At 45.0% G+C, this 60,948-nt stretch overlaps 1 protein-coding gene across 1 annotated transcript; it reads left to right on the top strand.

The window, feature by feature from the left end:
* Window positions 1–8,187: 8,187 nt before the first annotated feature.
* Window positions 8,188–58,178, top strand: LOC115463359 (zinc finger protein 665-like). Its single transcript, XM_030193824.1, has 5 exons — window positions 8,188–8,268; window positions 25,405–25,531; window positions 41,940–42,056; window positions 53,752–55,832; window positions 55,986–58,178. Exons 1-5 carry the CDS (start codon window positions 8,188–8,190, stop codon window positions 56,526–56,528), a joined length of 2,949 nt encoding a protein of 982 aa, XP_030049684.1. The 3' UTR covers window positions 56,529–58,178.
* The last annotated feature ends 2,770 nt before the right edge of the window (window positions 58,179–60,948 follow it).

The following is a 60,948-nucleotide window of genomic DNA, read 5'->3' on the forward strand; positions in this document are numbered from 1 at the left end:
TTGACAGTGAGTGTGAGAGTGAGCTGCTAGTGTGTGTGTGTGTGAGTGAGACAGAGTGTGTGAGTGAGTGAGAGAGAGTGCTAGTGAGCTGTTAGTACTCCCTGTCTCAGTGGATGTTTAGTGTCACCTTGTAGTCACTTGTTGGAGCTGTGTGTCAGTGGAGGTTCAGTGTCTCCTCGTAGGCAGTTGTTGGAGCAGTTTGAAAGGCAGGCTTGTTTTGCAGTCGCGTGCCGGTCTCTTCCCACCCCCCCCCCTCCATACATGTTGTTGTTGTTCCGTCCCTTCTGCTGACTTGTGCTATTCAGTGAGCCAAAGGGGCCTGACAGGTATGCCTTTGCTTGCAGCAAAGCAGGGTGTGTGTGTGTTCAGCGAGTGAATGCACATGCTTACCTTTTGCTGTTGGCCTCCTGAACAGTTTTGGATCCCTGCTTGGTTTCTGGTGGTTCTCTTCTCTCCTGCATTAGTTTCTCGTCGGCCAGGTCTCCGCATTGGCTCCTCCCCGGATGGTAGCGGTTCTGGCCATTGGTTATCTTTGTTCCACGGTTCCTCCCTCTGCTGCTATCCTAGTTCTTGTCCAGTCTCCCCCTCCCTACCCCCTGTGATGTCCACGCCCCCTCCTGTCCTGCCTCCTGCTCCGATTTCCATGCCCATGTCCAACAACAGACCTCCTTCCTGTTGTCTGAGTGAAAATAGTAGTGGTCCTGCTGTCCCTCCCTAGAGCCTGCCATTTCCCAGCGATTTACACTGCTGCTCCCCATGCGATTTCCAGGGCTCCTCCCTCTGCTCCTATCCTTGTGCTTGTCCATCCTCCCTCCCTCCCTCCCCCAGGGATGTCCACGCCCCCTCCTTCGCCCCTCTCCCTCCGATTTCCACCAACTGTCCTGTGTTCCTGACTTGTTCTGTGTGTGTGTACTGCATCACCCTTGTCTCCCTCCTTCCTCCACCGTCCCTCCCGTTGCCTTGTTCCATGCCCTCCTCCGTAGTTGCAGATTTGTTGTGCACCTCCGATGTACATGGCTCCTCCCCCTCAGATTTGCACGCCCCCTCCATGCCATGTCGAACAACAGAGAGCCTGCCATTTGAGAGCGATTTCCACGGCTCCTCCCTCTGCTCCTATCCTTGTGCTTGTCCATCCTCCCTCCCTCCCCCACGGATGTCCACGCCCCCTCCTTCGCTCCTCTCCATCCGATTTCCACCAACTGTCCTTTGTCCTGTGTTCCTGACTTGTTCTGTGTGTGTGTGTACTGCATCACCCTTGTCTCCCTCCCTCCTCCACCGTCCCTCCCGTTGCCAAGTTCCATGCCCTCCTCCGTAGTTGCAGATTTGTTGTGCACCTCCGATGTACATGGCTCCTCCCCCTCCGATTTCCACGCCCCCTCCTTCCCTCCCTATTGGCTGCATTACCTCCAGAACAGGAGCTGCTGGTGGAGGCAGGGCTTGGAGTGTTGCTCCTTGGTTCTGTGTCTACTGCGCATTTGCGGGTGAGTACGGTCACTCGCAATTTATATGTTTGATACCACGCAGAAATTTAGGCTTATTCTAAATTAAGTTGTACTTTATAGAATACTAGGAAAAAAGGCCCGTTTCTGACACAAATGAAACGGGCGCTAGCCAGGTTTTCTTCATAGTGTGTATGTTAGAGTGAGTATGTGTGTGAGAGAGAGAGAGAGTGACTGTGCGATTCTGAGAGAGAGATTGAGTGTTTGTGTATCTGTGAGTGAGTGTGTGTGTTTCAGAATGAGTGTGTGCGAGTGCGTATGTTGGACACAGTGAGTGAGAGAGACAGTTTTCCGAGAGCTACAGTGTGTTTGACAGAGAGTCTGGTTTTCCCCTCCCCCCCAATCCTACTTTTGCCTTTTGTTGGCCCCCCTTCGTTTCGTCCCTCTTTCCCCCTCTCCTGCCTTCCCCCTCCCCCCTCTGTCCCTTCCCCACCTCTACTGAGTGAGTGAGTGAGTGTGAGCCCCTCCCCACCTGCTTTTCCCTCTGTTAAGCGGTTCTGTCTTCCTTCCCTAATGTGCTCCTCCTCCATGCCAGCATACCCTCCCAGCCTGAGTTGACCCTGTTGCTGTGAGGTTAGGTTTTGTGTGTTGATGTCGGTTACCGAGGGTGGCTCCGGGACCTCGTTGCAAGTTCTGTATATGTGACACTCTCTGTACCGCTCCGCCGTCATCGCTTACCGAGGGGGGTTCGGGGATCTCCGTCCAAGTTGTGTATGTGCTACGCTGTGTGTACCGCCCCGGCGTCGCCGTAATTGCGTGTTGACGTGAGGGTGGAGCTACACGTCCCGGCCTGCAAACAAAAAAAAACTCGGCGCCGCCTCCCTCAAGCCTTCCTCAAGCTGAGTGAAGTTCCTCTTTTTTTTTTTTTGTTTAGCCGACGGATTGACGCGAGGGCGGGGCAGGTGAGCGATGTGATTGTGTGAGTGTCATTGCCCCGCCCTCAACGTCATCACGTGGTGATGCGAGGGCGGGGCAGACACTTATGTGATCTACACAACTTCAATTTAGAATGTTGGAAATTTAGAATGTTGGAAATTTCTGAGGCTTCAATAGAATGTTGGAGGTGCGTTTTATACGGAGAGATGCTTAGGTGAATTTGATTTTGGTACCAATTTTTTAGGCATGGTATATAGAGTCTGGTCCTATATGCTTTTGGAGTCCTTTTACTAAGCTGCAGGAAAAAGGGCCTTGCGGTTGTGGCGGGGCCCTTTTTTGTGCAGCGGGTAAAATGCCCCCCCCCCCTCAAAAAATGACTATGCGTTAAAATAACTCTTACCACGTGGCTGTTCGTCGGGGAGCAGTTACTGCCACCCATTGTGGTGGCGGTAAGGGCTCATGTGCTAACCCAGCAGTAACTGGCCTGTGCGCGGCAATGGCCGATTATTGCTGGGTTAGCGCCATGCTTTAAAAATTTTTGGTGCACGCTGGAGCCAGAACTACCGCTGTTAGGCCAGCAGTAGTCCCAAGATAGCATGCGGTAAGCCCGCGTTGGGCTTACCGGCACTTTGTAAAAGGGTCCCTTGATTTTTGCTTATAATGACAATAAAGATATTTCTACATAAAACAATAGCAGACATGTGTGACTACCTACGCGTGATTCATCTGGAAGAGTTTAAAGCTGTTCCAATTGGATAAGCAGTGTCTTAAATGGTGGAGGGTAAAGTTTTTTTGTTTTTGTTTTTGTTTTTTTTAAATTTTTGACAGCTTTTTATTATTTGAAAACTTCCCATCTCTATATATAAAAGGCACCTCCAACGTTCTAATTGAAGCCTCCAGCGGAAACTTGAGGTGGCTGGGATATCCGGTTTGGCACCTGGAGTGGTTGCCCTGGGTGATTAACAAGGTCAGCTGGGGTGCAGAACTCCTTGCAAGTCACACACACACACACACACACACACACACACACACAGACTCTTGCACATTCTCTCTCTCTCACACACTCAATCGCACACACATTCCAAGGAAAACCTTGCTAGCGCCCGTTTCATTTGTCAGAAACGGGCCTTTTTTACTACTATGTACATAAATTTAATGAAATAAAATTGAAAATCACTAAAACAGCTTAAAAAATTATTGTTTGTGCAGCGCTGCGTATGCCTTGTAGCGCCATAGAAATGCTAAATAGTAGTAGTAGTAGTAGTAGAAACAGCAGTAATAAACTCTGTATTTTGTACTAATTTTTCTACATTGTTCTATAGAATATAGTAATACATGTCTAGATCTCACTGAGTATATCCTGTTTCCTGGTGGGTTCATCTTAAGTTTTGTTGTAATCTGCTTTGGGAAGCCTGGTGATATAAACATGGAATATACTGAAATTAAATGAAAGTAAAATTAAACTCTTTTCATTGGGGCACATGGAATCACATCTTCACTTCATCTCTTTTGTAAAAGTTTACATTGTAGATACATATATGGATTATGCTGTTTTGAGAATGTTTCAGGGACAAGTGGTTTTATAAGTCAAAATAATAAAAATATTTTGTTTCATGCAGATTTCTCATTTGTTTAAACATAACTAAATGGGGTATAAGTCCCTAATGCAGTCCATTGGTTTTCGTATATTTTGTTCATGTGATGACTTATACTGTGCCAAAACTGAAAACTCTTATCTCTCCATTCTGGAGCTCATTGTGAACATTATCCACCCTAAAAGGTTATTTTATGCCTGTACACGAGGAATTGTGATATTGCATATGTGTGTGTTTTTGTTTCTAGTCATGCATCCAAAGATTATGTAATCCTTTCAAGAAAGCCAGTTAATCATTTAACGTATGAGTAGAACATAACCACAGAGGCATGGTGTGGTCACATTTTCAAGATGGTAATACCAGAGCCCAGCTGTAATAGAAGTGAATTTTTAAAGATTGTTTTTCAACTGTGCCTTGACTGACAAGTGCACTCGGGGTCTATTTTTGATTAGAAGTAATTCTGTTTAAAAATGATTGTTTAACTTTGTGTGAAAATAAGTTGGAATGTAGAAGATAAGACACAGCTCTAAACTGTTCAAAGAGTCTTATCAAAAGGATCCTTCTTAAAAGCATGACATCAGAACTGTACTAGAACTAGTTAACATTGAATCATTCTTATTTGGATACTTTATCACATTGTTATTATTGAACCTTTTTCACTACCCTTGATCTTAAATACCTGAAATGTATTGTTTATCTATTTTCTTCTAATTTTATTGTGTATTCTCTATTTTTTAACTGGAATATTACTCTGTATTTCTTATTCTGGAAATGGCGATCGCCACTACAGTATTTGTAAGCCACATTGAGCCTGCAAAGAGGTGGGAAAATGTGGGATATAAATGCAGAAAATAAATAAATAAATTTGGTATGTGAAGGGAGAGGTGGAGCCTGTTTCGAGTTCAGACTGGCCACCTGGACTGAGAAACATGTGACCACATTCCCACAGTATGGCTTGTTTACCAAAACAGAGAAATTCTCAAGCATTCTGTAATTTTCCTTAGCTCTGAACATGAGTTCTAAGCCTAATAAAAAAGGGGGGCCTTTTACAGTGAAGCTGGAAGCTCATCTACGGGTGGATGCATTGTATAGAACCAGACCCCTGGTCAAACTCCGGCTTCGCTGAAAAAGGGGCTTCTCTCAGCTGATGTAAAAAGCCTGGATGTAGAGATTAAGGACCAGTGATGGACGCATGTATATTATAGTGTATTATTGCTTCTTGTCCTGGTCTAGGAACTCCTAGCATTGCTTGGATGTAGGGACCAGTGATGTAATGATTGTTTATAGATAGATAGGTATTATTGTTTCTTTTCAGTTATTTTGAAATAATTTTTATTGAAGCATGACAGCAGAGTCCCTTCTGACCCCCGCTGTCTATAATGAGAGATTTCAAGAGTAAGTACAAACATTTCTCCCTTAATCCTACCCCTTCCGGAGATCACGTGATGCGGTGGAAGCAGTAGCAGTGATTCTGTGCTGCTCTGAGGTCCCCGCTTGTCTCTGGCTGTCTGAGCCCCATTAAAACCTCCGTTGAACGCAGCCCGACCCAAAGGAGAATCCGGGGAAGGTGCATGGAACAATATGTAGTATCCATGCCACTCGGAAGTACCAGGAAGGGCGCGAAAAATGATAAAGAAAAGCCACTCTTACCCAGCGGTGAAAACAAGATGGCGGCCGCGTCTCTTTGTGGCGAGGCGGAATTTTCAGACAGACAATTGGAACAACTTGCAGCGGCTGTGGGGAGCGCGCTGGAGCCCCGATTCACTTCGTTGGAGGGCCGGCTGGGGAAGCTTGATGGGCCGTTGGCCGACATAATAAGTAGAACCACAGAGGCGGAGAAACGGGTCTCCGATCTTGAAGATTCCTGGCAGTGCTATGAGCCTGAACTTACTGGATTAAAAGAAAAACTGGCAAGCCAAGCTGAGAAGATAGACGAATTGGAGAACAGGGCAAGGCGCAGTAACCTTTGGTTGGTAGGCCTTCCAGAAAGTATACCGGAGAAAAATCTCGGCCCAATGCTGGAGGACTGTCTGTCTAAGGAATTTGCCTTATCAGACAGCAGAGGCCCCTTCTGCATCGAAAGAGCACACAGGCTTGGGCGGGCTCCGCAGAGTAGTCAGCGGCCTAGAGTAATTATTATCAAAGTGCACAATTACCTCCACAAGGAAGAGATACTGCGGGGGTACTGACAGAAAAGAGAGTCGTTGACCCATGCTGGGGCCCAAGTGCGCATCTTCCAAGATTACTCTGCCAGCGTTCAGGAAAAGAGACGGAAATTCCACCCGATTTGTACAAAGCTGGTGGAAAAGAATGCATGGTTCATGTTGATATACCCGGCAACGCTGAAGATCTTGCATGCGGGGAAATGGGTCCCTTTCACCTCAGACCAGCTAGCCTTACAGTTTATCAACCGGGAGCTGAAGGCGGCCGAAGATCCTTCTTGACATTGTACTATATATATTCCTAGTTGACGGGAATGAAAGAGGACATAATGTACATGACCGGTTTAAATGGTGACGGGAAGACTCATATGCATGGAGGTTTACAAATTTATGTAAAAGTAATGTAGGAGAGGGGTGGGGGGGTCGGGGAGAGTGGGGACCTTAGCATGTAGTGATTTCACCTGGATGGGGTTAATCCTGTCAAGGAAGTTGGGGGGTCAGGGGAAAGGGTGGGGGGGGGGGAGGAGGGAAGGGCCAGGGCTATCTCGGGAAGGGGAGTGGGGGAGGGGTGGGTTGCAATGGGAGATATATAAGTTTGGAGTGGATTAGCATGTTGGGTGTTTTATATGTGTGGTATGAGGTAAATGGTATCAGGGCCTTGGGGGTAGGGCTGGGCCCCCGGGGCGAGCTTCATGAGGGATTTTTGGGCTGGCAGAGACACAGGGAGGATGGCTAGTTGTAAATTAATTTAATGGAATGTGGGAGGGATTACTTCTCCCATTAAGCGGCAAAAGATTTTGACGCATATGGGACGCCTGCAAACTGATGTTGTGTGTCTACAAGAAACCAGATTGTCCGATGAAGAGCATGGCAAATTAAAACGGACCTGGGTGGGCCGGGTTCATTTCACCTCATCAGGGGCTCGACCAGGGGCATAGCCAAGGGCAGGCCTGGACGGGCCCAGGCCCAGCCACTTTCCCTCCAGGCCCACCCATCCAACATCCTGCTGCTGTCGCTGCCTTTTCTCCCGCGGCTCCGCCGGGTCCGGGAAGCAGCGTTCAGCAGCGTTGCCTACCTGCCTGCCTGCCTTTTAAAATAATTCGTCTCCCCAGGCTCCGCTGCATTTACTTCTTCACCCGTCGCAAAGCGCTGCCATTTGCACAGGCAGCTCCGCTCCCCTTTGCTGTGTCCATCTGGCCCTACGTATCCACTACAGGAAGTGGATCAGAGAGGGCTGGATGGATGCGGCAAAGGGGAGCGGAGCTGCCTGTGCGAACGGCAGCGCTTTGCGACGGGCGAAGAAGTAAATGCAGCGGAGCCTGGGGAGACGAATTATTTTAAAAGGCAGGCACGCACGCAGGCAACGCTGCTGAACGCTGCTTCCCGCCACGCTGGTGACTGGCGCAGGGATGAGACTTCTCAAGCCTTGGGGGCCTCCAGAATATTCTTCAGCTGGCAGGGCCTGGAGATCCACGCCAGCCTAGGTATTTATCTTTACGGGAGGGGGATGGACAGAGAAGAAATATGTGGGTCATACCCACCCAGTCCACCCCCAGGCCCACCCAAAAAATGAGATCTGGCTACGCTACTGGGCTCGACAAGGTGGTGTGGCAATATTATTACATAAGAGACTAGCCCATGTCTCGGAGGTCATCCTAAGAGACGCGAAGGGCTAGTTCCTATTACTCAAGATATGGCTACAGGGGAGAGAAGTGTACTTATTAAATGTATATGCCCAGACACCTTTTGATAAACATTTTCCCCTGAATTACTGAAGTTATTGCTTCCGTATCAGAAAGAAAATATTATGGTGGGAGATATGAACAATCTCATGGATCCGGAGGTGGACTGCACGGGGGCCAGGAGAGGCGGGTACCAGGGCAGGCCTGATAAGGGGGTATTAAGTGCGTTAGCGGCCTCCCTGGAGCTGGTCGATGCCTGGAGGCTATTGCATATACTGTAGGTGAAAAAGATTTTACACACAGATCTCGTGCACATGAGTCATGGGCACGCTTAGATTACATACTGCTATCGGCGTCCTTGTTTCCATGGGTCATGGGTGCACAGCTGGAGCAGGTGGTGGTGTCAGACCATGCTCCAGTATGGGTAACATTGGAAGCTGTGAGTGGGTTTCAGGTAACACAGAGATGGAGGTTTCCCAGCTACTTGGCTAAGGATTTAGATTTTCTGGAGTTCTTGCGGGGCAAATGGGAGACATATGTGGGTCATAATGCTCAGCATCGTTCAGACCCTCAACTTTTTTGGTGCACCGCGAAGGAGGTACTGCGTGAGCAGATAATCTGGTATGTAGCTGCAAGGCAAAAAAAGGTTGCGGCTAGCATTGTGAACTTGCAACAAAGTCTGAGTAGGGCTAGGCGAGTATACCTGCACTCACCCTCCAAGGCTAATAGGGAGGTGTATGCATCTCTACAGGTCTCGGTAAATACATTATTGCATGAGCAGACCCAATGCCAGATTATGTTTCAGAAATACCGGTTTTACCATTTTGGTAACTGTGCGGGGGGTCTCTTGGCCAGACTAGTATGAACACGGGATGGTTACCATGTAATTACAGTGTTACGGGATAAACAAGGGAAGCTCACAAATAAACCAGAGGCCATAAAGCATATCCTCTATGATCACTTCCAAGTGCTGTATAGTGCTAGGAGGGCTCCGAGAAGGGCAGACATCGAGGATTTCTTAGCATGAGCAGGTATGCCTAGGCTGATGGAGCCAGCCATAGAGAAGTTGGGGTCACCACTACAATTTAGAGAGCTAAAGCAAGCCATTAAAGGGCTGAAGGCCCATTCGGCACCCGGCATTGACGGATTCTCGGGCGAATTTTATAAGACCATGCAACTCTCCTTAGGAGGGGATCTGTTCGAATGTTATAAATCGGTCATTTAAGAGGGTAGGTTTCCGACGCATGAGAATACCGCTTTGATATCTCTTTTACTTAAACCTGGAAAACCAGTAGATGAACCCGAGTCATATCGACCTATCTCCCTAATTAATGTAGACATTAAAATCTTGGCTAAGATACTGAGTAACAGACTATCACCATGTATGGCAGGTATGATCAGTACCTCGCAGGTGGGTTTTATCCCCAAACGACACTCAGTTTGGCATGTACGGAGGATTTTACTCTCGACGGCCCAAAGCAGTAATCAGGGGGATCCAGCAATGCTGGTAAGCTTGGATGCTGCTAAAGCGTTTGATCAGGTGATTTGGAGCTATCTCTTTAGGGTATTGGACTGGGTGGGTCTGCGAGAACGGGTTGTGGGGGCCATACGGGCGCTTTATTCAGGGATGGAAGCTCAGTTGCTGGTCAAAGGGGGTAGGTCAGATAGCTTGGTGATACAGAGGGGAACCAGGCAGGGATGCCCCTTATCTCCTTTTCTTTTTGACATCTCGTTGGAGCCACTGATTCGGCTGTTGAATAATACCCCGGAAGTCAAAGGAGTCACGGTGGGGACAGAAACAAGGGTGGCGCTGGCCTATGCAGATGATATAATGCTTTTACTGTCAGATCCGCAGGACTCACTGGGGAGGGCCCTAGAGGTAATAATGGATTATGGAATGATATCCGGGTTTTCCTTGAATCTGCAAAAGTCTTTAGATGAAGAGTTGGAACAGCAATGGAGAGGGCAGTTTCCTCTCAGATGGGCAGAAGGTACCTTGAAATATCTGGGAGTACAGATTCCTAGAGATTTAGCTTCATTGTATACAATTAACGTGGGACCTCTGTTAGAGATGACTAGGCAGAAGCTTATGTTGTGGCGGGATTTGCCCTTATTGTGGGTCCGGATCGCACTGTTCAACATGATTTTGGTACCAAAGTGGCTATATCACCCCTCTCCTCAAGTCACTTCACTGGCTTCCGATCAGGTACCGCATACAGTTCAAGCTTCTCCTACTAACCTACAAATGCACTCAATCTGCAGCCCCTCACTACCTCTCTACCCTCATCTCCCCTTACGCTCCTACCTGTAACCTCCGCTCACAGGACAGGACAAATCCCTCCTCTCAGTACCCTTCTCCACCACCGCCAACTCCAGACTCCGCCCTTTCTGCCTCGCCTCACCCTATGCTTGGAATAAACTCCCTGAGCCCATACGCCAAGCCCCCTCCCTACCCATCTTCAAATCCTTGCTCAAAGCCCACCTCTTCAATGTCGCTTTTGGCACCTAACCATTGTACCTCTATCCAGGAAATCTAGATTGCCTCAATCTTGATTGACTGCACTTTTTGTCCTTTAGATTGTAAGTGTCCTTCTTTGTTAATTGTACAGCGCTGCGCAACCCTGGTAGCGCTTTAGAAATGTTAAATAGTAGTAGTAGTAGTATGTGTTTCAACAATTGCCATTGTATTTGCTAAAGAAAGATGAGAGGAAAATGGATAGGCTAATGCAGGCGTTTCTCTGGAGAGGTAAGAGACCTAGACTTCCCTTGGCGATATTGACAACTCCGAGAGAAAGTGGGGGGATGGGTCTATTAAGTTTAAGAAATCTCACAATAGCGTGTTTGATGCGTCATATTAACGACTGGTTTAGAGGGACTTTGGAATTTTCTTTAACAGGATCGGAGACGTCCTTATTTGCAGGAGTCCATTTTAGTCAGTTATTGCATACCGGAGGGCAGCTCCCACAGGGCACCTTTCGACGTCACCCCCTTTTGGCATCTTTGAGAGCCACCTGGAGCTGGATGTGTAGAAGGCATCATTTATCAGCCGAGACCACACCATTGCTTTCCATTTGCCAAAATCTGGCTTTCACACCAGGATGGGGGAGAAGCATCTTTGGGTCCTGGGCAAAAAAGGGCATTGTGTATATTGCACAGGTGGTTAATGAAGAAGACTTTTTAGTGATCTGCAAAGGCAATATGGGATTCCTCCAGGGCAATATTTTGCTTATTTCCAACTGCAGCATTATATCTCGACACTGCTGTGGATGGACTTAACAGAGGCTGTAATAGATATCTTAACGGAGGGTTATTCTTTGGGCTTGCAGCAATCGGTACTGCTGAGGTTCCATCATCAGCAATTGAAGGACACGATAGCAGAGCTGAATTATGAGCGATTGGCCTTGAGCTGGGCACAAGACCTAGGTTGCATGATCACCCCCGAGTTGTGCTGTACATATATTAAGAAGATATATACGCTGAGACTTTCCATACAGTGGGGGAAATAAGTATTTGATCCCTTGCTGATTTTGTAAGTTTGCCCACTGACAAAGACATGAGCAGCCCATAATTGAAGGGTAGGTTATTGGTAACAGTGAGAGATAGCACATCACAAATTAAATCCGGAAAATCACATTGTGGAAAGTATATGAATTTATTTGCATTCTGCAGAGGGAAATAAGTATTTAATCCCTCTGGCAAACAAGACCTAATACTTGGTGGCAAAACCCTTGTTGGCAAGCACAGCGGTCAGACGTCTTCTGTAGTTGATGATGAGGTTTGCACACATGTCAGGAGGAATTTTGGTCCACTCCTCTTTGCAGATCATCTCTAAATCATTAAGAGTTCTGGGCTGTCGCTTGGCAACTCGCAGCTTCAGCTCCCTCCATAAGTTTTCAATGGGATTAAGGTCTGGTGACTGGCTAGGCCACTCCATGACCCTAATGTGCTTCTTCCTGAGCCACTCCTTTGTTGCCTTGGCTGTATGTTTTGGGTCATTGTCGTGCTGGAAGACCCAGCCACGACCCATTTTTAAGGCCCTGGCGGAGGGAAGGAGGTTGTCACTCAGAATTGTACGGTACATGGCCCCATCCATTCTCCCATTGATGCGGTGAAGTAGTCCTGTGCCCTTAGCAGAGAAACACCCCCAAAACATAACATTTCCACCTCCATGCTTGACAGTGGGGACGGTGTTCTTTGGGTCATAGGCAGCATTTCTCTTCCTCCAAACACGGCGAGTTGAGTTCATGCCAAAGAGCTCAATTTTTGTCTCATCTGACCACAGCACCTTCTCCCAATCACTCTCGGCATCATCCAGGTGTTCACTGGCAAACTTCAGACGGGCCGTCACATGTGCCTTCCGGAGCAGGGGGACCTTGCGGGCACTGCAGGATTGCAATCCGTTATGTCGTAATGTGTTACCAATGGTTTTCGTGGTGACAGTGGTCCCAGCTGCCTTGAGATCATTGACAAGTTCCCCCCTTGTAGTTGTAGGCTGATTTCTAACCTTCCTCATGATCAAGGATACCCCACGAGGTGAGATTTTGCGTGGAGCCCCAGATCTTTGTCAATTGACAGTCATTTTGTACTTCTTCCATTTTCTTACTATGGCACCAACAGTTGTCTCCTTCTCGCCCAGCGTCTTACTGATGGTTTTGTAGCCCATTCCAGCCTTGTGCAGGTGTATGATCTTGTCCCTGACATCCTTAGACAGCTCCTTGCTCTTGGCCATTTTGTAGAGGTTAGAGTCTGACTGATTCACTGAGTCTGTGGACAGGTGTCTTTCATACAGGTGACCATTGCCGACAGCTGTCTGTCATGCAGGTAACGAGTTGATTTGGAGCATCTACCTGGTCTGTAGGGGCCAGATCTCTTACTGGTTGGTGGGGGATCAAATACTTATTTCCCTCTGCAGAATGCAAATAAATTCATATACTTTCCACAATGTGATTTTACGGATTTAATTTGTGATGTGCTATCTCTCACTGTTACCAATAACCTACCCTTCAATTATGGGCTGCTCATGTCTTTGTCAGTGGGCAAACTTACAAAATCAGCAAGGGATCAAATACTTATTTCCCCCACTGTATATTAACAAGAAAAGTTATACCGATTTATAATGCGATTATATATATCGCCGAGACGGGCACTGCTGGCTAATATTGGAGGGACTGGGGCATGTTTGAAGTGTGGCAATGGAATGACTTCCTTGGGGCACATGTTTGGTCTTGCCCATCGGTGAGCCATTTCTGGAAGGGACTCTTGAAGTTGGTGCAATCTATGTGGAACTGTTCAGTGGTGTGGGACCCGCTGCTCCTTTTTCAGAGCTTTACGTTCACCTCGTATCCTCCTGCAGGAATTAGGGGTTTAGTGGGGGTGGCCATATTCTTTGGAATCAATACAATCTTGAGGGCCTGGCTCTCCCCATCAGGCCCCTCTCTACAATTGTGGAGAACTCAAATGATACAACAAATGAGGGTGGATAGATGTGAAGTCAAACGATGGGATAGTGTTCCTGGAGCTAGGTTCAGAGACAGATGGGAACCACTCTGGAATACTCGAAATAACGAACTTTCATAAATCTCTGAAAACGTACCTCTTCAACAAAGCCTACAAAGAAAACCCATAGCTTAACTACACCACATCGCCAATCCACCCCATCTCTGAAAATCATCTTTCTATAACTATCTGCTCAGATCTCTTTTCTCATCCTTAATCTTTTTGCAATACCAATTGTATCTGATAACCTGGAATGGCTATGCTATAACAAGTCCCTGTAAGCCACATTGAGCCTGCAAATAGGTGGGAAAATGTGGGATACAAATGAAATAAAGGGAGAAGCTATATATTAAATTGCCGATTCACGTGGCAGTTATGGGGTGGGTGGGAGCAGAGGGTTTTGGGGTAACTGGTAGAGATAAGTGTTGGATTTGTAGTAGTAATAAGGCTATGTTGGTTGATCTAGGTATTGTCCATTGATTTATAAGAGTTCTTTCTGCTATTTTAGTTTGGCAGAGTTATATGATTATGATGAGGAGAGGGGGCAGTGGGGGGGGGGGAAGAGTGTATAACAAGTTTGCTGGCATGGCCGCTATATGGTAAATCTTATAATGCTGTGTGTCAGGTCATGTAATAATATTCAGATAGGCTAGGCCTCAGTAGTTTGCTCAATTCAAGGAATGGGGGGGAGGATGGTGGGGGAACTGTAAAAGGTTTGATGGCTGCCTTTAAAACTTAATTCTGCTTGGATATGGTTTGTCATCTGAGATTTGAATGTTAGCATTTTCCTACTGTTGGAAGTGTTTGAATTTGACATGTCATCAATAAAAATGTTGAAACATAAACCTACCCCTTCCTTCCCTCCCCCCACCCCTGTGCTGCATGGAAGCCGGACTGTCCTTCAATGGAATATCCAATTTCTAGCGGCAGGCTGCAAAGTAGAACCAAAGCGCTCCCAACAGTGGCGAAAATGTCTACCTGAGGACGAGGAGGCATCTGAAAAAATTTGAGCCTAAATAGCCAGCAAAGAAGTCATTTGCGTCCACCAAGACAAGAAAGTAGGGGTCGCGGGCTCCCTCCACTGTTGCAGAATAGTCTTTTTTGCCATCAGCACCAGTCTCCGGAAGAAGTCTAAGAGGCCCGTAGGCGAGGGTGTAGGTCATTTATAGTCTTCAAACATAATCTGGGGGCCCTTATGGAGGGTGCATCCCCACTTTGCCTCTGACTCATGCAACACCTTTGCCCAAAAGCCCTGTATTCTGGGACACATCCAGAACATATGACCCAGTGAGGCCGGGGTGCCCAGGCACCTCGGGCACTCTTAAGAGCTCGCAAATCCTGCCTTGTGTGCCCGACGTGGCGAGATGTAAAGCCTCAAAAGAAATTTGTACTGTAGTTCCCACAGTTGCCCATTACAGGTGGTTCGATATATCTGGTGCAGACAGGTTTGGATGTGCTGGCTGGACAACTGTGTCAGCAAGTCTAAGTTCCAATTCTTAGCCAGCCGTGCATAATCCAACTCTGATGAAGACTCCTGCAGGTACTTATGATGAAAGGCTAAAGGCACCAAGTTCTGAGAGTTCAGTGTGAGTGCTTCACTCAGTGTCTCCTGAACATCTTCGCATAAGTCTTTTCAAGGCAGACTATTCATATAATGCTGTAGTTGAAAATGGACAAAAGAGTCTGTGGGGGGCAGTTGATAATGAGTGCACAGCACCTCAAAGGGTTACAATTTACCATCCTCCGTGAGCAACTGGGACAGGTATTGAATCCCCAGAGTCTTCCAACGAGCAAATACCGCTGAATCAGTTTCTGCAGGAAAGTCTGGGTTGTGTCTGATTGCCAAAAGGGGGGGGTCACTGCTGCCGAGAAGTGGTGACGTCTGCACATTCATCTCCAAACTGCTCGTGCTGCGTGGATAAACAGGTTAAAACGTAGCTGTGTTGGGGAGCGCTTCGGTATTGTGTGTATCTGCCAGCTGAAATGGGATCTGCAAAAAAGGTTAGGCTCCAGTCCAGATAAAGAAAAGTCATTTACATTCCTGTACCAGTCATTGATATGTCTCATTGTGCAAGCTACTGTTAAGTGTCTCAAGTTTAGCAGACCTAGTCCCCCTTGTGATTTGGGCTTCTGCAAAGTTGAAATGGGTAGTCGGGCCCTCTTCCCCAGCCACAGATATACCTGCAACATTTTATTCAGTGCTTTTTTATCCCTAACCCTCAAGAACAAAGGGCAACATCTGAAAAACGTATAACCACTTTGGAGCCCAGATCATATTGAAAGAGGGAAAGGGAAATGGGACTTGATATACCGCCTTTCTGAGGTTTTTGCAACTACATTCAAAGCGGTTTACATATATTCAGGTACTTATTTTGTACCAGGGGCAGTGGAGGGTTAAGGGACTTGCCCAGAGTCACAAGGAGCTGCAGTGGGAATCGAACCCAGTTCCCCAGGATCAAAGTCTGCTGCACTAACCACTAGGCTACTCCTCCACTCATTCCACCAATAAGAGCCAACCTCATCAGTGATGTCACAATGGCCAATGGCTTGATTGCCCGATACTTGGCTCACTTCTGATATTGTGATGTCATAAGGGAAAGGGGGAAAGGGAAATGGGACTTGATATACTGCCTTTCTGAGGTTTTTGCAACTATGTTCAAAGTGGTTTACATATATGCAGGTACTTATTTTGTACCAGGGGCAATGGAGGTTAAGTGACTTGCCCAGAGTCACAAGGAGCTGCAGTGGGAATTGAACTCAGTTCCCCAGGATTAAAGTCCACTGCACTAACCACTAGTCTACTCCTCCAAAATCAGACAAAAGATTGCCAATTAATACTGTCAAGTACTAAGCATGATGTACTTAGGAACAACAAACATAGTTTGAAATGTCTATATGCGAATGCCAGGAGCCTAAGAAATAAGATGGGGGAGTTGGAATATATTGCACTAAATGAAAAATTAGATATAATAGGCATCTCTGAGACCTGGTGGAAGGAGGATAACCAGTGGGACACTGTCATACCGGGGTACAAATTATATCGTAGTGATAGGGTGAATCGGATTGGTGGAGGGGTAGCATTGTATATTAACGAGAGCCTTGAATCAAATAGATTGAAAATTCTGCAGGAAACAAACACTCCTTGGAATCACTGTGGATTGAAATTCCATGTGCAAAGGGGAAAAGGATAATGATAGGAGTGTACTACCGTCCGCCTGGCCAGGACGAACAGACGGATGCGGAAATGTTAAAGGAAATCAGGGACGCAAACAAACTGGGCAACACAATAATAATGGGGGATTTCAATTACCCGCATATAGACTGGGTTAATGTAACATCTGTACACGCAAGGGACATAGGATTTCTTGATGAAATCAAGGACAGCTTCATGGAACAGCTAGTTCAGGAGCCGACAAGAGAAGGAAAAATACTAGACTTAGTCCTTAGTGGTGCTCATGATCTAGTGCAGGGGGTAACGATACGAGGGCCGCTTGATAACAGTGATCATAATATGATCGGTTTTGATATTGGCATTGAAGGAAGTGAAACTAGGAAATCAAGTACGCTAGCGTTTAACTATAGAAAAGGTGATTACGACAAAATGAGAAAAATGGTGAAAAAAAGACTGAAAGGAGCAGCTCGCAGAGTAAAAAACTTGCATCAGGCGTGGATGCTGTTTAAAAACACCATCCTGGAGGTTCAGGACAAATATATTCCACGTATTAGAAAAAAGGGAAAAAAGACTAAACGTCAGCCGGCGTGGCTAAACAGTAAGATAAAGGAAATCATTAGAGCCAAAAAACAATCCTTCAGAAAGTGGAGAAGAGAACCAACTGAAAGTAACAGGATAGATCATAAGGAATGCCAAGCCAAATGCAAAGCGGAGATAAGGAGGGCAAAAAAGGACTTTGAGAAGAAATTAGCGTTGGAAGCAAAAATACATAGTAAAAAATTTTTTAGATACATTAAAAGCAGGAAACCGGCCAAAGAGTCGGTTGGGCCGCTGGACGAAAATGGTGTTAAAGGGGCGATCAAGGAGGACAAAGCCGTAGCGGAGAAATTAAATGAATTCTTTGCTTCGGTCTTCACCGAGGAGGATTTGGGGGGGGACACCGGTGCCGGAAAGAATATTTGAAGCGGGGGAGTCGGAGAAACTAAACAAATTCTCTGTAACCTTGGAGGATGTAATGGGTCAGTTCAGCAAGCTGAAGAGTAGTAAATCACCGGGACCTGATGGTATTCATCCCAGAGTATTAATAGAACTAAAAAATGAACTTGCGGAGCTACTGTTAGAAATATGCAATCTGTCCCTAAAATCGAGTGTAGTACCGGAAGACTGGAGGGTAGCCAATGTTACTCCGATTTTTAAGAAGGGTTCCAGAGGAGATCCGGGAAATTATAGACCGGTGAGTCTGACGTCGGTGCCGGGCAAGATGGTGGAGGCTATTATTAAGAATAAAATTGCAGAGCATATACAAAAACATGGACTGATGAGACAAAGTCAGCACGGATTTAGTGAAGGGAAGTCTTGCCTCGCCAATCTAATGCATTTTTTTGAGGGGGTAAGCAAACATGTGGACAATGGGGAGCCGGTTGATATTGTATATCTGGATTTTCAGAAGGCGTTTGACAAAGTGCCGCACGAAAGACTCCTGAAGAAATTGCAGAGTCATGGAATCGGAGGTAGGGTATTATTATGGATTAAGAACTGGTTGAAAGATAGGAAGCAGAGAGTAGGATTGCGTGGCCAGTATTCTCAGTGGAGGAGGGTAGTTAGTGGGGTCCCGCAGGGGTCTGTGCTGGGTCCGTTGCTTTTTAATGTATTTATAAATGACCTAGAGATGGGAATAACTAGTGAGGTAATTAAATTCGCCGATGACACAAAATTATTCAGGGTCGTCAAGTCGCAGGAGGAATGTGAACGATTACAGGAGGACCTTGCGAGACTGGGAGAATGGGCGTGCAAGTGGCAGATGAAGTTCAATGTTGACAAGTGCAAAGTGATGCATGTGGGTAAGAGGAACCCGAATTATAGCTACGTCTTGCAAGGTTCCGCGTTAGGAGTTACGGATCAAGAAAGGGATCTGGGTGTCGTCGTCGATGATACGCTGAAACCTTCTGCTCAGTGTGCTGCTGCGGCTAGGAAAGCGAATAGAATGTTGGGTGTTATTAGGAAGGGTATGGAGTCCAGGTGTGCGGATGTTATAATGCCGTTGTATCGCTCCATGGTGCGACCGCACCTGGAGTATTGTGTTCAGTACTGGTCTCCGTATCTCAAAAAAGATATAGTAGAATTGGAAAAGGTACAGCGAAGGGCGACGAAAATGATAGTGGGGATGGGATGACTTTCCTATGAAGAGAGGCTGAGAAGGCTAGGGCTTTTCAGCTTGGAGAAGAGACGGCTGAGGGGAGATATGATAGAAGTGTATAAAATAATGAGTGGAATGGATCGGTGGATGTGAAGCGACTGTTCACGCTATCCAAAAATACTAGGACTAGAGGGCATGAGTTGAAGCTACAGTGTGGTAAATTTAAAACGAATCGGAGAAAATTTTTCTTCACCCAACGTGTAATTAGACTCTGGAATTCGTTGCCGGAGAACGTGGTACGGGCGGTTAGCTTGACGGAGTTTAAAAAGGGGTTAGATAGATTCCTAAAGGACAAGTCCATAGACCGCTATTAAATGGACTTGGAAAAATTCCGCATTTTTAGGTATAACTTGTCTGGAATGTTTTTACGTTTGGGGAGCGTGCCAGGTGCCCTTGACCTGGATTGGCCACTGTCGGTGACAGGATGCTGGGCTAGATGGACCTTTGGTCTTTCCCAGTATGGCACTACTTATGTACTTATGTGCCCCAGTAATGAGACCGGGTAGGCTCGCCACAGGCTAAGGGTTTTCTGAAGGGAGATCACCAAGGGAAGAATGTTGCAAGCATATAAAGTGGGCAGATTGTCGGGAATAATGACACCCAGATATTTGATCCAGCCGTCCGCCCAAGTAAACGGGAGATTCTCATGCCACGAGTTTTGTATTGTTGGAGAGGAGGGAAGGGCCACAGTCTTACTAAAATTCAGTTTGAACCCCGAAAGTGCACCATACTTGGAGATCAATCGGGTTAAATGAGGGATAGAGACTTGGGGGTTAGTGAGAGTTAACAATAAGTCATCTGCAAAGGCCATAACTTTAATCTCTTTATGTTGTTTCTTTTCAGTTATATAGCTAATCATTGTATATATGGCTTAATCATTGTATATATGTGTGTGTGTGTATATGTATATGTGTATATATATATATATATATATATATATGTGTGTGTGTGTGTGTGTGTATATGTATATCATTGTGTATGTTAGACCTTAGAACCTTTAATAAAAGTCTCATTTACCTAATACGAATCCAAAAGAATCCACAGTAATTACTGAGTAGTCTGTGTCAGTGAAGCAGGCTGTAAAACCAGGGCAGAACACCAGCTAAGGACCAAACTTGCTTTTCTTGTGCCATCACCAGGGCTTTTTTTGAGGGGACCCATGGTCCTCATCTTATATAATAAAACTCACCTTCAACGTTCTGAAGACACTGACATCACTTCCGTCACTTCCTTCAAGACGGGTTTGAAGGGTTCGTGGTGGTGAAGCCACCAAAATCGCCAAGCCTCGGGGCCCCGCCCTCGCGTCAAACGTGATGACGTTGAGGGTAGAGCAATGGCGTCGCACACCGAGGGCGGAGCAATGGCGTACGGTGCGTTCAGGAGGTGCGAAGCAATGGCGTCAGAACGACAAAGGGGTCGGTAGGTAGGTAGGGAGGGAAGAAGAAGGGGGGGTGTTGGGGAGGAAAACCTTGCTAGCGCCCGTTCCATTTGCTCCAGAAACGGGCCTCTTTTACTAGCAGTTTAATGAAAGAGCTGAGGCTCTACTTACAAATTCTGCCTTGTCATAGATTCTGTGTCTGGTTGCAGGGGGCCTGGCTATTGTGGGATGGGTCCCTCAGTGATCACCCCACCCCTGAAGGATGGCCTGGCATTTAAGTACTGGCACCTTTTTCGCTAGAAAAAACACACTGGCCATCACCATCCACTGGATAGGCAGTGTCTTAATAGGTGGAGGATAAAGGATTTTTTGTTTTGTTTTGACATGTATATCTCACATTATCCCAAGCAAACTTGGGTTCAGTGTGGTTTACATTTGAAAATACAGTGAGACAGAATAATAGAATTCAGTATATCACTGGAGCGAGTTAATGGATGTGTCTGAAACATTTAACAAAGTTGAGATTAGCATATATACCCAACTGGGCATTTAAAAGTCTGTCATTTAATGATGCCACGTGTTCAGAAATCATAGCCATAAGTATAGACATACCTTCTAATCACAACTGCTAATTCTTCATCATAAATCTTTATTAATACTTAACCATACTCTTATAAATATAATTGTTCAAATGCTGTTATCTTATTATAAAACATTCACCCAAATTCTCAACCATATCACCTTCATCCTACCCCTTATATTCCCCAAATTAAAATCTATAGTATTTTCTTAATTACAAAAACAGACTGTGTTGTTGATGACTTTTTCCAGTCCAGTTACTAAACACTTAATACATTGAACAGGCTTGCATTGTTATCTAGTTAACAGTTTTAATCCGCAAATCTTCAAGGTGCGCGCCTCATGAGACACTGAAAGTTCCTTCCGTGTCTACTAGTTGAACACTTTGATCCACAACCTTCGCTCCCACATCCGTTATTATGTTTCACTCCAAACCAGATAGTCTGAGTTACGCAAGGTCCATAATTCCACTTAACAACTTCCTCGCGTCCACACCAGCTTCTAAATTGTGTCACATGCAAAAACTCCTTCAATGATCTTTGACATCAGCAACATCACCATGCCTGTACTTTCAATTCTTCATAAACGTTCCATTGTTGTTACCCTTGTTATACTAGAAGTGACCCGACAAGCACATGTTTCGCTATTTTTAGCGTCTTTAGGGGTCAGATATTCTATATAAAACAGCAAAATATCAACCACGTCATCAACTACATGTCTACTATACAATTATGCTATCTTACAAACTAATTGTTTATTATTGCTTACCAGCTACACAGGGTCATCAGTCTCCAGTACCACATCAAGCCCATGGGGCCGACAAACAACGCCCACACATGCGTATGAGGTGGTTCAGGACATCGGAGCTTTTAACCTTCCCCCTGATCACCACCACAAATCATAGTAACATAGTAGATGACAGCAGAAAAAGACCTGCATGGTCCATCCAGTCTGCCCAAGACAAACTCATATGTGTATACCTTACCTTGAATTTGTACCTGTCCTTTTCAGGGCACAGACCATATAAGTCTGCCCAGCAGTATTTCCCGCCTCCCAATCACCAGTCCCGCCTCCCATCACCGGCTCTGGTACAGACCGTGTAAGTCTGCCCTTCCCTATCCTCGCCTCCCAACCACCACCCCCTCTTCCCCCCACCTGCTACCTTCAGGGTCCTTAAATACTTTTTTAATATAGAAAATTAGTATTTTTTGATATTAAAATAGCTACACTTTTTTCTCTCCACTTTGTTAGAGGCACAGTAAATTTGATCATATTGTTAATGAGATAGTAGCTTTTCATATTTTACCTGTAGATGAGTCTCCTGAATACAAGCAATTCCACTTTGCAAGCAAAGTAATTCTTTAAACGATTGTTGGCATTTTCTAAGAGTATTTAGTCACTTAAAATTCAAAATTATAATATGTACAGACAGAAAAACACATCGGTAATTACCTTCAAAATACCAAACAATGGACCCACCCACCATAATTCAGACCCCCCCCCCCCAATGACCTACCAAATACAGCCTATGTCAGTTACAGACGTGGAGGGGCATAATTGAACGAAAACGTCTATCTCCATGGGCGTTTATCTCCGAGAACGGGTCCGTGAAGGGGCGGACCGAACCGTATTTTCGAAAAAAATAGACGTCCATGTTTTATTCGACAATTTGTGAGCTGGGCGTTTTTGTTTTTCAGTGATAATGGAAAATGAAAGCGCCCAGCTCAAAAACGAACAAATCCAAGGCATTTGTTCGTGGGAGGGGCCAGGATTCGTAGTGCACTGGTCCCCCTCACATGCCAGGACACCAACCGGGCACCCTAGGGGGCACTTTTACAAAAACAAAAAAAAAGGTAAAAGAGCTTCCAGGTGCATAGCACCCTTCCCTTGTGTGTTGAGCCCCCCAAATCCCCCTCAAAACCCACTGCCCACAAGTCTACACCATTACTATAGCTCTAAGGGGTGAAGGGGGGCACCTACATGTGGGTACAGTGGGTTTGGGAGGGTTGGACGACTAAGCATTAAGCAGCACAATTGTAACAGGTAGGGGGGGGATGGGCCTGGGTCCACCTGCCTGAAGTCCACTGCACCCCCTAACAACTGCTCCAGGGACCTGCATACTGCTGCCAGGGAGGTGGGTATGACATTTGAGAGTGAAAATAAAAAGTTGTGAAACATCATTTTTTGTGGTGGGAGGGGGTTAGTGACCACTGGGGGAGTCAGGGGAGGTCATCCCCGATTCCCTCTGGGGGTAATCTGGTCATTTAGGGCACTTTTTGGGGCCTTATTCGTGAAAAAAACAGGGTCCAGGAAAAGTGCCCTAAATTCTAGCTACAAACGCATACTTTTTTTCCATTATCGGCGAAAGGCGCCCATCTCTCCTCGGCCGATAACCACGCCCCAGTTCCACCTTCGCCACACCTCCGACACGCCCCCGTCAACTTTGTACGCTTCCGCGATGGAGTGCAGTTGAAAACGTCCAAAATCAGCTTTCCATTATACCGATTTATTCGTTTTTGTGAGATAAACGTCTATCTCCCGATTTGGGTCGAAATCTAGGCGTTTTTCTCTTTCAATTATAAGGTGGATAGGCTTGGCCCGTCCTTGAAATAATAACCTTCAGCGTTGCCCACCCTTCTTCCCCCTTCCCTTACAGCCCCTTTTGCTCTGCTCTGGGTCCACACTAGAGAGGCGTGACTGTCACAACTCCATCAAATGTCATATGGTCCATAACTGAAACTGTATCTAGTCCCAAAATACACCAAAAGTGGAAATAGGAACATGTTGCAAACACTTCTTCAAAATAGCTCAGAAAAGCCACCTGAACTGGTTCCATGGAATCTTAGCGGAGATTGGGTGGCGACGCCGGTAATTGGGAAACACAACGGGAGCTGGGCAGACTTCTATGGTCTATGCCCTGATCATGACTGAATAGATAGGGATGAGCTGGAGTGTAAATTTTAAGGGGCTTCGATGTTAGCTTCAGAACTTAGTACAAGAACAGTACTGGGCAGACTTCTACGGTCTGTGCCCTGAGTAAGGCTAGGACAAATCAAACTCGGGTATACATATAAAGTATCACACACCATGTAATATGAGTTTATCTTGTTGGGCAAACTGGATGGACCATACAGGTCTTTATCTGCCATCATTTACTGTGTTACTATGTTACTATGAACTGGAAAAATATCCACAGCTCAAAATTGTACACATATTAGCCTGCTGATCCATAGGCCCATGTCCTCCTGATAACCTGGACAGCCGTCTCTCATGTTTGCCCACATGCTGCCATATGGTTGATGATCTCTATGGCAATGGAGGTCTATTTGTCTGTTCCATGAGATCCCGGATTCCAGCTTTATGTAGTGCTTCCACTGCCTCTTGAAATGTGGTGAGTCGCATTGATGTTCCCTGCGGGCCAAATGGAAACAACCACTTATATATCTAATATTTTCAGTTCTTAGTTTGCGAGTAATAAGTTGAAAGTCTTTTAAAGTAATGGTGGACAAGTTGGCAAACGAGATACCTTCCCATTCCACAGCTGGCAAGGCATGTGTGGCTGCCATAACTTTCTCCTTGATATTTTTTTTTTGTTACATTTGTACCCCGCGCTTTCCCACTCATGGCAGGCTCAATGCGGCAGGCAATGGAGGGTTAAGTGACTTGCCCAGAGTCACAAGGAGCTATCTGTGCCGGGAATCAAACTCAGTTCCTCAATTCCCCAGGACCAAAGTCCACCACCCTAACCACTAGGCCACTCCTCCCCTATTGTTGCAGACAATATCTCTCAGACAATTCTCCTTTGGTGTCCCCAAAGTGTGATATGCTTTATCTATTTTAATGTCCCGTTCACTCAACTCAGGGTCCTTCTGTTGCATCAAATAGTAACCAAGCTGTTGAATCACTTGTCATGCATTAGAGAACTGTTCAGTCTCCGGCACACCCTTGAGCTGAATGTTGTTCCACCTGGAGCAATTTTCAATATCTTCCTCATTTGTCCATAAATCCTCTGGACTTTTATCGTGATCTGTTAACTGTTGCTGGCTCAGGGTGTAATTTGTAATTGCTCATCGAGCTTCATCTCTACTGTATTCACTCACCAGCCTAAATCATCCAAGTCTTTATGCATTTCTCCTAGGACATTTTGTAAGTCCATGCAGATGGCCGATATTTCTGTTTTTAACACAGAAAACCATTTTTGCATTATGTTCTCAGTCTCCTTTCCCCCAGCATACTCCACGGGTTCCTCCCTCGCCCCACCATCTGTCATCTTTGGATTCTCCAGCCGCATGGTTGCCAAATTCACCTTGAATGAAAACTCCTGCAAGTCAACTTTATTCTTGCATGCTGGAATCGGGAAAGCAGGCTCACTGTCCAAACAATCTCTGCTTTAAGGTAAAACCTCAATGGTGCATAAAATCCACCAAATGGACTAGATTATAGAGCTGATGATGCCAGATATCTAAAGTCAGCCGGCCATTCGGGGCATGACGTCACTTCCTCCGCCAGGCACGAGCACTTATGCCATCTGTAGAACTGTTATAAGTGTGTACACCTAAGGTCATAGTTAAACTTGTAAACCTTAGAGTTCACAGAGGAAATTCAGTCTAGGGCCAAACATGGGGAAACAAATCTGGCATTTTGTGGGGAAGAGGGGTCCTGGAGTCTTCTTTTCTACGTTATAATGTTCAGAGAATAAAGTCATCTGGACTCTAATGTATCCTGAGCGCCTCCACGTCACTGAGCTTGTTTCTGGTTTGTGTTTCAGGTGCCAGTGACATTTGAGGATATCACTGTCTATTTCTCCCAGGAGCAGTGGGAGTATTTGAATGAAGGCCAGAAGGAGCTTTACAGGGAGGTGATGAAGGAGAATTATGAGACTCTGATTTCACTAGGTAAGGATTTCTTTATCAGTATTATTAGCAGACACAGAGGGGCATTTTCGATATGACATCTCAATCTGAGTTTGACGTCCAAATTCTGAACAGGAAAGAAAGTCATTTTCAACAACAAAAAACGTCTATCTTTTTTCTTTTGAAAATACTATGGACGTTTTGTATTTTGGACGTTTTGTGATTTGGACAGGTTTTTTTTTTTGGTCCATTTGGGAAAAAAAAAAACGTCCAAGTTTAAAACGTCCAAAATCAAGCCATTGGGATGTAGGAGAATCCAGCATTTTTAGTAGACTGGTCCCCCTGACATCCCAGGACAGCAATAGGGCACCCTAGGGGGCACTGAAGTGGACTTCATAAAATGCTCCCAGGTACACATCTGACCATTGCTCCCTTACTTTGTCTGCTGAGCCCCCAAAACCCACTACGCCCAACTGTACACCACTACCATAGCCCTTACGGGTAAAGGGGGCACCTATATGTGGGTACAGTGGGTTTCTGGTGAGTTTTGGAAGGCTCGCAATATCCTCCACAATTGTAAGAGGTAGGGAGAGGTAGGAGGCTGGGTTTATCTGTGTGCAGTGCACTGCACCCACTACTAGACTACTCCAGGGACCTGCATGCTATTCTGATGGACCTGAGTATAACATCGGAGGGTGGCACAGAGGCTGGCAAGTAATGTTTTTCATCACATTTTTGGGGAGTGGGAGGGGGTTAGTGACCACTGGGGGAATAAGGGGAGGTCATTCCTGATTTCCTCCAGTGGTCATCTGGTCATTTAGGGCACCTTTTTGTGCCTTATTCGTAATAAAAACAGGTCTAGCTCAAAACGTCTAAGTTTTAGTCCTGGACGTTTTTGTTTTGTTCCGTTATGGCTGAAAAATGTTTAAGTCATAGGAACGCCTAAGTCCCACCCTGACACGCCCCTGAAGCGCCCCCTTGAGATTTGGACGTCTGACGGACTTCAGAGAAAAACATCTAACAATAGGTTTTCGTAAATACTGATTTGGACGTTTTTGTGATAAAAAACATCCAAATGCAGACTTATGTCACTTTTTAGACATTTTTCTCTTTTGAAAATGAACTTGATAGTGACTGATTTTAATAAAAGTAATTTGAGACATTTTCCTGTACCTCCTTTAGATTTCAACGTTTTTTATTGATGTTAGCAACAATTAATAAACAACAATTGTCTTCATTCTCTTAACAGTGTCCAAGCTGTGAATGATGATACAAGAACAAACTTGAATGAACAAACAATGTGAACATCAACCTTTTTAACAGTATTTCCCCATCTAGTCCACTCCTTCCTTCCCTTCCCCCCACCAGAGTCCCCCTTACAGCCTTTTATCAATAGCATTCTTCTGCCGGAGCATATGATGTTGGCCATTTTGTCTCTTCCCCATGGTCCATAGTATCCCTTGCCCTTTCTTCCTCCCCTAGCCTTCCCCATTCCTGTACCTCCTTTAATCCAGAGACTCTCTCAACCCTACTGTCTGGAGACGGCAGTGTTATAGCCTTTAGACCGTTTGTCACAACTGTGAGGAATGATCAGGAGTAGTGAGCCATTGGGCCGCTGCCGGGGTCAGCAGCAGCAGGTGAACCACCCAAACAGGAAGCGAGGCAAACACAGACAGGTTGGTACAAGATTCAGGACTCTCAAACAGACTTGGCTAGACAGAATTCTGGAATGGACTTGGCTTGGCTGGAGCCGGAAGCAGGAACGGACTTGGCTTGGCTGGAACCAGATGCTGGAACGGACTTGGCTTGGCTGGAAGCGGATGCAGGAACAGACTTGGCTTGGCTGGAAGCGGATGCTGGAATGGACTTGGCTTGGCTGGAAGCGGATGAAGGAATGGACTCGGCTCGGCTGGAAGTGGATGCAGGAACGGACTTGGCTTGGCTGGAAGCAGATGCTGAAATGGACTTGGCTTGCCTTGGCTCGGCTGGAAGCGGATGCAGGAACGGACTTGGCTTGCTTAGCTGGAACCAGATGCTAGAACAGACTTGGCTTGGCTGGAAGCAGATGCAGGAACGGACTTGGCTTGGCTGGAAGCGGATGCAGGAACGGACTTGGCTTGGCTTGAACCGGATGCCGGAACGGACTTGGCTTGGCTGGAACAGGATTCAGGATACTGGAACAGGCTAGTCTGGAGTGAAAGCTGAAAGCAAACAGGGCAGACACAAGCAGGATGGGAACCGAAACTGAAGACAAACAGGGCAGGCTCAAGCAGGAAGGGAACTGAAGCTGAAGACAAATAGGGCATGCACAAGCAGGAAGGGAACTGAAGCTGAAGGCAAACAGGGCAAGAACTAGCAGGGCAGGAACTGCAGCAAGCACACACAGATGAAAATTCATCTGAAGACCTCTGTTGCAAAGCAAGCCTGAAAGTTCCCAGGTGCTTAATAAAGGCAATTACAGATGAGGTCACAGGTAAGAGTGAGGCTTGACAGCAGAAACAACTGAGCACAGCTTGGCTAGAAGGGAAGGGAAGGGAAATGGGACTTGATATACTGCCTTTCTGAGGTTTTTGCAACTACATTCAAAGCGGTTTACATATATTCAGGTACTTATTTTGTACCAGGGGCAATGGAGGGTTAAGTGACTTGCCCAGAGTCACAAGGAGCTGCAGTGGGAATCAAACTCAGTTCCCCAGGATCAAAGTCCTCTGCACTAACCACTAGGCTACACAACAGAGCGAGGCTTGGCAGCAGAAACACCAAGGCGAGGCTTGATTACAAGAGCACCACAGTGAGGCTTGGCTGTAGGAACCCCAAAGCAAGTCTGGAATGCTGGAAGATCAGAATAGGACTGGAATGAACTCTGGAACATGTTTGGAAAACAGGAAGAAGACAGTCCAACAGCAGCCATAGGGCCTGGGCACCTGGAGGCGAGGTGAGTGTAGGCATGGAATGCAGTTACAATCTTGACACCATTCTATGTGTATTACCAGTTTTCTTCTCTTTGAATCAGAGACAGATCTTCTTCCAGATCTCAGAGCAGGGCTGAAAGCCAGGGTGAGGGTAAAGGGTTGTGGCTTTGATATGCTGCTTTTCTGTGTTACAACTAAAGTGGTTTACATATATTATATACAGGTACTTTGTCCCTAGAGGGCTCACAATCTAAATTTAATCTAAGGAGAGTACAAATAATTACGACATGGCAGCAACAGATCAGCCTGAAACAGCCTTTAAATCTAGTCAAAAGTGTGACGCTGTTTTCATCAGCTCATGACACAGGCACTAATGATGTGCACTTGATTTAAAATTAACGACAAAATGTGATAAATGAACAGAATGACTGTGGGGCTGGAAAGAGCTTAAACTTCGTTCAAGTCTTTTGGTTTTGGTAGCACTGTCTGTGGGAAGCTTGCCCAACCTTTTTCTATCAGGAGCCACATTTTATATTTTGTAACGTTTGGAGGCCCAAAACGCACAGGAGTAAATTTGAATTACACATTATTATACTTAGGGGCTCATAAGAACGTCCAAAAAGTGTCATAAAGCACCATTTAGAAAGATTTCTTCTCAAAAACGTCCAAATTGGTATTTTCAAAGCCTGTTTTGCAGACGTCTATCTATGCATTTTGTCTGCGGTGCACCCAAATCACAAGAGGGCATGTTGGGAGTGTTTCGAAGATGGGATTAGGGCATGCCTAACACTTGGACTAACACTTTTACAGCCACAATAGAACAAACAAAAACATCTGGGCCAAAAACTTCAACATTTTGGTCTAGACCTGTTTTCAGAACGAATAACTACTACTACTACTTAACATTTATAAAGCGCTACCAGGGTTACGCAGCGCTGTACAATTTAACACAGAGGACAGTCCCTGCTTGAAGGAGCTTACAATCTAAAGGACAAAAAAGTGCAGTCAATCAAATTGGGGCAGTCTAGATTTCCTGAATAGATGAATAATGGTTAGGTGCCAAAAGCGACATTGAAGAGGTGGGCTTTGAGCAAGGATTTGAAGATGAGCAGGGAGGGGGCTTGGCGTATGGGCTCAGGGAGTTTATTCCAAGCATAGGGTGAGGCGAGGCAGAAGCCTGGAGTTGGCGGTGGTGGAGAAGGGTACTGAGAGGAGAGATTTGTCCTGTGAGCGGAGGTTACGGGTAGGGGCGTAAGGGGAGATGAGGGTAGAGAGGTAAGGAGGGGCTGCAGATCGAGTGCATTTGTAGGTTAATAAGAGAAGCTTGAATTGTATGCGGTACCTGATCGGAAGCCAGTGAAGTGACTTGAGGAGAGGGGTGATATGAGCATATCGGTCTAGGCGGAAGATAAGACGCGCAGCAGAGTTCTGAACGGATTGAAGGGGGGATAGATGGTTAAGTGGGAGGCCAGTGAGGAGTAGGTTGCAGTTGTCAAGGCGAGAGTTAATGAGAGAGTGGATGAGAGTTCGGGTGGTGTGCTCAGAGAGGAAAGGGCAAATTTTGCTGATGTTATAGAGAAAGAAGCGACAGGTCTTGGCTGTCTGCTGGATATGCGCAGAGAAGGAGAGGGAGGAGTCGAAGATGACTCCGAGGTTGCAGGCAGATGAGACGGGGACGATGAGGGTGTTATCGACTGAAATAGAGAGTGGAGGGAGAGGAGAAGTGGGTTTGGGCGGAAAGACAATGAGTTCGGTCTTGGCCATGTTCAGTTTCAGGTGGCGGTTGGACATCCAGGCAGCAATGTCAGATAAGCAGGCCGATACTTTGGCCTGGGTTTCCGCAGTGATGTCAGGTGTGGAGAGATAAAGCTGGGTGTCGTCAGCATAAAGATGATATTGGAAACCATGAGATGAGATCAGCGAGCACAAGGAAGAGGTGTAGATTGAGAAAAGAAGGGGTCCAAGGACAGATTCCTGAGGAACACCAACAGAGAGTGGGATGGGGGTAGAGGAAGATCCATGAGAATGTACTGTGAAGGTACGGTGGGAAAGATAAGAGGAGAACCAGGAGAGGACAGAGCCCTGGAATCCAAATGAGGATAGTGCGGCAAGGAGTAGATTATGATTGACAGTGTCAAAAGCGGCGGATAGGTCGAGGAGGATGAGCATGGAGTAGTGACCTTTGAATTTTGTAAGGAACAGGTCATTACAGACTTTAGTGAGTGCCGTTTCTGTCGAGTGTAGAGGGCGAAAACCGGATTGCAGCAGATTGAGGATGGTATGAGAGGAGAGAAAATCAAGGCAGCGGCTGTGAACTTTCAAGTATCTTGGAGAGGAAGGGTAGGAGGGAGATGGGGAGGTAGTTAGAAGGACAGGTAGGGTCTAGTGATGGTTTTTTGAGGAGTGGTGTGACTACAGCATGCTTGAAGGTGTCAGGGACAGTTGCAGTGGAGAGAGAGAGGTTGAGGATATGACAGATGGGGGGGGGGGGGGTGACAGTAGGAGAGATGGTGTTTAGTAAGTTGGTGGGGATGGGATCAGAGGAACAGGTGGTGCATTTCGAGGAGGAAAGAAGGTGGGCGGTTTCCTCCTCGGTGATATCAGGAAAAGAGGAGAAGGAGGCCTGGGTTGGTTGGTTGAGGGAGTGGGTTAAAGGGTGAAGAGGAGGAGGTGGCTTGGTAGTGAATTCGAGGTTGATCTTCTGCACCTTGTCGCAGAACTAGTCAGCCAGTGATTGAGGAGAGAGTGGGAGCGGAGGGCACTTTGAGGAGGGAGTTGAGGGTGGCGAAGAGATGACAAGGGTTGGAGCCGAGAGAATTAGTCAATTGGGTGTAATAGTCCTGTTTGGCAAGGAATAGGGAGGACTGGAAGGAGGATAGCATGAATTTGTAATGAATGAAGTCGGTATGGGTGCAAGATTTCCTCCAGAGGAATAAGGCACAAAAGGTGCCCTAAATGACCAGATGACCACTAGAGGGAATCAGGGATGACCCCCCTTACTCCCCCAGTGGTCACTGACCCCCCTCTCCCACCCCCAAAAATGTGAATAAAAATAGTACTCACCAGCCTCAAATGTTATAGCCAGGTCCATTAGAGCAGAATACAGGTCCATGGAGTAGTGCACTGTAGTCAGGTGGACCCAGACCCATACCTCCCCCCCTACCTGTTGTACTTGTGGTGGAAACTGTGAGCCAGTAGCATAGCCAGAGTTTAATTTTTAGATGGGTCTGGAGGTGGACTGGGCGGGCACAGGCCTCGCATTTCCTCTCCACCCGCTACCACCCCCCCCGCCCGCCCACCCGCCGCCGCCGCAGCAGCATTTCCTCTCCACCTGCTGCGACAGCCCCCCCCCCCCACATGGTCAGTTCTGGTCATTTTACTGACCTGAAGCGCCATTCTCCCTCCAGCACCGGCGATTCCCATAGCCAGCCTTCTGCCAGCGCGCGTCGTCGGAGCCTCTTCTCAGGCGCATCCCGCCTACTCTGCAACTTCCTGTTTTCCGCAAAGGTGGGACGCAGGAAGTTGCAGAGTAGGCGGGACGCGCCTGAGAAGAGGCCCCGACTATGCGTGCTGGCAGAAGGCTGGCTATGGGAATCGCCGGTGCTGGAGGGAGAACGGCGTTTCAGGGCAGTAAAAGTGAGCAGACCACGCAGACGGGGAGAGTGAGCAGACAAGATAAGGGAGCAGTGGTGAGATGTGTACAAGGAAGCATTTATTTGAAGTCCACAGCAGTGCACCCTAGGGTGCCCTGTTTCTCTCTTGGGATGTTTGGAAGACCAGTCTGCTAAAAATGCTGGCTTGATTTTCTACGTTTGTAACTTGTACAGTTTGTTTTTTGAAAATGGCCTGAAAAGATAAACACACAGAGCACAAAACCTTGTTACAAACAGTATTAAAAAAAAAAAGATGGACATTTTGCAGTTTTGAAAATGGTCATGTTTTCTGTTCGTATTTTGGACATTTAGCTCAAAACGTCCAAAGCCCAACTTAGACATTATATTGAAAATGCCCCTCTTAATGTACTACATGTTACTATGTGAAGCAGAAAAAGTAAAACAACCAAACCTGTATCCCTTACACTAAGTCGTCTTCACCAAGCCTCTATCTCTCTTGTACTCCTCAGCCTTCACCAAGTCTCTCTCTCTCTCTCTCTCTCTCTCTCACTCTCTCATACCCCTCAGCTTGTAGGAGCAAATCAGATATACATTGCCTGCTGTGGGACAGTGTATGAAAGGAAGTGCAAATTATATTATGGTAGCTCTCTGGAATCAGGATTTCTAGGTCACATTCCCCTGACTGCGCGTATCTGAGCCCTTAGCTCCCAATTATACTGACAAACAACTGATGCAAGTCCCAAATAATAAAAATAGCAGATTTATTTTCAAGCAAGTAAAACAACCGAAAAGCAAACAGAGATAATTAGAATGTGAGAATAATGTATGAATGCTATGAAGCTCAGAGGAAAACAATAGACAAACACTCTTTAAACATTAAACACTTATCAGAAATGATTCAGAGTAAACACACATTGCCTACAGGCTATAAATTGGACCACCTGCTTCTTATCCAGTAGCAATACCAGAGATTTTATACAGCCTGACAGTGAAGCAAGTCTCATTTCCCTTGAAACGGAGATCTGAAGGTGGCTCCACTGGCAGGGCACTGTCTGAAGTGTTCAAGTGATGAAGAGCTGAGTAGAGGAATTCAGTGTAATTCACGAGCTGGTGATGACGAGATGATGACAGCTCAGGATCTGATGATGTTACCAGATAACTTTTGATCCCCGGAGTTGCTTGTTTTATATGGTTCTAAAAGAGGCACTGTTCCCAAAGATAAGTTAAACAATTTATTCTGTTCTGAATATTCTGATTTGAAAAACCACAAGCGCTGATAAGGAAGGCAAAGAGGGATTTTGAAAAAAAGATTGCATTGGAGGCAAAAACACATCGTAAGAATTTTTTTAGGTATATTAAAAGCAAGAAGCAAGCAAAAGAATCGGTTGGTCCGCTAGATGACTGAGGGGTAAAAGGGGAAATCAGGGAAGACAAAGCCTTAGCAGATAGCATTGCTTCGGTGTTCACCGAGGAAGATTTGGGAAATATACCGGTGCCAGAAATGGTATTCAATGCTGACTAGTCAGAGAAACTGAATGAAATCTGTATAAACCTAGAGGATGTAATAGGGCAATTTGACAAATTGAAGAGTAGCAAATCTCCTGGACTGGATGGTATTCATCCCAGAGTACTGATAGAATTGAAAAACGGACTGGTGGAACTATTATTAGTAATATGTAATTTATCTGTAAAATCAAGTGTGGTACCGGAAGATTGGAGGGTAGCCCATGTAACGCTGATATTTGAAAAAGGTTCCAGAGGGGATCCGGGAAATTATAGACCGGTGAGCCTGACGTTTGTGCCGGGCAAAATGGTAGAGATTATTATAAAGAACAAACTTAAAGAGCATATTCAAAAGCATGGATTAATGAGACAAAGCCAACACGGATTTAGTGAAAGGAAATCTTGCCTCACCAATCTATTACATTTCTTTGAAGGGCTGAACAAATATGTGGATAAAGGCAAGCCGGTTGATATTGCGTATCTGGATTTTCAAAAGGCGTTTGACAAAGTACCTCATGAAAGACTCCAGAAGAAATTGGAGAGTCTACTACTACTACTACTATTTAGCATTTCTATAGCGCTACAAGGCGTACGCAGCGCTGCACAAACATAGAAGAAAGACAGTCCCTGCTCAAAGAGCTTACAATCTAATAGACAAAAAATAAAGTAAGCAAATCAAATCAATTAATGTGTACAGGAAGAAGGAGAGGAGGGTAGGTGGAGGTGAGTGGTTACAACTGTTACGAGTCAAAAGCAATGTTAAAGAGGTGGGCTTTCAGTCTAGATTTAAAGGTGGCCAAGGATGGGGCAAGACGTAGGGGCTCAGGAAGTTTATTCCAGGCGAAGGGTGCAGCGAGACAGAAGGCGCGAAGTCTGGAGTTGGCAGTAGTGGAGAAGGGAACAGATAAGAAGGATTTATCCATGGAGCGGAGTGCACGGGAAGGGGTGTAGGGAAAGACGAGTGTGGAGAGATACTGGGGAGCAGCAGAGTGAGTACATTTATAGGTTAGTAGAAGAAGTTTGAACAGGATGCGAAAACGGATAGGGAGCCAGTGAAGCGACTTGAGGAGAGGGGTAGTATGAGTAAAGCGACCCTGGCGGAAGACAAGACAGGCAGCAGAGTTTTGAACCGATTGGAGAGGGGAGAGGTGACTAAGTGGGAGGCCAGCAAGAAGCAGATTGCAGTAGTCTAAACAAGAGGTGACAAGGGTGTGGATGAGGGTTTTGGTAGAGTGCTTGGAAAGAAAGGGGCGGATTTTACCGATTGGAGAGGGGAGAGGTGACTAAGTGGGAGGCCAGCAAGAAGCAGATTGCAGTAGTCTAAACAAGAGGTGACAAGGGTGTGGATGAGGGTTTTGGTAGAGTGCTTGGAAAGAAAGGGGCGGATTTTACGGATGTTGTAAAGAAAGAAACGACAGGTCTTGGCGATCTGCTGGATATGAGCAGAGAAGAAGAGTCAAAGATGACCCCAAGGTTTCGAGCTGAGGAGACAGGGAGAATGAGAGAGCCATCAACAAAAATAGAAAACGGGGGGAGTGGGGAGGTGGGTTTGGGGGGAAAAATGAGAAGCTCGGTTTTGGTCATGTTTAATTTCAGGTGGCGTTGAGACATCCAGACAGCAATGTCAGACAAGCACGCTGAAACTTTGGTTTGGATGCAAGGTGAGATATCAGGGGTAGAAGGTAGATTTGGGAGTCATCAGCATAGAGATGGTAGGAAAAGCCATGGGATGAGATTAATGAACCAAGGGAAGAAGTGTAGATAGAAAAGAGGAGGGGACCAAGAACAGAACCCTCAGGTACGCCGACAGACAGAGGGATAGAAGTAGAAGAGGATCCACCAGAGTGAACACTGAAGGTGCGGAGGGAGAGGTAGTGTCATGTCTGTGGCCGTGACCACCCTCAGACTTACCTTGTTCCTGGGGGTCAGCTTCCTTCGGTGAAAAAACTTTAACCACCCTTATCTCAGGCCTAATTAGGTAAAAGGAGGTATTTGAGCCCAAGAGTAACCCCCATAAAAGCCAAAAGCACAAGGAAATACTCAGGTTATCGGCTATGGGTATAGAGCAGAGATTGTGATAAAAGCAGTTAGCATAGCAGGGTTTAAAAAAAAGGTTTAGCCAAGTTCATAAAAGAAAAGACCGTAAGCCATTATTAAGATGGAATTGGAAAAATCCACTGCTTATTCCTGGGTTAAGCAGCATAAAATTTGTTTTATTCCTTTGGGATCTTTCTAGGTACTTATGACCTGGATTGGCCACTGTTGAAAATAGGATATTGGGCTTGATGGACCTTCCATCTGCCCCAGTATGGCAATGCTTATGTCCTTTATGTCATTCTGGAATTTTTCTTCAAAGAAACAGAGAAAATTTTAGGCAGATAAAGACCATATGGCCTAGCCAGTCTGCTCATCCATGCCATCTACTTTCCCTATCACTCCCTTAGAAATCCCGTATACTTGTCCCAAGCTCTCTTGAATTCAGAAACTGATTTCATCTCCACCACTTCCACTGGGAGGCCATTCCACAAATTCACCACTCTTTCTGTGAAGTAGTTCCTCAGGTTATTTCATGTTCCCTTTCACCTTCATCCTATGTCCCCTCTTTCCAGAGTTTCTTTTCAGATGAAAGAGACTTGCCTCCTGTGCATTTACGCTACATAGGTATCTCCCCTCTTTTCCCAAAAATATATATTGAGATCTTAAGTCTGTCCCCTTATGTTTTATGATGAAGTCCACTGACCATTTTAGTAGCCACCCTCTGGACCAGAAAGAACCACAGTGGGAATCAAACCCACGTTCCCTGCATTGAGGACCCACAACTCTAAGCCTTACTCCTCACATATACCTGGGTAGTGTGACCAGAAGTGCTTATCTCTGAATAAGAAGTCTAGGATGCAATGATTGCTCGCCACTTACATCAGTCAATGTGGGTCACTGCTGAAATGCAAGTCTTGGCAAACATTGAGACAAAAGTCCATGATGCATTGAAACATTGTCTGAAATGTGAATTGCAAGAGGTTGTTACTAAAGCTCTGTTTGTAGCCATATAGGCAAGGATCTAGCCCCTACATGTGTCCCCTCTATTTCAAGATGGCTGATGCTCCAGAGCACCAGGCAGCTTGATATACTAGCTAAAAATAGTTGTGCGTGTGTTTCTTAACAATGCAATAGTGTAAGCAAGTTGCAATATAGTAATGCATGAATAATATACTCCTAGTGGAATTTGCGCAATGCAGAATTTGAGCAGAATTCCCCCTAGATGCACAGAGCTCCTTGCTGTCAGAGAACGAGTTTGTTTTCTTCAGGCTAGAGTAACAGACAGAGGAGCTGAGGGAGACAGAGAGGAACAGGAGACCTACAGGGATTTTTTTTAGAGAGGTCTCACCTCCAGTCTGGCAGCCCCTGTGCTGCCTTGGAAGAAGGAGGTCTCCTAAAAGGACAGCATCACCCTGGTGAAGTAGGAAGTAACCCTGTAGCCTGGACCTGCCCACCAGAGGATGCACTATCCTCTCACACCAAGCATGCGTCTCCAGAAACTTCTGCCTAGGAGGGAAGGGTTAGGACAGCTGTTGTAGTTGGTGATTTGATCATTAGGCATGTAGATAGCTGGGTGGCTGGTGAACATAAGGATCGCCTGGTCACTTGTCTGCCTGGTGCAAAGGTGGCGGACCTCACGAGTCTGGGGAAGAGTCAGCTGTCTTGGTTCATGTGGGTACCAATGACATAGAAAAATGTGGGAGGGAAGTTCTAGGAGCCAAATTTAGACTCTTAGGAAGAAAGCTGAAATCCAGATCTTCCAGGGTAGCATTTTTGGAAATGGTCCCTGTTTGACATGCAGGACCCAAGAGGTAGGCAAAGCGCCAAAGTCTCAATGCGTGGTTGAGACAATGGTGCAGGGCTGAGGGATCTAGATTTGTTAGGAACTGGGCAACATTCTGAGAAAAGGGAGCCTATTCTGAAAGGATGGACTCCACCTTAACCGGGATGGAACCTGCTGACGCTAACATTTAAAAAGGAGATAAAGCAACTTTTAAACTAAAATGGGGGGGGGGGGGGGGGGGGGAGCTGACAGTCGCCCAGGAGTGCATGGTTCGGAGTGGAGTATCTTGAAGGATACTACTGAAACAGAACATTTAGGGAATCCTAATAGATAGGTTTCAATAATGGTGAAAGAAAGCCAAGTGTTTAATGGGCGAACAGGGTAAAGGATGCAGATTATCCCTGTCAACTTCTAAGCAGCTTGTAGATGCAAGGAAAAAAACACAATTTGAAATGTCTATATACAAATGCTAGAAGCCTAAAAAATAAGATGGGAAAATTAGAGTATATAACACTAAATTAAGAGGTAGATGTAATAGGCATCTCAGAGACCTGGTGGATTCCCATGTCGGCTCTATCTCCTTTTTATGTTTCAACAATTTTTATTCATAGATTAACATATCCAGTACACTTGACTGTGAACATTATAACTAATACATCACAATTAGATGAACACATCGTTATCCCCAGTCGACAATGTTTTCTCATTTTCTCTCCCCCTCCCCCCCCCCCCCCACCCGCCCGCTCCTTGATTCCAAAATGTTAGTGTTTTATTGTTAGAGAGTTAAGGAGTAATAGTATAAATTGATGAAATCAGCAGATACGTCATATTGTGCATTATTTATAATTACTCTGGCCACATTTCCCTACCGCTCCACTTTCATCTCTGACTATGTTATATATCAACGCTTTATTACTAGCATGTCAACATAGGTAAGTCATCAAGATGCCCCTTTGACTAAGATTTAATAACATCATTCACCAAGTTATTGACAGATATCTATATCTGCTATTTACCAGCTGATTTGTATCATTCCCCCCACCTCCCTCCCCCATTACTACTACTACTACTACTATTTAGCATTTATATAGCGCTACAAGGCATACGCAGCGCTGCACAAACATAGAAGAAAGACAGTCCCTGCTCAAAGAGCTTACAATCTAATAGACAAAGAATAAATAAAGTAAGCAAATCAAATCAATTAATGTGAACGGGAAGGAAGAGAGGAGGGTAGGTGGAGGCGAGTGGTTACAAGTGGTTACGAGTCAAAAGCAATGTTAAAGAGGTGGGCTTTCAGTCTAGATTTAAAGGTGGCCAAGGATGGGGCAAGACGTAGGGGCTCAGGAAGTTTATTCCAGGCATAGGGTGCAGCGAGACAGAAGGCGCGAAGTCTGGAGTTGGCAGTAGTGGAGAAGGGAACAGATAAGAAGGATTTATCCATGGAGCGGAGTGCACGGGAAGGGGTGTAGGGAAGGACGAGTGTGGAGAGATACTGGGGAGCAGCAGAGTGAGTACATTTATAGGTTAGTAAAAGAAGTTTGAACAGGATGCGAAAACGGATAGGGAGCCAGTGAAGGGTCTTGAGGAGAGGGGTAGTATGAGTAAAGCGACCCTGGCGGAAGATGAGACGGGCAGCAGAGTTTTGAACCGACTGGAGAGAGAAGAGGTGACTAAGTGGAAGGCCAATCTCTTACTTCCTCACTGTATCTCCCCCTCCCTCCCTATTCAATCTTTTATGGATATATTTAACCACTACAATTATCATGGTTGTTACAAGACATTGAGAATAAGGCTTCTCCCTCTCTGAGTCATCTCGTCCAATAAACACCCCCAGATTTTGAGAAAACGCGTTTTTCGTTTGTGTCTTCCTTTCGCTTCTCTCGCTTCCCAGGTCAGCAGTTGAAGTACTTGATTGCGCCAATGCCAAAAGGTCGGTGGATTTGCTGAAGTCCAGTGCTGCATAATACATTTTCTAGCTACCAAACACACCTTGCGGCAAAGCATTTTTCTGTCTGTTTTTAGTCTAGAGTACCCTTCCTGCATGTCTAGTAGTAACGGTAGTGGATTCAGTTCAATTCTACTGTTCAAGATGTTAGACAAAAATGAAATTATTTATCTCCAGAATCATTGTATTAATGGACAAGCCCAAAGCGCATGGTATAGTGTATTATTATCCCTATTACATTTCAAGCAAGTAGCTGTCTGGATTCCCCCCGATTTGTACAGTTGTACCTGGGTAAAATAGGCCCTGTGTATCATTCTAAACGCGCATTCTCTAAGGCCTGCTCCTCCAACTACCCTGGGAATACCCTTTATTTGCTTTACAATATCCCATGTTGTCAATTCTCTTCCCATATCTATTTCCCAACGTTGACGAGGCTGGGCTAGCTCCTTCCCCGGCACCAACTCCCACAGTTTCAGATGTATATTGGAAATAGAGGGGGCATTTTCAGAAATCTCCTCAAAAAACCTTCTAAATCGTTCACCCAATTTTTTACTTAGAGCTTCTCTGTTAAGAGTTCGCACATAGTGTTGCAGCTGCCAATGCGCGAAATGATCCCCCCATCTCACCGTCCCAACTGTCTGTAATTGTGACATCGCTTTTATGGTCCCATCTTCCTTTAATGCATCTTGCAGACAAGCTATTCCACTTCGTTCCCAGTTAGTAAACGTTTGAGTCTCTAATCCCGGTAAGAACATCGGGTTGCCTTTGATTGTTAGAAGTTCAGTTACAAATGGGTCCCCCCCCCCCCAATAGTTTCCCTAAAAATCTCCACGCTTCTCTAATGGGAAGCAATAAAACACTATGCCCAAACCTACAGGGGAGCACATTGTTCTGAGTGTGTAGCAACGTTGTGAGATTATATGGTGTAAATAAAGCTTCTTCAAACTCTAGAGGGGTATGGGCCTGAGTAGAAAATATCCAATCTCTCACCTGTCTTAATAAACAGGCCATATTGTAGTATTTGATATTTGGGATCCCCATTTCCCCTTGTTTCCACCCTCCTATCAAGAATTTCTGCTGGATTTTAGCTCGTTTCCCAGCCCAACAAAACTTCATCAAAAGTCGGTAAAAGTTATTTATGTCTGCCTGATCTTTATTCTCCTTTTTAAATGTTAATGCCAGCAGCCGACCCATGTCGGCTGCCTTCCTCCGTGGACAATAAACCCATCAATCAGGCCAGCTCACAGAACAGCAGAGGATTGGAAGGGTCTCTGCCTCTGCTCTCCCTTACCCTTCCTTATCAAGGCAAATCGACAAACCATAAAGAGGTGTGCAGCAGTTTTGCACACGTCCGCCATCTTGGATCTCCTTCTTATATTCTTTTAGTCTGCTGGTTTCCCTGATTTTTTTCTGCTTTTAGTCTGGTGTATTTTTGCTTTTCTCAGTCACCTCTTGCCCTCTGGTAAGAAACTGTACGTAGGGACTCTGCTGTGTCCTCCAACTTTGTACTCCATATTTTGCTTATGAATTGGGGGAGGGGCTAGAAGGTGTTAGGTCTGTAATATATTTTCCTGCCTCTACTGTGGAATTAGGAATATCTTCTTAGTTTCCTTAAAAATGACAGTCTTTGCTGGAAACTTTATTGCTGCTACTATACCCATGGAGACTAATTTCAGTTTGTACTTGTAAAGATCTCTCTTTTTTTTGTACTCTCTCAATGCTGATATCTGAAATGCTCAGTGACCAGTTTCTGTAGGGAAATTGTTTTTATTCATGTTTTATGTGTTCCTTTTTTCATCTGGAAGGTGAGATAGTTATTGCTCTGTGCCCTTTCAGTTTCATATGCAGCAGCTCCAGGACCCCAATGATTCATCCACTGGATCTTCTCTCCTGTTCACGTGGTCATTTGCTTTGACTGCCTCAATGTCCCTTCTGAGTCATTTGATCTCTTTTTGATCAGTTAAACACTGACTCGGTCTCCTCCATTCCCTTTTGGTGTATTTCCAGTTTCTTTTCCAGTCTTTCTAACCTACTCACTATTTCTGTTGCTGTCTCTATCATCAGAATTGTTGCTGAACCTGCATCTGGTGCTGTTGTGAACTTTGGTGTCACATGGAAAGAGCAGTAAATTTCTTTGCACAGTGATCTGTCCCAAAAGGAATAGCATAGAACCACAACCAGAACCACCTCCTTAGAAGGATGTATGCCTCCTAGTGGTAGTACCATGAGACTGCCATGAGCGGTCATGGCTGCTGTTTTAGAGCCCAGCCTAGGGCCAGGTAGGAGGAGAGGGTGACCACTCCTGCCAAGGCACCACTGACCACCATGGACACCCCGGGGTAGGAAGGGGTGGAAGGAGTAGTTTTCTTCAAGGAAGGGGATGGGACACAATACTCCTGATGAGGTCTCACCAATAATTTGTAGAGAAATATTACCATCTCCTTCTGGTTATATAGATAGATAGATAGATAGATAGATAGATAGATAGATAGATAGATAGATAGATAGATGTAAAAATCTTTTTTCAGAATCTGCTTCAAGGTCATTTGTAACAATGACCCCCATATCCCTCTGCTTTAATGACAGTAGTAGAACCTCCCCCATTATATACTTCAGCTTTTGAATTACTGCTATGTATTTTCTTTGTAATTCCTAGGCACAGACAATGAAAGCATCAATCCTGAAGTATTAGCAAGGATTAAACAAGAGGAAGAGCCACATGTCTGGGATCCAAAGGAATCAGGAGAGAAAGAAGTAACTCATTCATGCACAGGTGAGTAATAGCAGATATTACACAGTACAGTTGAGTAATAATCAGTACTCTACATAGAAAGGGGAGGTATTACAACATACAGAGGGCCTGAACTAAGAATTACAAAAATGGTGCAAAGAAAATCATAAGAAATACCAAATTGGAGCAGATGAAACATTTTCTGTTTCTAACAGAGGCCAAGTACCTGGCAGGATCCCAAAAGATATATAGATTCTGAGCAGTTTACAGCCAGGGATAAGCAGTGGCTTTCCTCTGGTCTGTCTGGTTAAGAATGATTCATTGGCTTTTCCTCCAGGCGTAGGTGCCAACATTTCAAAATGACTGGGGATGCCAAATACAATGGGTTTGACATCCCTCAACTCAATGAAGGCGTTTGTTCAATATTTAGTGTGCTCACTGGTACTCACAGAGCTGGTCTCTGGAGTGACCGAGACTGACCAGGACAGTACCTCTTGGAGTCTTTCAGGCGAGAGTGAGCCTGAACGGCTTTGGAGGAGTCCTTAGGCTCATCAGCTTCTAACCTTGGGGTCATCTTTGACTCATTTCTCTCTTTCTTTGCACATATTCAAGAGACTGCTAAAACCTGATGTTTCTTTCTCTATAATATCACCAAAATTCATCCTTTCCTTTCTGAGCACACGACCAGAACCCTTATCCACACTCTTAACACCTCTCGCTTAGACTATTGCAACTTGCTTCTCGCAGATCTCCCACTAAGCCATCTCTCTCCCCATTCAATCAGTTAAAAATTCTGCTGCACGACTTCTATTCTGCCAGTGTCACTATGCTCATATTAGCCCTCTCCTTAAGCCACTTCATTGGCTCCCTATCTGTTTCCACATACAGTTCAAACTCCTCTTATTGACTTACAAGTGCATTCACTCTGCAGTTCCTCAGTACCTCTCCACTCTTATCTCTCCCTACACTCCTCCCCGGGAACTCCATTCACTGGGTAAATCTCTCTTATCTGTACACTTCTCCTCCATCGCTAACTCCAGACTCCGTTCCTTTCATCTTGCTGCACCATATGCCTGGAATAAACTTCCTGAGCCGGTACATCAAGCTCCATCTCTGGCCGTCTTCAAATCTAGGTTAAAAGCCCACCTTTTTGATGCTGCTTTTAACTCCTAACCCTTACTCACTTGTTCAGTACCCTTATTTTATCATTTCCACCTTAGTAATTCCCTTATCCCTTATTTATTTATTACATTTGTACCCCACATTTTCCCACCTATTTGCAGGCTCAATGTGGCTTGCATAGTACCGTAGAGGCGTTTGAATTCGGTTGATAGCAGGTACAAAGTTATAATGTGGTCAGATGAGGTAGGTGTGGATCAGGCGTCATGGGGTCGAAGGAAGTGAAGATTATAAACTGTGCAGTACGATCATTAATTATGCTGGGTGCGGGGATTTATGTTGGATTGGTGGGATAGGCCTTTTTGAAGAGGTGAGTTTTGAGTGATTTCCTGAAGTTTAAGTGGTCACGGATTGTTCTCACAGCATTTGTCCTGGTCTGTCCTGATTAGATTGTAAGCTCTAGATTGTCGAGCAGGGACTGTCTCTTCATGTTCAAGTGTACAGCGCTGCATACGTCTAGTAGCACTATAGAAGTGATAAGTAGTAGTAATAGTAGTAGTTGTCCTCCAGTAAGCACTGTATCGTGGAGTCCCCTAGGTTAGGTTCATTTAAAATATCATTATCAATATTGATATAGAAGATCTCTTATCTGACAAAAAGATGTGCTCAACAGAGCACTATCGTTCTACAAATAAACTTCATCAGGAGAAATAGTAGTGGAGTCCTTGACAGACTTCACTGGGAGAAACGGTTTCCTTTTCTGTATTTTCACCACATCTTCACAAAAAAAAACCCCAAAACGCAGCTCAGTAGTTTTACTGCTGGTAGGCCCCCTTTTACTAAGGCACGCTCATGTTTTTTTAGGGCGTGCTAAAATTGGGGGCGCGCTAAACATTAGAGACGCCCATATGAATGCATTGACCTCTCTAACGTTTAGCACGCCCTAAAAAAACATGAGCACCCCTTAGTAAAGGGGGCCTTAGTGTAGGGAGCTGGGTAGCTCCCCTGGTAGCCCTTACCTGGCTACCCTTAGAAGGGAGGTGTTCGGGGATAAACATAACCAACAATACCAGGTATAAAACATAGGCAATTTTATTGTATGGCTGAAAGAATATCATAGCTAATACAATACATGTACGGTACTTACAGTACAGGAGAATAATCTGGCAAAGACAATGAAATAATATTGTTAGCTGAGGGGAAAGTCCTTTCTCAGATGCTGGCTACAAAGCACTGCTTAGGGACTGTGTCAGGTACTTTTCCAAAGTTGTCTTGTGCAGTTCATACTTATATACATAAGTTATCTTAGAATAGTGTAAACACATGCTTCAGTGCTTCACACTGCAATTCCGTTCCCAGCATAGAAAGACTAATCAGTCTGCAGAACCATAAGGATGTCGGATATATCTATCATGCCCTGGTACACATTTGGGCTCATTTTCGACACAAATCGGGAGATGGGCGTCCTTCTCCCAGGGTTGCCCAAATCTGTATAATCGAAAGCCGATTTTGGACGCCCTCAACTGCTTTCTGTCGCAGGGACAACCAAAGCTCCCGGGGGCGTGTCGGAAGCATAGCGAAGGCGGGACTGGGGCGTGCTTAACACATAGGCGTCCTCGGCCGATAATGGAAAAAAGAAGGGCGTCCCTGACGAACACTTGGCCGACTTTACTTGGTCCTTTTTTATTTACGACCAAGCCACAAAAATGTGCCCTAAATGACCATAGAGAATCGGGGATGACCTCCCCCTACTCCCCCAGTGATCACTAACCCCCTCCCACCCTAAAAAAAAAAGTTAAAATATTTTTTCCAGCCTCTACGCCAGCCTCAAATATCATATCCAGCTCCATGACAGCAGTATGCAGGTCGCTGCAGCAGTTTTAGTGGGTACTGCAATGTACTTCAGGCAAGCGGTCCCAGGCCCATCCCCCCTACCTCTTAAACTTGTGGTGGTAAATGTGAGCCCTCCAAAATCCACCAGAAACCCACTGTACCCACATCTAGGTGCCCCCCTTCATCCCTAAGGGCTATGGTAGTGGTGTACAGTTGTGGGGAGTGGGGGTAGGGGGGTTTTGGGGGCTCAGCACACAAAGTAAGGGAGCTATGCACCTGGGAGCTTTTTCTGAAGTCCACTGCAGTACCACTCTAGGGTGCCCGGTTGGTGTCCTGGCATATAAGGGGGACCAGTGCACTACAAATGCTGGCTCCTCCCACGACCAAAGGGCTTGGATTTGGTCGTTTCTGAGATGGGCGTCCTCGGATTCCATTATCGCCGAAAATCGGGGACGACCCTCTCTAGGGACGACCATCTCTAAAGTCGACCTAAATGTGGAGATTTGGGCGTCCCCGACCGTATTATCGAAACGAAAGATGGCCACCCATCTTGTTTCAATAATACGGGTTTCCCCGCCCCTTCGCCTGGACGTCCTGCAAGGACACCCTCAGGAATGCTGGGCGCCCCATTCGATTATGCCCTTCACTGTCTGTATAGCAGATGGTGGTATCATGTGTGTCACTATGAATCCTCATGGGAGCTGGGTGAGGCCAGCTGCAATGAGTTATATGTACTGACTTGCTTAGGCTATCAGATTGTGTATGTACAGGGTCATGAACAGTTCAAGGTCCTTGTACAGTATTGCTTAACTGTACAGGTATTATGGTAGAGGGCTGTCAGTAGAGAGCTGCATTTTTAAATAAATGAAAAAGAAAAAGGCTTAATTGAAATACAATTAAAATATAATTGAACAGGAGGTTTTTTAGACTCAAGAAGCTCCTCGGTTAGAGCAGTGCTTGTTGTAATGCACAGGTGACTGAGCGTCTGAAGTCTTTTCCTCCTCTTATTCTTATACTTGACTGACTGTACATTTGCCCTTTAGATTGTAAGCTCTTTGAGCAGGGACTGTCATGTTAAAAAAATGGAAGCGGTGCAAAGAAAAGCTACGAGGATGGTATGGGAGTTGCGTTCCAAGACGTATGAAGAGAGACTTGCTGACCTGAACATGTATACTCTGGAGGAAAGGAGGAACAGGGGTGATATGATACAGACGTTCAAATATTTGAAAGGTATTAATCCGCAAACGAATCTTTTCCGGAGATGGGAAGGCGGTAGAACGAGAGGACATGAAATGAGATTGAAGGGGGGCAGACTCAGGAAAGATGTCAGGAAGTATTTCTTCACGGAGAGGGTGGTGAACGCTTGGAATGCCCTCCCGCGGGAGGTGGTGGAGATGAAAACGGTAACGGAATTCAAACATGCGTGGGACAGGCATAAAGGAATCCTGTGCAGAAGGAATGGATCCACAGAAGCTTAGCTGAAATTGGGTGGCGGGGGGAAGAGGGGTTGGTGGTTGAGAGGCTAGGATGGGGGAGGGCAGACTTATACGGGGTCTGTGCCGGAGCCGGTGATGGGAAGCGGGACTGGTGGTTGGGAGGCGGGAAATACTGCTGCACAGACTTATACGGTCTGTGCCCTGAAAAAGACAGGTACAAATCAAGGTAAGGTATACACATATGAGTTTATCGTGGGCAGACTAGATGGACCGTGCAGGTCTTTTTCTGCCGTCATCTACTATGTTACTATGTTTCTATGTTAAATTGTACAGCGCTGCGTAACCCTAGTAGCGCTTTAGAAATGTTAAATAGTAGTAGTAATTATTCAAAACACTCAGTAGAGTTCAACTATCTACTTGCTTTTTTTTTTGTTTTGTTTGATATTTATCATTATCATTAGCAAGTATTGAGCCTATTGTTCCTTAGTATATCATAAACAAACATCCTTAGTAAAGAAACATCTGTGTTTTGGGATCTACTGGCCACTGTCAGATACTGGACTCCATGGAGCTTGGCCTGATTCAGCAAGGCTTTTCTTATGACTCTGTGGAAAGACTGAAAAGGGGATTTTAAATATCAGCTTGAATATAATCATATATTCTATCTGCCTTCCTCCATTGCCCCTGGTACAAAATAAGTACCTGAATATATGTAAACCGCTTTGAATGTAGTTGCAAAAACCTCAGAAAGGCGGTATATCAAGGCCCATTTCCATTTCCCTATTTGAGATTCAACATGGAATGTTGCTATTCCACTAGCAACATTCCATGTAGAAGCCTGCCCTTGCAGATCAGCAACGCGGCCGCGCAGGCTTCTGTTTCTGTGAGTCTGACGTCAGACTCACAGAAACAGAAGCCTGCGCGGCCGCATTGCTGATCTGCAAGGGCAGGCTTCTGCATGGAATGTTGCTAGTGGAGGAGTAGCCTAGTGGTTAGTGCAGCGGACTGATTCTGGGGAACTGGGTTCGATTCCCACTGCAGCTCCTTGTGACTCTGGGCAAGTCACTTAACCCTCCATTGCCCCTGGTACAAAATAAGTACCTGAATATATGTAAACCGCTTTGAATGTAGTTGCAAAAACCTCAGAAAGGTGGTAGATCAAGTCCCATTTCCCTTTACCTTATGACATCACAATATCAGAAGTGAGCCAAGTATTGGGCAATCAAGGCATTGTGACATCACTGATGAGGTTGGCTCTTATTGGTGGAATGAATGGAGGAGTAGCCTAATGGTTAGTGCAGTGGACTTTGATCCGGGGGAACTGAGTTCAATTCCCACTGCAGCTCGTTGTGACTCTGGGCAAGTCACTTAACCCTCCATTGCCCCTGGTACAAAATAAGTACCTGAATATATGTAAACCGCTTTGAATGTAGTTGCAAAAACCTCAGAAAGGCGGTATATCAAGTCCCATTTCCATTTCCCTATTTGAGATTCAACATGGAATGTTGCTATTCCACTAGCAACATTCCATGTAGAAGCCTGCCCTTGCAGATCAGCAACGCGGCCGCGCAGGCTTCTGTTTCTGTGAGTCTGACGTCAGGATATCAAGTCCCATTTCCCTTTCTTGCAGTGAACAGCTTAGAAATGTTGTATTCTATGAGAATGAGCAAGATGCAATTATTCTTACTGTTGGGTGAAATCATTTGGATGGAGCCCCCTCTGGAACACTCTGCAGAGTCAGTTCTAGAAGTCTTTGGAAGTGATACACTACACACATATGCATCTTTCTTTCGCCATCACACTCAGTCTTGTTTTTGTGCAGAGCAGTGAAGACATACTGTAGAGCTCTCCTTCACACAGTGCCGTGAGAGAAAATTCACCACCATTTTTTTCTAATGATGTCTCTCACATTCTACAGCTAGTGTTTAAGTCCTGTTGCACAGGGTCTTTATTTCCGTTAGTTTTCTCCTTGGGTGGTTCTTTTGTTTTGCGTAGCCCACTGAACCCCCTTAGGCCTCAAGGCACTCAGCCAGGTATATTTTTGCTAAAATCGAGCCATATGATTTAATTTCAGGTACCCCCCCCCCAACTAGAGCCTCAAATGCCTGGGAACTACTGATGATTCCTGTTCTCATAAACTCTGTACGCAGATATTAAGAGGAGGCATCAAAGGTCGTGACAAGCAGCAAAACCAAATTATTGGTGGCAACAAGTCCAGTCCATCAAATTTGGCATTGGAGGCACTGCTCTCAATGGCTCCGGGAGCTGCATCAACATTGAAAGGGTCTCAACCTTCATCAATATGGAGTGTTGAAAGAAGCTGTCATCATCCTTGTCGATGCGATGCCTTCGGCAGAGGCCAAGAAGCATCGTGGTCGATTCCATTCAAAATATGGCTGCAAGAGCACAGAGAATGCAAAGCTGAAGCACCCCTGAAACGAGGGTGGCTTGCCCTTCTTGAAACTGAACAAGGTGCGACAGCCTCTATCAAGCTGAAACCAGGTGTTACGTTTCTGCTAGCAGGCTGGGTGGGGGGTGGGAATCTCTCTGCTAGGGTAGCTGGGAGGGACTTGCTCACTATTGGTCAGCTGAGTAGTAGCTGAGGTCTGCAGCTCAGATGCCAGTAGCCAGGATCTATTTTTGCCTGCAGTGCCTGGTAAACTTGCTTTGGCGTTACAGATTTGTGGCTGCTGGAAGCCGTTTCTTATCTCTGTTTGGAGAGCTGTTGCTCTGTGGGAGGAAGGGTAGATATCTCTCTTGCCTCTCTCCCTTTCTGAGTTTGGTTCTCAGCACTTGTTCAGTGTTTTGTTTCATCTTTTGTTTGTTTTCTCAGTGTGTGGTTAATTAGCTTCCCTCTGATGCTGGGCTGTGTGCTGGTCACTTGTTCTCCTTAGTTCTGTCTGTTGTGGTTCCACCCCCTTCTCTGAGTCTAGTTTGCTGTGTTAACCCTTTGGTCTCTGTGTCTGGCTGTGTAGGGGTTTGTGGCCAGAAGCCTTGCTCTGGCTGGGATTCTTTCTGATTATTGTACTGGGGCTGTCTGCCTGTTCTGCCGGTCAGTTTGGTTCAGCTCTACCTGCTCCTGCTGCTGCTTGCGGTGGCCCAAAGTCCTGCTGGCCGCCTGCAACCAGGGGCTCAACTCCTGGTGAACGGCGGCCAGGTGCAGGTGAAGTCTGGTAGCTGTTCCAGTATCATTGTTCCTGCTGTTCTCCTGGGAGTACCTGTTGTTGCCAGCCGGTTCCTGTGGCCCCGCTTCCGTTATCTGTGTGCAGAACATTCGTGTCCTGAGTTCTGCACCTCTCTGCGGGAGCTGGAGTCCTGGGTGAGTACCCTGTGGCCTATTTCTTTTATTTATTGTGGTTCGGTCTACCTCAGGTCTCTCCTAGACTTCCTTTCTGTCTGTGGCCTGGGCTCAAGGGCTAACGAGCAGGGTGGCAGTGACACCAGGTTATTTTTTTATTTATTTAGTTGCATTTGTATCCCACATTTTCCCACCTATTTGCGGGCTCAGTGTGGCTTACAATACATTGTAAATAATAGAAATACAGTTTGTTACATTACGATTATGGTTACATTGTGAATAGTTAAGGAAGATAGAGTTATATCGGTCACCTTTGGGGCGTAGAAACTATAGGATATGACGTTGGGGAATTACTACGGTGATCGAATAATAGCAAGAGAATGATGGGTAGACAGTTTTTATCATTGGGTAGATTGTTGAATGGGAGAGAGGTTACTGGTACAGCCCAGGTGATACTAAAGGACATGAACACACCAGCTGAGCCCTTGCCTTTTTCAATGGCAGCCCTTGAGGAGCAGCTGAGGACCATGATTGAGGAGTAGATGGAGTGTCTCCAGACTTGATAGGAGGCTATGGCATTGAAGACATTTATGTCATCGAGGCCGGAGGCAATTCAACCTGTCCTGGAGGCCCATGCACTGCTTCTGGGGAGTGCAACTACTCTAAGGCTTCGAGAGACATTGAATTGTACAGGGATTAATGCCGCTCTATTTGACATCTCTTGTATGGTTAGGTCGAACATTGTATAACAATTGCAAATTTGTTTCATTTGATTTTCCAAGTCCAAAGGGTATTTCTCATGAAGAAATATTTTACAAGTTTGCGTATCAGGTAGCCAAACTTTGGAGAGCTTTACCTATTAATTTACGTCTTCCTTCATCTTATGATATCTACAAGAAAGTCCTTAAGACTTTATTGTTTTCTGAGTATGTGGCTAAAAAGTAGAGGGTGCTAGCTTTGTTAATTTTTTGTTTTGTTTTTTTCCTTGGTTCTATATTTGTTACATCCTAGATGTTTTTATGGTCTAGTGTTCTTTCTGTAATCCACTGTGAACTATATAAATGGTATTAGCGGAATATAAGAAAATTAACTGTACTGTAACTGTAACCTCACAAGTGGTCTGTGAACATGGGCACAGTCTGAAAGATCTTTTTGAGAGGGGTACTCCCTTGATAGATCTTTTTGCTTCTTACCTCAACAAGAAAATCCCTCATTTCTGCTCCAGACTAAGATTGTGTGGGAGCCGAGCCTCGGATGATTTCCTCCTCTATTGAGGGAAGGGTCTTCTGTATGATTATCCTCCTCCACCTCTCATAGCAAGAGTACTACTGAAACTCAAGCAGGATCGAGGAACTATGGTATGGATCACACCCTACTGGCATATGAAGGTAGCCTCCAAAAATCCATGAAGACACAAGTGCTTTCTGTCTCAGGATCGGGGATCCCTTCTTCATCTTGACCTCCAGTCCCTGGGCCTCATGGTTTGGATGTGGAGAGGGTAGTAATGGAATTGCTCGATGTTCCAGAGTGTGTCTCCCAGGTCCTGTTGGTTTCCTGAAGAGATTCCACTAGGAGGTGCTACAATTTCAGGGAGAAGAGTTTTGCCATCTGGTAGGAGGGCAAGGCCCTAAATCCATTTTCATGTCCTGCACAAAAACTACTTGAATACCACTTGTCTGAGTCAATTCTAAAGACCAATTATGTAAGGGTCTACCTTAGTACAACTGGTACTTATCATCGTATAGAAAGTAAACCCATCTATGCTCAGCCCTTAGTTGTTTGATTTATAAGGGGCTTGTTTTTATTGAAGCCTCCTATCAAGCCCCTACAATTTTACTGGGTCCTGACCCAGCACAGCATCCTGACCCAACTCATGACAGTTCCTTTTGAGCCACTGGACACTTGCCATCTGAAGTACCTGTACCGCTATGAATTTACAGCCTGTCTCAGTGACACATACTACTCAATAATTACCGTGGATTCTTTTGGATTCGTATTAGATAAATGAAACCTTTATCAGAGGAGCTAAATTCTACATTGATTAAGATATATATACAATGGTTAAGATATATACAATGATTAGCTATATACACACAATGATTAGCTAAACAATCATTACATCACTGGTCTCTACATCTAAGTAATGCTAAGAGTTCTTAGACCAGGAAAAGAAACAATAATACATACATACAACATCACTGGTCTTTACATCATTCAGGCTCTTAACATCAGCTGGGGGGGGGGCCCATTACAGCGAAAGCCAGGAGCTTTTTAGACCAGGAACAAGTCCTCTGCGCAGTACGTACATTACTCACAGATGAGCTCCCGATTTCACTGAAAGAAACTCCCCTTTTTATTAGGCTCAGAACTCATGTTCAGAGCTGAGGAAAATTACAGAATGCTTCTCTGTCTAGATAAACAAGCCATGCTGTGGGAACATGGTCACATGCTCTCCAACTTCAGGTGGCCAGGCTGGAGCTGGGAAGCAAGTGCCATACTCCTCTTCACATACCAAATTAATTAGAGCTGTGTCTTATCTTCTTCATTCCAACTTGTTTTTACATAATCAAAGTTAAACAATCATTTTTAAACAGAATTACTTCTAATCAACAATACAGACCCCGAGTGCACTGGTCGGTCAAGACAGAGCTGAAAAATAATCTTTAAAATTCACTTCCTTACAGTACCTGACCTGGAATGTCTTATTTCTGGTGGCAGTAACTTCAGCTCACAGGGTTAGTGAGTTCTAGACTTAAATAGCTTATCCAACTTAAACTCAGTTTTATAACAGAGTGGTTTTGTGCATGCATCCTAAGTTCCTTCCTATTTCAGTCAGTTGTTCTTCCCAATGCCACATGCCCATCAAGGTAAAAGCTCACTGCACACTCTGGATTTCAAGAGAGTCTTGGCCTTCTATCTGCAACAGACTAAAGACCAGGGTAAGTCCACCCAGGGTTTTGTTTCCTTTGACCTGAAGTGGCTCTGGGCTGCCATCAGCAAACACACTCTGTTGAATTGGATAGCAAACTGTATTTCATGGGGGAGTAGCTCAAGGGTTAGTGCAGCAGGCCTTGATCCTGGTAACCTGGGTTCAATTCCCACTTCAACTTCTTGTGACTTTGGGCAAGTCACTTAACACTCCATTGCCCCAGATACAAAAACTTAGATTGTGAGCCCTCAAGGGACAGAGAAAGTACCTGCATCTAATGCATGCAGCTCTGTGTATGTCTGGTAGCGCTATAAAAATGATTATTAGTTGTGGTATTTCCTTGGCATATGCTAAGGCTGGACTGACTCTAGCTGGTCATGTCACATCTCATAATGTCAGAGCCTTGGCTGATCTCTCTGGAAGTCAGCCTTCATAAAGTAAGAATAACTGCATTCTGCTTGACCCTATGTTCTTTGAAGACATCAGGATGATTATTTTTACTGATCTACCCATCTTCCCTTGGAGCTGTATTGTACAAGCTATTAAGATTAGACTGAACTGGTCCTGCCCGAGGGAGATACATACAGGGCGTAGCCAGACCTCGACGGGAGGGGGGGGGGCCAGAGCCCAAGGGTGGGGGAGCACATTTTGGCCCGCCTCCCTGCTGCCGCCGCCACCTCTGCCCCCTCCCCGCCACCGCCACTGCTGGAGGGTACATTGGCTGGTCCCCAACCCCTGCCTGCTAAAGCATTTGTCCCGCGCTGACCTTACATTGATGGCACCCTGTCCTGCTTTCAGCGTCGTGCACACTCATTTTAATGAAACTGAGCATGCTCAGTTTTATTAAAACAAGCATGCACAGCTAGTACATGCAAAGTGTATCTTTTCCAAAGATTTCTAGAACTAACGCAGGGGAGTTGTTCTCGCACAGGCTGTGTCTGTATGATGTCACCCAACAGTAAGAGTAATAATCCTGTTGTCCTCTGAGAACATCTGCTACAGTTGAGTAACTATTTTCCTGTACAGCGTGGGTGGCTAATTTACAAAGGGCTGTATTAACTGAACTTGTTAAACTATTCAACTATAATAATGTCCAATGTTCTGATTTTTTTTTTAATATAGAAAAAGATGATCTTAGAAACATTAATACAGAGACACGTCACAGGAAGATCATCGAGAAGTCAGAAGGGGAAAAGCTGTTATTAGAAAGAAAAGAAGAAACCGCTTCTTGTTCTGACAGGGGAGAAACAGGAAAATATCGATGGATTTCAGAAAATAAAGAAACAAATTCAGCAGGAGGCTCAGCTCTGTGTGAGCACAGTACCAATACTATCACGTACATAGGGGAAGAGCAGAGAAACAGGATGGGAGTTCAAAGATATTTATGTGATGTTTGCGAGATATTTCATTGTGATTGTGCAATTCTGAAATCACAGCAGCGATCTGACACTGAAGAGAGACCACCTACATCTACAGACAGTGGAAAAACCTTCAGTCAGAAGGGACAACGGAAAATCTTTATCGGAGATGCATATTTTACATTCTCTGAGGGCGAGAAAGGTTTCAGTAGGAAGAAAGAGTTAGTGCAACACCAGAAAAATAATAAAGAAGCTAGAATGTGTACAAGTATTGAATATGGAAACAGCTTTAGCAATAAACCTAACATCATAAAACACCAGAAAAACAATACTGGTGACAGAATACCTTCAAGTCCTAATTCAGACAAAAACTTCAATCACGAAGAAAATTTCATAAGAACTGTAACATTCCGTTCAGGAGAGAGACTTATTTTAGGCACATCTACTGAGAGTGGTGAAAGATTGACTATGAAGGACAGCCACACAGTCCACGAAGGAAACCACACAGAAGTGAAACCATTTGTATGTCCTGAGTGTGGTAAAAGCTTCAGTCAGAAGGGAACCCTCACAACGCATCAGAGAATTCACACAGGAATTAAGCCATTTACTTGTAATGAGTGTGGTAATAGCTTCAGTCAGAAGGGAACCCTCACAACGCATCAGAGAATACACACAGGAGTGAAACCATTCATGTGTGCTGAGTGTGGTAAACTATTCAGGTCCAAGCAAAACCTTACAAAACACCAGAAAATCCACACAGCAGTGAAACTGTATGCATGTACTGAGTGTGGTAAAAGTTTCAGTTGTAAGGCAAACCTTGTGAAGCACCAACAAAAACATACAGGAGTGAAACAGTATATGTCTGATATAAACTTCAGACAGAAGGCACACCTCACAATGCACCAGAGAATCCAGGCAGGAGTGAAACAGTACATGTGTACTGAGTGTGATAAAAGTTTCAGTAAGAAAGCATACTTTGCAATGCATCAGAGAATCCACACAGGAGCGAACCTTTATATATGTACTGAGTGTGGTAAAAGCTTTATTCTTAAGGCACACCTCACAATGCACCAGAGAATCCACACAGGAGTGAAATCATTTAGTTGTAATGAGTGTGGTAAAAGCTTCAGGAAGAAGGGGCACCTCACAACACACCAGAAAATCCACACTGGGGGGAAACCATATGCATGTACTCAGTGTCATAAAAGCTTCAGTCAGAAGGCATACCTCAAAATGCACCAGAGAATCCACACTGGAATTAAACTGTATATATGTACTGAGTGTGGTAAAAGCTTTATTCTTAAGGCATACCTCACAATGCACCAGAGAATCCACAGAGGATTGAAATCATTTAGTTGTAGTGTGTGTGGTAAAAGCTTCAGGAACAAGGGGAACCTCACAACACACCAGAAACTTCACACAGGGGTGAAATCATATACATGTATTGAGTGTGATAAAAGCTTCAGTCAGGAGGCATACCTCACAATGCACCAGAGAAGCCACACAGAAGTGAAACCATTTACTTGTAGTGAGTGTGGTAAAAGCTTCAGGAACAAGGGGCACCTCAGAACACACCAGAAAATCCACACTAGGGTGAAACCATATACATGTGCTGAGTGCAATAAAAGCTTCAGTCAGAAGGCATACCTCACAATGCACCAGAGAATCCACACAGGAGCGAAACAGTATAGTTGTGCTGAGTGTGGTAAAAGCTTTATTTTTAAGGCATACCTTGCTATACATCAGAGAATCCACACAGGAGTGAAATCATTTAGTTGTAGTGAGTGTGATAAAAGCTTTAGGAACAAGGGGCATCTCACAGCACACCAGAAAATCCACACTGGGGTGAAACCATATACATGTACTGAGTGTGATAAAAGCTTCAGTCGGAAGGCATACCTCACAATGCACCAGAGAATCCACACAGGAGTGAAACAGTATCTTTGTGCTGAGTGTGGTAAAACCTTTCTTCTTAAGGCATACCTCACAATACACCAGAAAATCCACACAGGTATGAAATCATTTAGTTGTAGTGAGTGTGGTAAAAGCTTCAGGACCAAGGGGCACCTCACTACACACCAGAAAATCCATACAGGGGTGAAACCATATTCATGTACTGAGTGTGGTAAACACTTTGGTCATAAGAAAAACCTTACCACACACCAGAGAATCCACACAGGAGCGAGACCATTTACTTGTACTGAGTGTGGAAAAAGCTTCAGGGACAAGGGATGCCTTATAAGGCACCAGAAAATCCACACAGGGGTGAAACCATTCACTTGCACTGAATGTGGAAAAAGCTTTAGGGGCAAAGGTTGCCTCATAAGGCACCAGAAAATCCACACAGGGGTGAAACCATTTACTTGTACTGAGTGTGGAAAAAGCTTCAGTGGCAAAGGGTGCCTTGCAACGCACCAGAAAATCCACACAGGGGTGAAACCATATACATGTGCTGAGTGTGGTAAAAGCTTCAGGAACAAGGGACAACTTACAGCACACCAGATCATCCACACTGGAATGAAACAATTTAATTTAATTTAGGCATTTATATTATTATTAGCATTAGCATTTGTATAGCAGTTCAAAGTGGAGAACAATCACAAATTATGAACAGATGCTTTCTCTGTCCCTAGAAAGATCATAAGTTTTTGTACCTGTACTTGTACTGAGTGTGGCAAAAGCTTCATATACAAAGTAAACCTCTCGAAGCACCAGAAAGTCTACACAGGAGTGAAACAGTATAGATGTACTGAGTGTAAAAGCTACAGGAAAAAGGGACACCTTACAACACACCAGATAATCCACACTGGAGTGAAAATGTTTACTTGTACTAATTGTGGTAAAAGCTTCAGATACAAGGTAAACCTCTCAAAGCACCAGAAAATCCGCATGGTAGTGAAACTATATAAATGTGCTAAGTATGGTAAAAGCTTCAGTCATAAGGGAGACATTTTCTGACTATCGGGTCCTTAGTAAGTATTACAATATCACTGTACCAGAAAATCATTGAGATCATAATCCTAAAAAAAATTATGGCGAATGAAAAGGGTATGAAAACTTGATTGTGAAGAAGGATACAGAAATACGTCCCATCAAGCTTGATTAAATAGAATTTCCAAGCTATATGGATAAGTTGCCTTTACATGCTACAACTTATGAACTCTTGAAGGAAGCTTTGTTTGTCATAATCCATGTACTGCAACAAGCGTTAGCAGTAAATTTAAGAGACTGAACTCTTACTCCTCATAATCGGGAATGAGGTTCATTATCTGTCATGGAATGTGCAAAACTGACCTGTTTGGAGACATTGTCCCTAAGTGAAATCATTTACATGTACTTAGTATGGAAAAAGAAAACCTCACAAAAGCACTAGAGAATCCATTCAGGATTCAAACTATTTTATATGTACTGAGTGTGGTAAAAGCTACGATCTGAATGCACCCCTCACCAAGTAGCAGAGAATCCACCCAAAATATGTTCATGTACTGAACGTTTTAGAAAAGCGGAGAACTGCTGCAGGAAGAGACATATGTAGACAGAAGGGGGGATTGGAAAAGAGTGCAATAGGAGAGGTGCAACGACAGTGACAGGATGGGGCAACAGAAGACATATCTGTGGCAACAGAAGACGTATCTGTGATGGGTGAGTAGAAATGGAGAGAGGAGATCTGGAAATGGAAGAGAGAAAGAAGTCAACAGAAGAGGAAGAAGATGTGAAAGAGAAAGATGTTGGAATTAACAGTTATGGCGACAGTATTGACAGATTGTGTGGGTTTGCTTGTTTGTTTGTTATGCTGTACTTCATTTCTTCTAGCCTATTACTGAATTGTAGTCACTTTTTTTTTTAACCAGATTAGTATGTAAACCGCTCTGTTAATTTATATTGAAGGGCAGTATAACAAGTAATTAATAAACATATTGAGAGAATTTTAACAATCAGGGCCAGGTGTAAAGAAGAAAAGTAACTACTACTCCTTGAGGAAAAAAAAAAACACATCGAAGAAAAAATAAAATCATTGCAAGTAAAGATAAACTTGATAGACGGATATCCAAAAGGATCCAGATCACCAAAGATAGCAGCCTTTTTTTTTTTTTTGCTTACACGGATCATTCCTGTGTGCTAAGGCTATTTTTCCTGCATATGTAAAATGACTGCTTTTTCCAGTTTTTCTATTAATGGCCATGCACTAAGGGGCCCTTTTACCAAGCTGCGTTAAAAAGGGCCCTGTGGCAGCTGCTGTTTTTGCCGTGAGCCAGGGCCCTTTTTTACCGCAGCAGGTAAAAAGCTTGAAAAAACACATGGCCATGTTACCGCCACCCATTAAGGTGGTGGTAAGGGCTCCCACGCAACCCTGGTAGTATATATTTTTTAAATCCTGCAGCGCCGGAAATGGTGTGCGTTTGGAGGGGGAACTACTGCCGGTGGCTGCGTTGGGCTGGCGGTAGTTCCGGGTTGCCGAGCAGCAACCCTTTAGTAAAGGGGCCCCTAAGTTTTCCATATCTTTTCCATACCACCCTAGGGCACAGGCCTTCAGAGCGGTGTACATAGCATTTATTATAACGATAGATATACATCTAATAAAAGAGCCTTCTCCAGAGTGAAGAAATAGCAGCACCGTTATGGATCAAGGGATATTGTTAAAGGTGAAGGCTGACCAAACTAGCAGACAAAGACTGTAGTTAGAATAGTATGTGAACAGGAGTTCAGGAAGCAGAACATGAGGTAATACATAAAGTAGCAGGGAGTTTTGGGCTGTACAACACAAGAGAAAAAGATGATGAGTGAAAAGAATGAACTAATGTTTTATAAAAAGGGCTTTGTGTAGAAACAGCATATAAGCAGCAGCCTGATTAGTAAATGTTTGAGGCAGTGTCAGCCAATACTTTTGTATAAGCAGAACTGTACTCCTATGAGAAAATTTATTTTAATTCTGTATACTCTATTGGTAAGTTAATAAATTGCTTTTCTCATACGTGACCTGGTCTTTTATCATTCCAATCTTTTCCCGGGATATGTATGAATATTGGGATGGTGGTAAAAAGACCTAAATCTCTTTATTACAAGAGTAACCCCCACACTCTGGAATGCATTCCCTGAAAGGCTTCACTCAACGCTAGCCTATCTGTACTTCAGGAAGCAGGTGAAAGCTTTTAATGGAAGAATCAACTAACTTGCTAGTCACACACACAACAGGACGAATACCTAGTTAAGATCATATTCCTGCTCCTTTCTGACTTCACATGAAACTTCCTTTAACTTAGGCCTATTTTTTTCTAACTCCTGTTACTCTGTTTTATCTGCCCATATGTTCCCTCTGCTTACGCCCCTCGCTGTTATGATGTTTTACTGTGTTGACATGGTAAGTATATTTCGCCAGTGTCGCTATGCTCATATTAGCCCTCTCCTTCAGTCACTTCATTGGCTCCCTATCCATTTTCGCATACAGTTCAAACTCCTCTTATTGACTTACTAGTAAAAAAGCCCCGTTTCTGATGCAAATGAAATGGGGGCTAGCAATGTTTTCTTCTGTGTGCATGTGGGAGTGTGTGTGTCCCTGCCCTCTCTCCCCTCCCCCCTCTGAGTCCTTCACTGTTACAGAGCCAGCGATTTGATTTCGTGCTCTGCTGTTTTCCTTCACTGACTGTTTGTGTTACAGAGAGGGCGGGGCAGACACTCATGGGGAAACCGGATATCTCTCCCCCTTCACACTTCCTTCTGGAGGCTTCACAGAACGTTGGTGTTGCCTTTTATATAGAGAGATAAGTGCATTCACTCTGCAGCTCCTCACGGGACTCTGTCACACAGCCTCCAGAGGCAGAGAGGGAGGGCTGGCCCTAGCTCAGAGCTAACAGCCAATAGGGAAAGCTCACACAGGGAGCAAGAATACACTTTCAGCAAGAGTCAATCACAGGAAACTGCACACTATAGGGGGGAGGGGGAATCCCCATTATACAGTGCTATCTATTATTTATTTATTTATTGCACTTGTATCCCACATTTTCCCACCTATTTGCAGGCTCAATGTGGCTTACAAAGCTCTGTTATGGCAGCTCCATAACAGGGAAGAAATACAACTGGTGTTGCAAAGAGATAAAAGAAAACAAGAGGATCTGGTTATGCAGTTGTACAGTGAGACATTCTGAATAAAGGAGTGTAAGGGTTGTGTTCAAGTAGTTATGGGTTCTCGTGGTAGGCTTTGTTAAAAAGATAGGTTTTCAAAGCTTTGCAGAAGTTATTTGATTCATTGATCGTTTTCAAGTGAGTTGGTAGTGCACTCCACATCTTTGTACTCATGTAGGAAAAGCTGGACGTATGTGTTAGTTTGTATTTGACCCCTTTGCAGCTGGGGAAGTGTAGGTTGAGAAAGGTGCAGGAAGATCGTTTAGCATTTCTGGGTGGAAGGTCCACTAGGTCTAGCATGTAGGTCGGGGCATCTCCATGAATGATTTTATGAACAATCGTACATATCTTGAACATGGTACGTTCTTTCAGTGGGAGCCAGTATAGGTTCTTTCTTAGGGGTTTTGCACTTTCATATTTTGTTTTTCCAAATATGAGTCTGGCTGCGGTATTCTGGGCCGTCTGGAGTTTCTTGATGGTCTGTTCTTTACAGCCAGCGAAGAGCGAGTTGCAATAGTCCAGGTGACTTAGTACTAGGGATTGTACCAGGTTTCAGAAGATGGCCCTTGGGAAGAAAGGTTTTACTCTTTTGAGTTTCCACATGGAGTGGAACATTTTCTTCGTTGTATTCTTCACGTGGTTTTCAAGTGTGAGATTTTGGTCAATGGTGAATCCCAGAATTTTCAGGCTGTTTGAGATAGGGAGGGAATAGTTAGGGGTGGTTATGGTGGTGAATTTATTTGTGTTATATTGTGAGGTTAGTATAAGACATTGTGTTTTTTCTGCATTGAGTTTTAGCTGGAATGCATCCGCCCAGGAGTGCATGATTTGGAAGCTTTGG

The sequence above is a fragment of the Microcaecilia unicolor genome, chromosome 1 (genome assembly GCF_901765095.1).
Source record: "Microcaecilia unicolor chromosome 1, aMicUni1.1, whole genome shotgun sequence".
Classification (NCBI taxonomy): domain Eukaryota; kingdom Metazoa; phylum Chordata; class Amphibia; order Gymnophiona; family Siphonopidae; genus Microcaecilia; species Microcaecilia unicolor.

Coding starts and splice junctions, on each gene's coding strand:
- LOC115463359 (XM_030193824.1), top strand. CDS start 8,188: ATGGGTGCACAGCTGGAGCAGGTGGTGGTGTCAGACCATGCTCCAGTA. Junction 42,057..53,751: donor AGTAACTCATTCATGCACAG/GTGAGTAATAGC, acceptor TTTTTAATATAG/AAAAAGATGATCTTAGAAAC. Junction 55,833..55,985: donor ACCAGAAAATCCACACTGGG/GTGAAACCATAT, acceptor ACAATACACCAG/AAAATCCACACAGGTATGAA.